We start from the raw sequence: 72,089 nt of genomic DNA, 5'->3' as shown, positions 1-72,089 counted from the left end.
GACCCTCAGCCAGTGCCCTGTGGGAGTGGAGGTATCAACACCCCGGCTCCCTCTCCTCTCAGTGGAATAACCGGGAGGTGCGCATCTGCACTGGGTTCCAAAGTTCCTCAGCGGGATGGAGTCCCACATGCTCACAGTGGCCACTTCCTTGACCGTGCATCCTCGACTGACTTCCTGTCTCCCACGGCTGCTTCCTGGGACCACCCTCGAAATATACCATGAGTTGCTTTTGAATCTTTTTCTCAGGTTCTGCTGCGGAAAGGGGAGCCATGTTCCCCAGCGTCTGTCCCCCTCCGATGTCTTCTGTCCCTCTCACGTTTCGTCTCACTTCTTCTAACCAGACAGCATTTTCATGCTGGCTTTAGTTCATGCTTCCGACAAAAAAAAAAAAAAAAAAAAAAAAGAAAAAAGAAAAAGAAAGAAAGAAAGAAAAGGCTTCTGGAGTATAAACTCACAGACAAAGGGACCCCGAGAACACCTAGGCTCAGCAAAACGAGGAGAAAGGGTGGATTTGATTTTACAGTGTGTGGGAGGGCTTCTCAAGGGGCCGCCCCCTAAAGCAGATCCATCACCCCAGCAGCCCTCCGGCCCAGGGCGTTTGAAGCTGGCTGCAGTGGGGGTCAGGGCTACGACAGGAGCCAGGTCCATGTGTCCTTTGTCGTTTTTGTCCCCCTCCATCAGTTCAGGCTGGGATGAAAGGAAGGTCTATGCCTCTGGCCCTGCCCCTCCCGGCATCCTCCTCCCTCCAGGACCAGGGGTCCCCTCCTGGGTGGAGCCTTCTGGGCAAGGGGCCCATTCTGTGGCTCTCACTCTCTGTCCTGGGGAAATTGCTGGCTCAGCCACCCAGTTCAGCTCCTCCCACGCAGCCTCTCCCTGGCCCACTCCCTGGGGCCTGCATCCTTGGAATCAATTAGAATCAACAAACCTGCATCTCCCTGGAGCCCAGCCCCAGTGGGGACATTGGGGCCACATTACCTCCCAGGGTAGAAAGGGTTTGATTTGTTTTCCTTGGTGGGGAAACTGAGGTCAGAAAGGAGGCATTAAAAAAACAAAAAAATCTCGGTTGGCAGAAGTAGCCACCCGGAAACAGTGTCTTTGCACCCAAGAGAGAGCCTGTGGGGCCATGCCTGGCGTCACCTCCCGGCGCCCTCTTACCAGAACCTCATTTGCAGGGTGGCAGGGGAGCGTGTGTGTTCCCAGCGGCACCAACATCTGGGGCAGGGGTGGTGGTGGGGCCTTAATTAAAATGCAGTGACTCTATTGGCACCAAAATAAACGTGACATTTATCAGAACCTGCTAAGTCTATTCAGCGCTTGCTTCCTTCGGAAGTGCAGGGTTTGTGCTGTGGGCCTGGAGAGAAGAGGTCTCTTCTGTGAGAAAAATGGAGCAGAAGATGACAAGGAAGAAGGGAAGGCCTCTGCAAAGGCAAGACCTCCGTCCCTCGTGTCAGAGTGGGAGGTGTGATGCTTTCTGAGGAATTAAAGCAGGAGTGACCCCCCACCCCAACCTCAGCTGAATGAAACCAGCCTGTGAAGAGCTCCCTAGTATGTGGCTGGCACTTTTCCATAAATTGTTTTTTCATAAAAAAATATTTTTTCCCATTCTACAGATGGGGAAACTGAGGCACCGAGAGGATAAGTAAGCCACTCAAGATCACTCAGCCAGGACGGTGGCCCCTGACCCCAGCCATCATTCCAAGGTGGGGTGACAGTGATCTCATGAATGTGGTTTGGAGGCAAGGTTTGATTTGGAGTCTATATTTACCATTTGGCTCCAGAAAGATTCTGTTCAGGAAAACATGATCCCTAAGAGTCCGCCTGGCTCTGATCACCTTATATGTGTAAGTGTTTATGGGTTTTCAGACATCTACCATGGAAAAGTCCTGAACCATTGTTCCTAGACTTGATGGCTAGGCTCAGGTCTTTAGAATGGAATGGGAAGCTGATGATTTGAACATTTATCAGGTGGTGGCACTGTGGCTGCCTGTGAGTGCACATTCTGTTGCCTACCTGTGTGACCTTAGGTTGTTCCTAACCTCTCTGAGCCCAATTTTTGTTGTTGTGAGAATTATAAATAATAATGACAGCAAACACGGAGAGCGAGAACTGTGTTAGGTTTTGTCCTAAGGGCTTTACATACACAATCTCATTTAACTCTCATAACTGTCCTAAGAGAAAATTACTTCCATTCTCCCCATTTTAGAGATAAGAAAGCCAAGTCTTAGAAGCTGTGAACTTAGATCTGATAGATCACAATTCCTGCAACACAGCAGAAACTCAAAAATTTATTTCTTGCTGCTTCTTGGTCTATGAATTGGCAATGCCTAAGAACCTAACCACCCCACCCCTCAAATAGGCAGAACAAAGAGAGGAGTCAGGAAATGAGGATAGAAAAAAGAAAAACTTCATCTCAGTTGTGGAGTGATTTATTTTTATTTTTAAAGATTGGATGCACTGCCTGTCCAGAGCTAGTTAAAGCAGATTTCAGAAGGTCTTTCTCTGGACATCTCAGACTCCTCTTGGTACTTTTTGGGAACCTCTTTTACTGGGGCCTTGGGGGGCCCTAGGTGTGTAACTCAGCACATGAAGAATCATCACTTGGTACCTGGAGGCTTGTGGCAACGCTGTCCCTTAACCAGGTGTTTGACACACAGAGCACCAACAGGAGTAATGTATCCAGGGAGAGCCTGAGCTACCTACATTCATGGCTGCTCTGTGCCTGGCCCTGTGCTGGAAGCTTCTACTTGGGTAATAGCTTCGTCTTCTGACCAGGGCTCATTCTGAACTCCAAGTCTCAGAGCAGGAGCCCAAGGTGCGATCACACCATCTGCAGTGAGCAGAGAGGCAAGAACTTCATCAATGACCTTGTCCTCTCCTCCCTGCCCTGCCTCCTTTCTTACTTGAAATAGTAACAGTGAGTAGATTAAAAACAAGTACGAAGTGCAATTATCACAGAACAGTTAATACATAATTGCATATTTTTGTAAACAAGCTTGGAGTCTTTTTCGGTGACCTCTCTGTCGCCTTGTGGTTTGGTAGATAAATTCCCTTCTCTTTTACCCTCTAATTTTAATTGGGAGCAGTGGCCAGACTGCTAGTGCTCTTGCAGCCCGTACCCCTCAGCCTGTCCCTGGTGGGTGTCGGCGTCTCCATGACCAGGAGAGACCGTCACTGCAAACCCACTGCTGGTTCTGCTAAGAACCCTGGACAAGGATTCTCTTGAGTCTAGGGAAGAGACACTGTTGGCAGGAGTAAAGAATCTGCAGTTTCCAGATCCGCAGACAACTCTGAAGATCTCTGTGGGGATCATTCATTCATTCATTCCCCAGATACTCATTGAGACCTTGTCTTGTGCCAGGTTCCCTGGGGAAATAGCTCTGAACAGGCATATCCGGTCACAGACTGGCCAGGAAGTATTCTCAAACTATATTTAATATGTCAACAATCCGCCCTCAGGCCACCCAAGTTACCTAAAACACCATGCTTTGCCCTGGGTAGAAATTATACCAGCTTGCTGGGGGTCACTGTGCTGGCCAGAAAACTCTGCAGGATTAGGACAAGTCAGAACTGGACGTGAGTGGATGGTTACCTAAAATATTTCAGGTGTTGTTAGACAAACTCTCCTGAAATGTGGGCACTTGACACATAGGCTGCCCTGGGTGCTGTTGCATCATGGAGTGTCCTCATGATGGCTTCTACCTTCCCCCACCTCTCCAGACCAGTGTGCTTCCTGGCAGGCCCAGGAGTGGGCAGGGATGGGGAAGGCCATCCCGAATCCCCCTGCTACTGTCAGCAGTGGGCAGTGAGGCGATCTGGGCCCAAAGTTGCCTTACATTCAGAGGCCAGCACCCCTGTGTCACTCCACTGCAGGCTCTGGCACCTCTCAGCGTACCCACTCGTCCCCTGCCCTGTGCCCCTGGCCACTGTCTACCCAGACTCCTGGACCCTGGATCCAGGCCACACAGAATCACCACAGCCCCTCCTTGCTTTGTGTTTGGGGCTTTTCCCCTCAAATGGGAGCTCAGTGGGGTTGGCCTCTTTCCTCTGGACACCCTCCTCCACCTCCCTGCAGATTCCACAAGCAGGGAGGGCCCCTGGGGAGCTGTGTTCTCCCTGCCCTGCCTCCCATCTGCCAAATGCAGGAGAAAGCAGAAACACACTCCAGGAGACCAAAGATTCAGGGTGCTGGGTGCCAGCAGGAGAGCAGGAAATCAAAGACCTGAGTAGCGGGGACCTAGGCTCAGTGTCCCAAGAGATCAGGACAGGGCTGAGCTCTGTGGCTGCCAGCTTCATCCTCGAGGACTGGGGATCTTCTTGGACTCAACTCAAGACTGTATCTCATCCCAGGACACAGGGCAGCCAGGTCTGGGGCATGGGATCTATAGGCTGGCCTGGAGTCCCAGCTGTGGTTCCTGCGGGTCCTTGCATCTAAATTTGCCTTCCTGTAGAGTTTCCCACACCTACCTTGCAGGATGTTGGATATGAAACTCGAGGAATAAACTGTAAAGCACTGTGTTCATAGGAAGGAGTGTAACTCTGGTGAGCTGGTAGAACAGGCAAGCTGTGTAGTTAGACTATCTGGGTTCAAATCCTCGTGCCACTAGGCTGGCTATATGACTGTGGACAAGTGACTTAGCCTCTCTGCGCCCGTTTCTCACCTTAACAATAGTGATCAGGATAGTTCCTCATTCACAGGGAAGTTCTGAGAAGGAAAAGGCTGAAATTAATCCATCTAAAGTGCTGAACCCAGTGCCTGGCACATAGGAAGTGAGGGCGATGGGGGTGGTGGTGGTGGTGATGTCCACGAGGGGTGGGGAGCAGGTGCAGACCTGGACGCCCTTGTTCGTGGTCAAAGACATTTAACCTTTCCAAGTTTCCTCCCGGGACTTAGACCTTCACCTGGCTTTCAGCCCATTGGCAGCACATTGGGAAGTGGATGCCAAGCTCAAGTCTCAGCCCACAGGGTGCAGGGAGGGGAGGTGACACTAGGCTGGCCCCAGCCAGAGGTAGGGGGAAGCTCTGCCCCTTGGGGCCTGTTTTCCCTGGATTCTCCTGCTGGGTTAGAGGGGGGTGTGGAGCCCATCACCTGTGCCTGGACCCTCAGGGGGGGTCACTCCACCTTTCAGACCCAGCACAAGGCCCCCATCTTCAGCTGAGATAATTGGGGTGTTATGAGCCAAATCGGGAGAAATAAGCTCAGCTGAGGATTCTCTGCCTACTTGGAAATAGAGAACAGATCTGAGCTGACATCTGGGGAAGTGTTCAGAGAACTTTTGATGATGAAATGTTTTAAGTGGCAGCGACTGAGATTCTGGGACCCACAGAGCAAACACTCGTGGTGTGCCCTGTTTTCCATGGGCCTCATTTCCTGAGGAAGTGTCCCTAAACTCTTCCTCTGGCCAGAGGGTGGCCATCAGATTCCCAGACCTGGGTGGTGTGGACGAGACAGAGGGCCTGCAGAAGGGAGGGCCACATGGGTCTTGGAGGGAGGGCGGAAGACATCTTTCAATCTTCGGGGACCCCTGGACTGTACCTGTCCTTCAGAGCTGGCCTGCAGGGTACTCTGAGCAGCTCCATTCCCTGGCTTGCAGGCCCCGGCTACTTTCTAAAAAGTAAGCCATGGTCACAGCCACAGCTCACCTGCATTGAGGACTTGGAAGGTGCTGGGGACTGGGTCCTGGCTTTGTCAATTTTATCACCTAATTGACACCTGGCTCCCTGCCCAGCCTTTTGCCAGTTTGGCTCGAATCATAGAAGGTATCAGTTGCTCTAGGTGGAGGGCTCAACTCCTGCACCCGCTGAGCTGAGGTGGCTGGCAGGGGTGGGGATGCCAGCCTGATGGGTCCCTCCGCCCCCAACTTCCCTCTCCCTGGTGTCTGGAACTCTCTTCTCTGTAAAGTCCTACTCTGCTTCTATGTCTCTGACGTCTCTCCCTGTTGGAGGGCCCTTCTGGGTCCAGCTGTGGTCAGCAGCCTTCCCACTGCAACCTTCAGCTCCTGCCAGCTCTGTCCCTGGGGTTCTGTGGAGGGAGAAGAGGCACTTGGTGTGCTGGTATCACACTGTCCCCAGACACCGACTGTGCTTCCCCTTGGCCACCTTGGAGGCCTCTGGTTGCCACTCACACTGATTCCTGGGTCCTCAGCCCATCCAGCTTTCCTGAGAAAGTTGGCGTTGGGGTGGTTCTGGATGGGGACGGTGGTTGGGCTGGATTCCCATGAGAAAGTGTGTGTGTGTGTGTGTTTTCTTGTGCTGTGGTCCCCCCCACCTGGAAGAGGCCGCTCTGCTGGCTCAGCCTCCTCAGCCACAGACCACCTGGGTCACCCCAAGTGCAGAGAGGAAAAGCCGGGACCTCAGAGCTAAGGGGAGGGAGGGCTGTGGGCCTGGCAGGCCGTGGGTGTGTGTGAAAGCCACGCGTTTCCTGAAAAGTCCTTTCCCGGGCTCCCAGCTTGGCCCAGGACTCAGGGAGGGGTGAGAATCTTTGCGCTGAGCTTCCGCTAGGGAAGGACAGTGGGGCTTGGTGTTGGATGGGCGCCCTGGCTGCCTGTCCTCTGGCCAGTTATTCACCTCTTTGGGGCTCCTGCCTTCAGCTATGACAGCGCTGGAGGTGTGTCTTTCTGGTGTGGAGGATGCAAGGAGCCCTGGCCTCCCATGTCTGACCTTGCTCTTCCTTTTCTCCTTCCTGTCTCCCATAGGATTCTTGAGTGCCTCCAGGATCCCAGGCCTTTCTCCCACTCCCAAATGTAAGGCAGGGAAATGGGCTACAGAAGACACATCTCAGTGAATAAGTTGTAATGACAAAAAAAAAAAAAAAATTCCTGACAAGCTTGGGAGACTGTCAGAAAAAAAGACTCTCAGGCCCCACTGCAGATCCACTGGAATCTGCATTTCCAATAGATCCCCAGGTGATACAAATTAACCGTAAACTACTAGTCTTGATAATTAGTTGCAGTCCTTGTTTCAACCTGTCTCAACTACTTGTCAATGGGGGCAAATTGACAAACTTCTCTGAGTCTCTATTTCCTAATCTGTATAATGGGGAGAATAATACCAATTTGCCCTCCGCTGGTTGATGTGAGCGTTAAATAAGATACTGTGTGCCAAGAGCTGATGCTGGGAACCCAGGAATGTGGATGTGACTGGGCCATAGTTGCCTGTTATTACTGTAGTCCCCTGATCTTGAGGATTTATACATTTAAATTAAAGACTGAGCCTGGAATGTAATTCATAAGCTCCAAGGCAAGACTTCCTAGGTTTAAATCCAGTGTTTTCCTTTTATTAACTGAGGGAGTTTAGGCAGGAAGCTTTCTCAGCCTCTGTCTGTCCCCCTGTACTTTGGGGGTGCTGTGAATTTAAATGAGCTAGTAGCATAGACACCTAGTGTGTCAGCTCTGAGTCCCAGGTAATAGGTTTCCCTACAGTCCTTGCTTCTCTTAGTCGCCTCTGGCTTCTGTTTCCTGCTTACTTAGATTTTTCCTTCCTTTCTTTCACACTAATCCCTGATGTCCCTAAAGCAGAGGGCAACCAAATATCCAGATATGTCAAGGACCACCCTGGCTCATGCATATTGTCCTGTCATGTTATCTTGACTCTCATTCTCTGAAGTATCCCAATTAGGTCACCGTATCAAAGCCCTTACTATGCGGGACAGTTGTATTTGGAATTCTATTTTTTTTTAAAAGAGCTTTATTGAGGTGGCACAAAGAACACACAATAAATTGCATGTATTTAAAGTGGATGTTTTGAAGAGTTTTGATGAGCATTCACTTAGGAAACTATCAGCACATTCAAGGTAACAGACATATCCATCATTCCCCAAAGCCTTGGAACACTTAACAGAGGCCTGGGTACAGTGGCATATCACATGGTAAGGCCAGCCCAGCCCAGTCTCCAGCATCAAAGGTCTTTCCCAGCCCTGGACTTTCCAGTTGCTTATTCTTTTCATCCTTCCTTCACCTCTCTCCCATACTTTCCCCCTCCCTCCCTCCCTTCCTTCCTTCCCTCCCTCTTACCCAGCATCTCTGAAACACTTGTGCCCAGGACAATCAGGGCTGTTTGTCAAGCTTGCAGATTACTGGGCCCCACCTGGTAGAATCAGACTCTGTGGGAGTTGGGTTCATGAAACTTCACTTTTTACAAAGCATCATAGGTGATCGATGTGAAGACCAAGCACATCCCAGCTATACACCTTGTCCTTTGTTTAAGACAACAATTTATCAGTGTTTTGTTAAATAGAGAAAAGTTTTTCTCCTTAGTAGACTGTATCAGTTAGTGTTTGCTGCTTAACAAGTGAGCTCAGATTGCGTGCGTAACTTAAAGCAAAATAGTTTGTTATTTCTCATGATTCTGTGATTCAATTGGGCTCAGCTGGGACATTTTTTTTTCCTCTCGGCAGTATTATTAAGATTCAGCAGCAGGCTTAGTGGGGGACGAAGCTTCTAAGTTGACCCCTTTCTCCATGAGTCTTTCAAGATACAGCATCCAGTCCAAGCTGTTTTACAGTATGGCATCTGGATTCCCAAAGAGAAGAAGCCAAAGCAGCTGGATTTAAAACACCTGGATCAGGGACACTGTTGCTTCCACTGTATTCTGCTGATCATAATAAGACCCCAAACTGGCCCAGATTGAAAGGGAGGGAAAATAGATTTCCTTTTTGATGGGAGGAGCAGTAAGTATGTGTAGGAATTGAAAAATGGTTGGCAGACAAACTGCCAAGTGGGAATTCGGCTGTTGGCTTTGGAACTGAAATCATCCCCCTTCTTATTTGAGTCACCATTTTTTCTTAGCAGTAGTAGGATGAGTGGCAGTGTTGGGCTATACTATAGGGGACAATCATGGAAGGCAGACACTGCTGCCTCTATCTGGGGAAGACAAGGAAGGCCACACTGAGGAGGTAAAAAGAGAGAGGGATGTAGTGGAAGAGACTAGAATCTGGGTATAGGGACCAGGAAAAATAGACCAGGAGGTGTGAAATGCCCTGTCCCCAAGGTAGAGGGGAATTCAAAGACCAGCTCAAGGAGGCTGCCAGACTTCCTGTCTCTGCACCTGAGGTTCTGGGTTGGGCCAGGTGGAGGCACACCTGCAGGAGTGTGGCCTGTCCCCATCCTGCACCTAGCACTGACAGGAAGAGAGCGCCTTAGCTCCCCCTCCCTGGGGAGCCCTATGGGTGGGGTGTCAGGCACAGGAGGGGCTCAGCTGTCTCCTGGGGAGCATGTCAAGCCGTCACTCTGAACCTCTCAGGGGCAAGGCAGCTACATTTCCAGTGGCGTTCTCCCCACTTTCATTTGTGAGACCAATTACAGAGCATTTTGCACCACAATTACCGGCGTTAAAACCTCTCAGTTCCGTTTGATGAATTTTAGTAGTAATTGAACAGAGGAAGCCATCACACAGGAGATTGTCCAATTGAATCTGCCCACTCGCTGAACTGTGAATTCCAGCCCTCCCCAAGCAGTCACAGGGGACCCTGGTGGGGACTCCCACTTCCCTCCCACAGGGGTTGTGACCAGGCCCAGGAGAGCGACCAGCTATGTACCAAGGGGCGATGGGAGATGCCAGTAGCCAGGGACAGCTATGTGGTGCCAGCTCTTAGTGCCAGGCATGGAAATGGGTTGAGGGTGGTGCTTTTTAAGTCCTGAGACCCTGTAAGCTCTGATGTTTCAGAATTGGGAGCTGCATTTGTGCCTTTGTTTAATATTCATTAAATAAATACTTCCATAGCAATTCCTGAGTGCTGGCCGTGCTTCTAAGTGTATTTGCAAATATTAACTTCTTTTGTCCTTATAGCAACTCTAGAAGTAGTCATCTAGGGATTGTTCCCACTTGGTGGATGAGGAAACTGAGGTTCAGAGAGGTTAATTAAATTGTTTGAGGTCACCTAGTAAGTGCAGAGCAGTTGGAGTTTTTCCTCTTGAATTCTTATTCACCTATTGTTGGGCTCTGTCTTGGTTTTAGGAAAGCCTTTCAGGAATTTCTAAGTATATTGGAGGAACTGATGGGTCTGGCTGCTTCTAACTTGCAGTGACAAAGGAGAGGGGGCATCAGAGCCTGGAAGCCTGCTTGGTGGTGGGAACAGGAATCGGAGTAGAATCTCTTAGGAGGTGGAGAGATAGGGTTGGGGGTGGTCGGGGAGACACTCCTCACTCGGAGGCTCTGTGTCCAGACCCCAGCCACAAAGTTCAGGTTTGTTTTATCAGAAGAGGCCAGGTTCCTTGTCCCTGCGTGGTGTCTGTCTGTACTGTGTCTCCAGCAGGCGCTCTGCTCTGTGGTAGGGAAGTGAAGGGCAGCCAACTATCTCTGCCTTCATCAATTGTAGACTCTGTGTCAGATGAATCTGGGCATCAACTCTGTGCGTAGACATTTATAGATGGGGAAACCGGGGCTCATGAGGGAATGCCATTTGTCCAAGATCATGTAGCCAATGTGTAGTTGAGGAAGGCTTCGAGTTCAGCTTTGTCTCTATCCAAGCCCCTGCCTGCTCTATCTGTGGCACCCCCTTCCTCCTTCATCAGGACCAAGACAAAGCAGTCATGTGGCCAAAGGGGATGAACCCAAAGTTACAGGTGAGGGCCTCACAACCCTGCTGTGGGAATCTTCTGCCTGTCTGACTCTCTACCTGTTCAAAATGGGAGTTCTGGGAAGGTTTAGATTGGGTCTGAACTTTCTTTAAGTTCACTGTAGGGCTTGGCAGCTTTGGACAAATACCTGTTGAAGATTCTGTGAGGCAGAGAGTGGGAACAGACAGGGGCATGCCAGAATCTGAAAAGCATAGCTGGAGACAACCCTCGTTCTATAAATTTGGGGGGCATTTACCTAAATCTGCCCCGAAGGGGCTCAGCCCCAACTTGAGTAACCTGGGCCGGTCTGTACCTCCCACGTTCCCTTCTGGGGACCACTCCTAAGGGCCAGGTTTGACTGGAAAGAACAGGGGCTCTTTTCAGGAATTGGCAGGAAAGTCATTGGGTTTGGTCTCTCCTGTGACTTGGAGGTGAGGGTCCCTCTGCTGTCTCCTGGAAGTAGTCAGGCATCTTCTGGTCAGGGGCTGTCTTTGGGCTTTACCCATATGACACAGAAACAGGGACTGGGCTGGGGACAATGGCCTAGGGCAAGGTAGCCTCTCAGGTACCAAAGCTCTGGGTGGGAGTGTCTAGATTAGAAGGAGTCCGGATACTTATCAGAGGACAAAGGATCCCCTGTCTTTAGATCAGTGGTTCTCAAACTTTAAGGGCACCAGAGTTTCCTGGTAATTTTATTAAAAGAGTGCAGGGTCCTGTCCTCAGAGAGCCTCATTCTGCAGTTCTGGGTGAGGCCTGAGCACTTGCATAGCTCAGGGTTGGCCAGGAACCTGCCCTTAAGGGTTTCTTTGGACGTTTCTCTCTTGACTCCTCCCTTGGGGAAGGGGTGTTTCCCAGCTGTCACCTGGCTATGCTTCTACCCCAGCACATGCCCAGCTTGGTGCAGATGACCTGTAGCGGGGCAGCAAGGGTCAGGCAGCTCAGGCAGGAGCACCAAGCTAAAGAGGACTTTGCAATCAGAAACCTGGAGCAGAGCAGGGGTAGCCAAGATGCTTACTCCTGAGAAGTGACTGATTCAGACTGGGGACCCACAGACGGTTCTAGAAAACTCTTCTGATACAACGCTCGGAGGCTGTATGGAGTGGAAAGAGCACATACGTTGAAGGGTTTGCAATTTCATGGCTGTAATTTTGAGTAAATCACTTGCTCCTCTGTCTCAGTTTCTTCATCAGTCAAGTGGGGCTAGAAATATTTTCCAGTTGTTGTCGGGACATCTTTGAGATGATCCCGGAGAGAGCTCCCAGCGTGGAGCCTGATGTCCCGGGCAGGTTCCCTCCCCCACTTTCCTCTCCTGGGAGGTTTCATGAGCCTGGGTGGCTGGGCTCCCTTCTCTCTTCCTGCCCCAGCCTGTCCTCTCCAGCCACTGGACCCTCAGCCTACGTTATCATAAAAGAGAGGCTGGATTTTAATTTGCAGAATGTTTCTTTCTTTCTTCTTCTTCCTTTTTTTTTTTTTTTAAGAAAAGCCTAATTAGGAAGCCCGTTAAATGCCTGCAATTCCAATATAATTCTATTAAATTCTCCCTGTAAAGTTAATGTTACAGACTTTTTAACAGATGTTTTAATTAGGCATTGTTATTAAAGAGAATACTGTAGAAATTAAAACCAGACCCTAAATGGGGGAAGAAAGGCAGTTTTCTTGTGCTGGGTAAATGGTGGCAGCGGCCCAGCAAAGAGCTGTTGGCAGTAGGTCACGAAAACGCGTAGAAAGGGAGAGGGGACGCTTGGCACCCTCCGCACGGCTCACCAGGAGGGGAAACACCCGCGCCCGGTCTACCCGCCAGCACAGCCTCCAGCCCCGCCAGCCGGGGATGGAGAGAGGCTGCGTGGGGCAGAGGCTCACAGGGCCACACTGGCAGGTTTTGGGGGGCTGTCCTTGTTGTGATTATCCCACTGAGGTCTGTCTCGTCTGACTCTCATGGCAGCCCGTGAGGCAGGGATTACTCTTACCCATTTTATAGATGAGGAAACAAAGCCCAGAGACACCTGATCATCTGCCTGGTGGACTCGGGAAGGGGCAGAGCTGGAAGCTGAGTCTAGATTTCCTGCTTCGTGGTGCTGGGCTGCTTGTCCAGCAGCAGGTATAACCTTGAGGTTCGAAGGGTATGGCAAGAACTCTGCAGACAGACAGGGTTATGTCCAAGAGGAGATTTCGCTTCTGGCTGACTGTGCCTCCTTGGACTTTTTACTGTATCTCTCTGAGCCTCTGTTTTCTCATCTGTGGAAGGAGGAAAATAATAGGACCTACTAATTCATGGGGTTAAAATGTCAGGCTGTATATAAGGTACCAAGCTCAGGGCCTGGCAGAGGGTCAGTGTCTGATCTGGACATCCAGAGCTTGGCTGGCTCACGTGAACCTTCCTGCTACTGGAGATGGAGTCGTGGGTTGCCAAGGAGACCCTGGGCTTCCTCAGTGATGGGTCACCCAACTCCAGATGGTTCCTCTAAGGAGGGAGGGAGGAGAGCTTGAGGTTAGAGAGACCTGGATTCAAATGCTACCTCCTTTAGCGGCCATAGTGAAGCCGCCGACCGTTTGGCCTATGGTCCCCAGTCCTCTCGTCTGTGTCTTGCTGTCTCCTCCCCAGCACTGAGCCAAGGGTCTCGGTGAGTGTTCCCTGCAGGCACTGGGTGACTGACACACCCTATGTGTGCCTCTGGTGACGCGCTCAGCTTTGCCTTTCCCAGGGAGTAATTTTCCTGTCCATCCTGCGAGGCTGTCAGCCTGAGATTATTCAAATGATGTTTATTTTGGTCCTGTGACCCAGATAGATCTGCAATGAGCACGTTTCTGAGAGCTTGAAAGGAAGGAATGATGGGGAGTGGAGCCGCCATGGGGGCCTCATCCTGGGACCCCCTGCAGACTCACTTGTGCCCACTCCAGTGGACACCAGTTTCCCTTCACTCTCACTGTGTCTGCCACCAGCTTTCAAGTCACCCCCATTCCGGGTTGGGGGGACGACTCTTGCTTAGGATGGCCCTGGGGTACCAAGGGACAAATGATTAGCACTCAGTAGGTGCTTCATATTTGCTGGGTGTTGAAGGATGACTTCCTCCCCAGGCCCCAGGGTTTCTGGGCCTTTGATTTTTAAGGCATGGTTCAGTTTTTCTTAGCCACCCCTCTTCACAGACAGAGTGTGCTGTGAAAAGGGTGGTCTCTCTACTGCAGTCTTGCCCCTTGCTAGCTGTGTGAGCCTTAACAGGTGGCTTAGCCTCTCTGAGCATCAGTTTCCTCATCTGTTAGGTGGGGATGATAATACTTGGTGTAAACCCTGGGAAACCTATGGTGATGAAATAAGCACCATTACTGAACGCATCTGGTGCCTAGAGGATGGTTATGCATAACACCCCATAAACTGGCCATGTAAGTTGCCTCTTTTTGGAAGAGTGCTGGGGGTTGAAGTCTGGGGCACTCGACCACTGAGCCCTATTTTGTATTTTATTTAGGGACAGGGTCTCACGGAGTTGCTTAGCGCCTCGCTTTTGCTGAGGTTGGCTTTGAACCCACAATCCTCCTGCCTCAGCCTCCTGAGCTGCAGGGATTACAGGAGTGTGCCATGTGTAAAGTTACCTCTTGAAAGTGGGTCTGAGGGCTTCTTCTTTTTTCTTCACTTTGAGTGATTTTAAAATAATGTAACTGTGATTTTTTTTTAATTAAAAATTTAAAACAGCAGCAGAAAAGAAAAAAAAAAAGAAAGAAACCCAATGCAAAAACCACTTGTGTTTTGGGAACTTTGGATATTGGGAGTCAGCTGGTTCCCCAAAAGTCATCAGGTCATTTTAGGGTGGGCTGGGGGGCCACCCCTCCAGTGGGGGTGACTGACCCAGCTTTGGTTCCAGCCACTGGGCGGGAACTCTGCCTCTTTGACTTATCAGCTACGAGACTTCAGGTGACACTCTCAGCCTGTTTCCTTGTCTGTAAAGTGGGAATAACAGGCTGCTTGCAGGACTGCTGAAGGGGAGCTGAGAAAGGCATGGGACATCAGGCCGAGTACACACAAGGTTAGTAGCAATTTGGGTAGCCCCTGGGTTCTCCTACTGCTGCCTTTCCCCCAGGAGGCAGGAGCCCCTGAGGTCAGGTGAGGGCATGAAGGAGTAGCTCTGGGTCACCAGCCTGATGAGTGTTGTTTAGTCTTCATCTTCCTGGACATTAGCAGCCACCCTCTGCAGACCCTTCTTGGCTCCTGAAGATGGTCTCTTCTTTCCTGAATATTGCCTCACCTCTGTTTAAGGAGGGAGGGCAGTGGGGGATAGGCTGGCCCATCTTGGCCCCATGGGGCTGGGTTGGGGGAGTGAGAACTTTGTCCCTCTCAAGAATCTGCAGGTGTAAATCATCTGGAACAATCTGCACATCCACCAAAATGATCTGATTGGATAAGTCTTTGTGCAACCATCCCTGGAACCCCAGAACCCTAGGTGGAAGTTACGCATGGATTAGACCAAGTCTCCCAGACAGCAGAAATGTTCCACAACAGATTAAGGGGAAAATAAACAACCGGAGAGTGAAATTTACAGTATGATCATCTTTAGAAAACAATAAGTTAAAACCATCCTTGGGGTAGCAGATTAAGAACATTTTTCTTATTTGCTCAATGTTGGTAACTTGTATTAATAGGAAGAACTGTAGTGACAATAATAAGAATTAAAAATATGCATATGAAAATGTCTGAATTGTCAAGATAATTGTGCTGTCATGTGTAGCTATTAAAAAATATCCATATGAGAAGCTTCCTTTTTTTGGTATTGGAAATTAAATTCAGGGTGGTTTATCACTGAGCTGTGTTTCCTAGACCTTTAAAAAATTTTTTTTTGAGACAGGGTCTTACTATGTTACTAAGTTGCTTAGGACCTCACTGAACTGCTGAGGCTGGCCTTGAACTTGTGGTCATCATCCTGCCCCAGTCTGTTGAGTCGCTGGGATTACAGGTGTGCACCACCACGCTGGGCTACGAAAAGCTTCTTGGCTCAGAATTGCCACAACATCGAGGCAACCTGCATGTCCTCTAACAGGCTAATGGATAAATAACCAAATGGATAAATTCCAAACAATGGAATATTATTTGGTGCTAAAAAGTGAACCTTTGAAAATGAGCCTTCAATGCATGTTACTAAGTGAAAGGCTTACTGACAAGGCCACATACTGTATGATTCCAACTATATGATATTCTGGAAAAGGAAAAACTATGGAGAGAATAAAAAGGTCAGTACTAGCCAGGGGCTGGATGTGATGGAGAGATGAGCAGTTGGAGCACAGAGGATTTCTAGGGCAGTGAAAATACTGTGTATGGCACTGTTCAGGGTGAATACAGGTCAAAATCCATAGAATGTAAACCTCCAGGAGTCAACCCTAACGTAACTCTGGACTCTGGTGTTGATGATGTGCCAGTGGAGACTCTTCCTCTGTAACGAAAGTACCACTCTGGTGCCAAATATTAATAGTGCGGCTGGTGAGGGGCAGGGGTCCATGGGGGTGTTCTGCATTTCCTGCTCAGCCTATCAAATAATAGGAAGGAATTTTCCTCCATCAAGGGCTGAGAGATGAGTCTGGAAGCCTGGGAGGCTGGTCCAGCTTGGGATGCTCCACAGTGAAACAGGAGCTGAGCCTGAACTGGGAGCCTGGAGCAGAGGAGCAGGTGGCTCAAAGTCTGAGGTGGTTAAGACTTTTTTCTAGAGACCCCAAGGACAGGGTGATGACCTGTGGCTGGGCTGTTACTACAGGCTATTCCCTGCTCCCCACCCCAAGCATATGGGGAGATGAATAGGGGTTTGTGGGTGTAGTAGGTAGAATAATACTGTGCCCCAAGAGATGTCTACATCCTGATCCCTGGAGCCAGCAAGTATTTTAGGGGTTGTGGGTCTCCATGGGTGGGTCTCCAAACTGAAGCCCAGGGACAATTCTGCCGGCTGCCTACTGAACTGGGCCACAACTCTCTGGCCTGTGGTGGGGGCATGTTGAGGTACTGAATCAGCATCTCTGTCCCCAGCTCCATTGCCTGTAGCTCCTTGTGAAGGGAAGATGACATTTAAGGCTGAATTTAAATCTCAGCTCGACCACCTCTGCTCTGTGACTCCAAACAAGCAACCTCGTTTTCCCCAGTTTTAAAATCTCGGCCAACTGAGGTCTCTTTCAGCATTCTTTTGGGTCAGGTGAGGTCCTGCAGGTGAATTGTTCCTGGTTCCCAGGGGAAGCTGAACCCCAGGTGGAGCTGTGTGGTCCATCAGCGTGGGGATGGTGGGCAGCCCCTGGCCTGCTATCCAGTGTCCCTGCAAGGATTCTCCAGCTGTTCTGCCAGGTATACCTCAAGGCTGATCTGTTTGAAGGACGTGTGTCCCACACTTACTTGGCTCTTCCTATCACCCTGCTCACTACACTTCAAAGAAATCTCCTTTGAGTTCTAAGGCACCTTGTCAAAATGTTCTCTCTGGCACGAAAGCCTCTCGTTTCACTGGGCGGCATGATTAGACCTGTGGACCCTCCCGTGAGCTCTGTGCTGATCACTAGGTGGGCTTCTCTTTTGGTTCCCTCTGCCTTTCCACCAGCTGAGATGGTTCTCCTTGAGCCCTGAGGCTCACTTCTCTGCATTCGAGGATTCCTGACTCAAAGAAGCTTGGCTTGACTCACCTTTCAGATGGTGTGTGGGTTTGGGATGATAACTGCCTTAACCAACCTATACACCTCCAAAGAATGTCGCCATCACTTGCTTTCAAACTACCTGGAGGGTAGAAGCACAAACTGACTTCCATCAGGTCCAGGAGAGGTGGGCTGGCCTCAGGCACTTTGGGCCTTGAGAGAAACTGGTGACAGTTGCAGATCCCTGGGCCTCATCCTGGAAGTTTCCAATTCTGGAGGTTTGGGATGGGCTCTGGGATCCTGCTTCATGGACCAGGGATTCTGCTGTGGGCAATCTGTATTCAAACATGGCATTCTTTGAGTGACACTAACATATGGCTATTGCATATATGTGTATTCGTCACATATATGTAGGGTGGAGGACCGGGCAGACTGGGACCCAATTTCATTTTATCAGCTGTGCGTCTCAGTCATGTCCTTTTGCCTTTCTGTGCTTTGTTTTTCTCATTGGCAGGATGTCCTTGACTGAAACGTCACAATGCCAGTGGAATGCTAAACCTTTTAGCACCCTATTTAAGCTTCATAGCAGTGCCCAAGGCAATAGTTGTCATTTTTGAACTCTGGAGACCACCATCCGCCTTGTGTCAACTGTGGTGCTGAATGGCAATAGGTTTAGGTATCTGCAGAGAACCCAGGACAGTGCCAGGCTCCTAGCACGTGCTCAGTGTACCCTCACTGCCCCAGTCACAGTCCATTGTCTCAGCGACAGTGGGTTAGAAACTGTCAGGGAGCTGAGAACGGGGCTTCCAGGGCCTGGAGGGGCTCAGGGCCACGTGATGGATGTCAGTCCCTCAGTGAGAATTTGCCAAGGCTTACTGGGCTCGTGGAGAGGGAATCCATAGGCGTAATCCTGAGATTGTTTAGTTGGGATAATTTTCCAAGAGAACAAAGAGATAGATCAGGAGCCTTCCAGATGGGCATTCCTACAAGGAAGGGCTCAGCAGGTCACTGGGAACAACTGCACTAGGGTGAGGGATTTCAGGATGTGTGATTTTTGTGGACTTGGGGATGTTATTCCTCCTCTTTGCTAAACAATGCTTTGTCTGATTGTTTTATCCAGGGAAATAACTGCATCAGTGTTGTGGATAGATGGAGACAGATTATTGACATAAACATAAAGCTAATTTACTTTATCAACAGTAAAGCAAACCATACCAAAAAGAACAAAGGACAAATGTGGTTTATTACTTTATTATTTTGTAGCAAGTCATGTTTTTTACTTTTTTCATTCATCAATTTTCCTACCTGAATTTTAGGTCATCTAAGTTCCATGGGTCAGCCAATGTTAAGCACCTTCTGAAGTTCCATTCAGAACTTCAAGGTAAACTGGCCAGTGAGCAGGCTTTTTTTTTTTTTTTTTGCTAGAATAGTCCTTTTATTCCTCCAATAAATATTTGTTGAACATTTACTGTGGGTGAGGCAATGTTTTTGGGCACTGGACATAAATCAGTGAACCAAATAGACAAAAGTCTCTGCTGTTCTGGACTTTATGTTCTAATGGGGGAAGATGGGGGAAAAAAACATGCAAAAACAAATCAATCAGAACATCAGGGGAAACTGGATGAAGAGCATATGGGAACTCTATGTACTATCTTTGTTGATTTTCTATAAGCCTAGAATTAAAACTCAAAACCCCAAAAATAAATATATATATTCTTGATGACATGTGCTCTGAAAAAAAGTGAATCAGGAAAGAAAATTTTGAAAAAAATGACTTTGGAATGAAGAGTTGAAGACTATAAAACAGAGAACCATGGGGATAGTTGAAGAAAGAATATTAGAGAAAATGATGAAGGGCAAACTTACAGTGAAACCCAGCCTCCAAGAGGTTCCCAGTGACCCTGGAGTTCATACCCCTGTGGAGTGCCTTCCCACATGGAACAGGGAGACTTGTATAACCATCGGATATTCTGAAAATGCAATTTCCATGTTTGGGTCATAAAAGAGATTCTGGCTTGAATTTTACTCCTTTGAGTCACTTGTTCTATGGGAAGCTGGCCGCCACGTTAGGACACTCAAGCAGCTCTATGGAGAGGTCCATCTGCGGAGGAACTGAGGACTCCTGCCAACAGCCAGGGCTAATTTTTGAAGTGTGTGAGGAGGCAGAATCACCTAGCTAAGCTGCACCCAGATTCCTGATTCACATGAACTCTGTGGGGTTTAATGATGTTTTTAGTGTTTCAATCAGCTACCAGTTGGGGTTATTTGTTACACAGCGATACATAACCAATACAGGTGTTGAGGTGGAAACATGCCTGGTCACTCGAGGACCAGCAGAGAGGTGAAGTATTTGGAGTTGAGGACAGATGGTGAGAACAGGAAAGGTTCTGAGTCACTTTCCTGCAGAGGAAAAAGGCTTCATTTCTTTGAGGATTATTATTTTTTCAGCAATTGGCTCTCCTGTGCATTTCTCAGGCCCAGACCTTGGGAATGAGTTAGCGATGCTCATTTTCTTCCCTCCTCTGGTCTTCTGAGGTGGGTTTCCATCTCCTCCTCCCAGGAAGTCTGTGGTGGTGTTATCCTTCCTGAAGTGGTTTCAGTGAGACCTCATGCTGAAACTGGGCCCAATGACTCGTTGGGCGTTTTGTTTTTTTTTTAAAGGGCCGGATTTATTTTGTTAAAAATGAACAGAGAGAGAGAGAGAGAGAGAGGAATTTGATTAGTTTGAAAGGTGTTGTTAGGAGAAGAATCCACACAAGAGATGAGGTTTGAGGGAAGCTCAGAAGATCGTTTAGGATATTTAGGATAGATGGGAAAAGATGGTGGGTAAAGACACAGAAATAGGAGAGACAAGGCTCTGAGAAGGATTTTTGCTTTTTGAGAATTCAGCATAGTTGGGGTGGAGATGGGGAAGATGGCACAGGGGCCAAGGGAAAGGCAGGGAGGAGGGAAGATTCTGGAAAAGGATTTGGTTGTGCAAGACTGTTTAAATGGCATTCTCCAGACCAGAGGTTTTCCTCCTGGGGAGCTTCCAATCCTTCAGAGGTGCTCTGCCAAATGGTGGCTCAGCTGAGTTCCAGGTGGAACTGTTTGGTTTGCAAGGTTTATAAAAATCCTTTCTAAGGATTGGAATTAGGAATAAAAAAGGAATTTATTGATTTGCTAAATGAAAAGGCCACGGTTCCATGTAATCAGGACTTGTTTTCCCTCCCTCTTTAGGCTTGTCTTCTGCCATGTTGACAATATTCTCCCTTCGCTTGCTCTCTCCTGTGGGTGTGAGGTGGTTGTCAGCATCTTTCTAGGGTTAAATCTAGCAGAAAAGAGAAATGGTGCTTCTCCTGGAACACCCAGACGAAGTCCTGATGTTTATTGTGATTGATGATTCAACTTGTGTAGGCCTCATGCCTTCTCATAGGCCAATCATTACGACTAGTGCATGCAGAACTTTGGCCAGGCTTAGGTCATCTGCTGCTGTTGGAACCCAGAGATTGGAAGCAGGGTATCTCCCAGGTGGAAATCAGGCTAATTTTCCCAGTGGGTGCATGTATCATGTGACCAGATGCTAAAGGACATATATTATAGAAGAGTCAAGATTGATGCTTTATGAGTATATAAAAGAGCATATGGATGAAAGATCTCCATTAAATTGTCAAATAATGGAGATTTTTTTGCAGATTCTATGAGGTATTGTAACACTGTAGTCATGGTTGCGTTGTCATTATTGTTTATATGTTTTATACTATTTTGAATCTTTGAACACCTTTGTGTTTGCTAGGGTAATGCTAACTACTGTAACAGAAAAACTGAAATATTAAAAATATTAATGGCTTAAAACAATTTTCCCTCAAGCAAAGTTGAATGTGAGTTCTTGATTGGCAGTGCTAGGGCTATGTTCCAAGAGTCATTCAGGGATCAAGGCTCCACTATCTCCTTGGATCTTAAGTGTCCTTTCTTCAAGCTAACAGATAGAAAAAGAGAAGATGGAGAGAGGGTACCTGATTCTCAAACACCTTTCCACGTAAGGAAGAAACACAGCATTTTCACTCATGTTTTAGTGATGAGAAGGAGTCACACTGTTCCATCTATCAGAGGGGGCTGGAAAATGTCATCCTGCCTGGGTGACTGTGGTCCAACAACCTTGTGGAATGGGAGCCTGTAACTTGGTGGGCAGCTAGTTTACTTTGCACAGCCTTCAAGATATTGCCTCCAACTGTGTTTTTAAGTCACAGACTATAAAATGAGAAGAATTATTGCCAAAGGTGATTATGAAGCCCCCCGCCCAATTTTAAGACAGGAAAATTACACATCAGCTCAATCTGTGCTGTGGTGACATGAAAGAGATGATGTGGAATGGAAAGGAAGGGCCCACATCTCTGTTACCCCCACTTTTGCCCCTTTTTTTGAAGGGTGCCTACCCTGAGGTGCCTTGTGTTTATATTCCTCCCATGTACTAAGGACTCACCATGTGCCATTTTGAAAGACTATCTATTGGTGCCTGAGCAATGCTGTGTGGCAGGTACTATTATCAGCAATTTACAAATAAAAAAAGTTCAGAAAAGGGAATTGATGCATCCAAAATGTTCTGGGACTCAGGTGGACTGTCACTGAAGCTGCTGTTCTGTATTTGGGAAGGTATTTGAGGACACTGTGGTGCCAAGCATGTATCTGCACTGTGCCATGGTATCTTAGGGAGCAGAGGTCTGAGTGTTCAGGGGTGATGGAGTCTAGCTGGCAGCTGGATTCGAGACCACTTTGCACATCTACCTGAGGCAAATGTTTAAGCACTACTCTTCCTGTATCCTGCCCATCCCATGGGTTCACCTCCAAGTCCCTGATGGAGATGTCTGGGAGGCCCCTCATCAGTTCCCAGGAATCTGTTCCATGGCTCCTGGCACTGGTGGGGAGGGGGCCACAGGCATGTTCCCTGGGCTGGAGGAGCCAGTTCTGCTGACTGGACAGATGGGGCCCACGCACCGGGACCTGGGGAGATTGAGAGGAGAAAGTGGCTGAGCACAGCTCTGCGAGGCCTGGTGATTTATGAGGAGCAGCTTCCGCGGGCCATCTGGACCAGGAACTTCAGGAAGCACATCCTGTGTGGAGGCGCAGGCAGTGTGGGAGACCTGCCAGAGAGGAGGAGGGCTGCAGAGAAGCAGGAGGAGGGAGGAGAGGAGGAGGCAAGGATGGGGCAGAGGCAACATGGGAAGAGTCCCAATAGTGGTACCAGACAGATCCCGAGCTTCTACTTGCAGACACTTTGGACAGGACTTGAACCCCTCAAGGGCTCAGTTTGATCAACTTCAAAATGGAATGACAATATACCTGCTGTGCCTCTAAGTAGTTTAAATGGACTATTACTTCTGAAGTGGCCTGTCCAATGCCTTAAAGGAAGGAAGTGGGTGTTATTGAGCTTCTTCCCTGTGCCAAGGGTCCAGCGAGGTGTGGGAAATACAAGGATTCCCAGAGTTCACGGTCTAGTGATGGGACAGGCTATTTTGTAATGTGTGAGAGTTTTACAAAGAACTCTGGGAGCACAGAGGTGAGAATGACTAATTCTACCTGGCATAGACATTTGAACTGGGCCTTAGAGGAGAACGAAGAGCCAAGTGTTCCGTGAAGAGGTAGAAGAGGGAAGAGCCAGCCAAGCCCTGCCGTTGAATGTTGGTTCATTCATTTATAACTTCAGCCCTGATGCTCCACTGAGCTCTGGATCCAGAGGTCTGCTGTCCACATCTGGATGTCTAATGGACACTTCAAACTCAACATGATTGAAACAGAGCTCCTGGTCCCTTTTGCCCTTTTCTATCAACCTTCTTCCTCTCAGTTCCCCCCTCTCTTGGTAAATGGACCCACCATCCACTCAGTTATAGAAGCCAAGAGTCTAGAAGGCATTCACCATCTTTGATTTGTCTTTTTCTCTTCCATGATCAGAGGTGCCAGACTGCGCTGCATACTCCATGTGCAGCCTCCTGGGATTGTGTGATGCTGTGGTCCTGATCTCACACCCCCAAACTCAGTCTAGTAGAGAGTCCTGTCAGTCCTTATCTCCCAGGTACTTCCAGAACCCACATACTTCTTCTCCATCTCTGCTACCAACACAGCCTAACCCCATGGTGGGGGTCTTGCCCAGGAAACTGCAATGGGCTTAGAACTCATTTTCCTTTTCCACATCTGTCTTTTATAATCCAGTCTCCTCATAGCTTCCAGGGTGGTCTTAAAAAGAAAAGAAAAGGCAAATCAAAACACCCCTTGGGGCTGGTGTTGTGGCTCAGCGGTAGAGTGCTCACCTAGCACGTGCAAGGCCCTGGGTTTGATCCTCAGCACCACATAAAAATAAATAAATCAAATAAAGTTATCGTGTAAAAACAAAGCAAAACAAAACACCCCTCTACTTAAAACTTTCATCAGACATTTGTTCTCACAGTATTTCTGTATAACAAATCACTCTCATACTCAATGATACCCAGTAACAAGAATTTATTTCTTACTATGTGTCTGAGGGTTGAATGAGGCTTGGCTGATCTACATGGGATTTGACTCCTGGTCTTACAAGACTTTTTATCCTCTTCAGATCAGTGGCTACCAAGACACATTCTTTTCATAGTGAAAAATCATGGTCACTAGAAGGCAAGCCCATGTGTGCAAGAACATTCTAAGCCTTGTTTCCCAACAGACCCACTACCTCCCATTGCTCAAAGCAAGTGATGTGGCCAAGTTCAAAGTCAAGGAGAAAGGAAGCACGGTCTGTGCCATGAGGAATCGTGGACTAAAGAGTTGGGACCATTATTCCAGTTTTCAGGATAGGTCTTTAGTGGCTTTCCATTAAACTTGGAATCAGATCTAGACTCTACTCCCTTCAGGACCCAGTTCCTGATATATATTGACAATCTCAACTCCTACCATTATGTCCCTTACCCGTTCATCTCTGGCCATGCTGTGTTCTAGACTGTTCCTCAGACTTTTCAAACTCTTTTTCCACCTCAGGACGTTTGCATTTGTCATTCTTTGGAATGCTGCTCATCACATGACAGACTCCTTCTTGCTATTAGGTCTCAGATGAAAGATGACTTATACCTAGAGAACTTGATAAAGAAGTGGACATCTGAGCTTCACCCCAGAAATTCTGAAAACAGCAAGTCTCGGTGTGGGTCCCAGGAGCCTCTTTCCACAGCTGATACCAACGATAATGTTTTGTGGACACATTCTGAGAAATATATGCAAAAGAAAGGCTGGGAAGGCAGTGGAGAGCTTACGTCTGTTGGGGGTTCAGGGAAGGTTCCAGGAAAGTCAGTAGCTTAGCCAAGGCTTGAAGGATGGGGAGGAGGGCATGAGGAAGAGAGGACCGTATGTCTTGGCATTATCTCACGACTCCTCGAGCATGCTCGGTGAGGCAAGTTACTCTCCCTGGATCCCACACCCCATCCAGCCCAGCCCCTGCTGGCACTACCTCCCATTGACGACGTTATATATGACCACCACCCGAGTGTCTTCAGACAACCAGTTCCACAGGAAGTCTTAGAAAGCGTTTTCTCTCTAAATGATCTTTTTTAGTGTCTGTCACCCAGAGTTGTAGAGATTTTATATCATCTATGAAATCCTATTAAGATTTTATTTCCTTATTTTCCTTTTATGATGACTGGGATTTCCTTCCTGAGAGAAGGCTTCAGGAAGTGGGTGTGCCTTGCTGGGAGCCTGGCTCTGGGGAGAGTGGGTCACTGGGGCAGCCTTAGCCTAAGTGGCAGCAAAGGTATTCAGAGTTAGCAGCATCCCGTAAAGTCTCGTGGCCTAGTTGCTCCCCAACAACCCCCTCTTTGGAGCATCCTCTGACTCAGGAAACAATGCCATGGGCCGTGGAGTCAGGAGATCTCATCTACAAGGCAGAGGATCTTATTTCAGACCTAGTGCTTCTTAAAGGGTATCTTTTAGGAGGCTCATTAATTGAGTGACTCCAGGTGATGGTGATGATAGTGGTGGATAATATGAATAGCAGCTGATGATTGAGTGCTTAATCTGTGTGGTATGATGCTAAGCATTTCACGTTTTATCTCATTTAATTCTTTTTTTTTTTCTTTTTAAATTTTCATTTAATTCTTATGAAAGCTTTATTAGTGAGTGTTATTATGATCCATTTTACAGATGAAAAAAATAAAAGATCAGAGAGGATAAGTAAATTTTCACGAGGGTGGAGGAGCTGGGATTTCAATTCATATCTGTGTGACTCAGATACCTCGATTCATGGTCTGACTGTGATATTCCTACATAACCCAAGTGGTTCCTGATCTTCTTTACCCAAGGGCTCATGGGTTATGCAGAAAATATGCAGATCTTCAGACTCGGAAGGACTCCATGATCAAGATTAAATCCCATCTTATCTTTCCATTTCCTAAATTCACCACACTCCCTCAAGAGTCCATTTAGACAAGGACTCAGAGTTGAATGTCAGAATTTCAGAACCAGAAAGACCATCAAGCCCACCCCCTTCATCAGAGAGAAGGCGAAATGGACTTGTCTGAGATCACAAGAATCTGTAGCAAGCTGGGTTCAGGATTCAGGGTCTTTCTCCTATAACGTTGTAGATTCATTATGTGACCTTATATAAGTCATCCTTCTGAAGAATAAAACAGGAAAATATCCCCAGAAGCAGTCCCAAAGAAAAAGCTAAATTTTTAGAGCAGCAGAAAGCTTTGACCAATTAGAACCTAAAGTGACAATCTCCTCCAATAGCTCAAAGCCAGGATGGTTTAGCGAGTCAGGAATGTGATCTTTAAGGCTCATTCTTTCTTGTGGCTCCTTTTCTCATTTACTCTAATGGGAACCCAAGCTGTTTGCTGATGCCTGTTAAGAAGTAGGGGACTTAAGAGGTTTGGAGGCATCAAAAGAGAAGTGGATTGAATTAAGTCTAATCATCATGCTGACTGATCTCCAAATATGAGTGAGTAAATGGTTAACAACATGCTTTTTGAAACAACAACAATAACAACCATGACGACAACAACAAAGCCCTGACTTACAGCTTCTGACCACTTCCACGGTGTAAATGCTCTTGTGATGGCCAGTTTCAAGTTACCAGCATGATGTTAATCACCTTGCAAATTTCTTGAAAATTTACAGTTGGCACTTTGTTACAAGATGACTGTAGCACATGATTGCTTCCAAGCCTTAAATACTTAGCTACATCTTGCTTTTTAAACTTTGATATCAGGCTTCCATTGCCATGGGTATAAGATGAGGGGCAGGTTGTGTGGGAGCATGCAGATCACTTGGAGAGCACATTGATATATGACTTCTCCTGTGATATCATAGCCTCTGTTTCATATCTAGATGACAATGTTACCATTTTTACCTGGTTAAAGAACAAACAGAAGTGTGATTTGTGTTCACAACCTATGATACTGATTTCATATAATTTTCACAATTCTATCACATTTCTTGCAGTTACTATTTTTTTTTTCCCTCCTGGGATGGCGTGACATTATGTTGGGATACTGTGTTGAGAACAGTTCCTCTCTGATCCTTTCTGTCAGGCTTTCTTCTTTCTGGGCTTACACTTGCCTGCGTTCAAGCCTTTGACACATGCACCTTATACATTTTCCCTGCCCCCATCCTGGTACAGGATGCGGGGGCGTGGGACTTTGTGGTTTTGAATCTCTCCTTGGCACATATTCTTAAGCATGAGTGAGGAGTCAGTGATTCAGTTTGAAAAGAGAAACTGCAGACAGATGTACTGTTCTCACATCTGGCTACTTGGAGGTGCAGCTGCAGTTGGCCACCCACTCTTTTTGCACCTGTGGGGGAAGGGATCACTTTCTTTATCATGCTGGGGTCTTTGTTGCATGGGGGAAGACATTTAGGCCATGTTCTTGGAGATGCCAGGCAAACTCCTCGAATCGGGGTAGATATTTTCTTAAATCTGAGTGGGCTGACAGATTCCCTGAGGCCCTGGTCAGCTCTTCACACCAGCTGACTTGGCTCCTGAGACAAAGCACAAACCCATTTTTATCCCAGTGACTCCAATTGCACATCTGCTGGCGTTAGGAAACCCATTCCCCAGATGGCATTGAGCCAGAAAATTAGCAATGATCAATGAAAGGGGAAGGATGATGAAATAAAAGTGGAGTCTCAATTATGCTCTAAACGAGCAAGATGATGTTAAGACTTCAGTAGAGGAGGGGCCAGGGGCTGGAGGAAGGAAAAAACGATTACTTGGAAGAATTCAGTGCCCCAGTCTGGACTTAGCCATTGATTTCCTATTCTGGTTCCATAGATGGACCATAAAGCCTTGTAGAGTGCATGTCTCCTCCTGCTATATTTCTCCACAATCTGCATAAAGGAACGGTGAGTTCCCCTGCCCTGCATTTCTGTCCAACAAATCTGGCTCCTAGGGGGTTCTAAAGGGATGGATATCTGTGGATATTATGTTCCGGATTCAAACTTACCAGCTGCTCCAGGACGTTGAATTTGTGAATTCTGTGCAAATCATGGTCAAAGTTGCTCTTATAAAATCACAAAAGTGATTGGTTGTGTGTGTGTGAAAAGGAGGGCTGAAGGTTTCTATGAGATTTCAGTGGTCTCTTTCTAAAAAGAAACACAAACCTCTTCTTTTCTTCTTTAACTGCTAAGAGGCAGAGTAATTGACGTTGAATTTGGTGATTTGCCCTGAAAAATGCAATCACTGGGACAGCCTGTACGGGTCATTTAGAATGGAAACCAAATGTTTTCTTCCATATAGATCCATAATGTAAGACTTATCTCCCATCTGGCAAAACCTCTTTCTGTAGAAATGTTCAGAGTGGAATTGCATTAATAAGTCGACATCAAGTGAAATTTACTATTTATGCACTTTCAATGGTCTCTGGAAACTGAGTTGCACATCGGCCTTGTATCAATAAACATCTCTACCTGCGGGTTTTCAGGACAGATTAGCTGAGAAGAGCCATTATGTGATGAAAGAAGAGGGCATGCTGGGAGAAAAATGAAATCAAACATTCACCCAGGCAAACACTTCCTTCCTGGATACTATTTGGATTTTAATTTGTTCTTTTTTTTTCCCTCCCAAATATAAAATAAAATACAAGATGTTGGTGCTGTTTAGAGATAGTCCACATCTGTACGGCAATGAGACAATTCTCCAAAGTGCAGCTCGCAGTGGGGTATTTATTTAATTCGTATTGGTTTTGGACCGCATCCTGTAATGAGGAAAGATACGGAAAGAGGCAGGAGATGGCAGTTGGAAGTCTGTACCTTTTTGAACATGAAAGTACAAAAGGGTCATGCATGTATTTAGGTTTTAGTGAAAATTCAATAACTTTAGCTGCAGACACTTTGCTCCGGAACACTAATAAAAATGGAAGAGCTAATAAAGGGCCCGAATTTGAGCTTCTTAGAGATGAAAGCTGGCATCTGGCCAGATTCAGCTGCCCTCGATGTTGAAGAATGTGTTTTTGCACATGGGCCGATTGAGGATGAAGCTGAGTTTAAGGCACCTTCTACCAGCATGTGAGCCCTGGTCCTGCAAATGTCAAACAGACATACTGAAATTGGATTCATTGAGGGGGATCTCAAGGATGCTTGAGATGTTCTTGCTAGCAAACGCCTTGACAGAAAAATAGGCCAGAGTTAAAAACAGAAAAGTCCTTCCCAGAGCTGGACCATCCTCCACAGGGTCTTTTGTTACTCTGCAGGGTAGTGGCATGAAGATCTCATCAGAGCTTGTGTGTGAGTCAAAGGACCAAAGCCTCTAAGGCAGAGTCACCAACTAGCAAGGATTGTAAGATGGAGGAAAGGGCTCCTCTCCACAAGGTCAAGGACTCTACTGAATTAGCTAGATCCATCCTCTTCTCCACCAGGTACTGTTACTTGTTTCCATTTGGAGATGCTCACTTATCTAAAACCACACCCCTGCAAGTGGCATATCCAGGACTTGAACTGAAGGCAGGAATGAACAGCATGGCTAGTCCAGCCAAGCCAATTGGGGTTCACATTCTTCAGCTCCAGGAGGAAATCGGAGGTCCAGAAAGAGAAATCTGGGGTGGGGCTTAAAGGAGTGATTCACTTTGTTCTTGGACTTGACCATGTATGCAGAGAGCCATTTTAGAATCTTCTTGGGGTGGGTACCCTTGGCTTCGAGGCTGTGAGGATGAGCTTGCCCACATTTGCAGAAGGCTGCCTGAGAGAAAGCTCAGCTTTTTCTTTGAGCTAGAGATTCTTAACCTGCACTATCTCTGCCTGAAGTATAGAACATAGTTCTGTAGTGTCGTTACAGAACCAGGCATGTTACATGGCCCATTACATCCTGTGTCACACTAGATGTCACAACTCTAATAAAAGTGGATGCCTTAGTAATCCATTCCAGAGATAAAAAGAGTGAAGCTACCAGCTCATGATTTGGTATCAGTTCTGTCTATATTTAAGTGCATGTGGTTTAATGTTGACTGGGAGAAGTGAGTTTGGGTCTCTTCTGGAGAAATGTGAGGGATGCTCCTAGCATTTTGGCTGAACTCACTGCTGTGGACTGAGGCACACGTGTGCAGGGTTGAAGCCTGACAGCAGGAGGGGTCACCGCACGCACCCAGCTCTTCCCCCAGCCCATCCTCGCAGCCCCCAGCTCTGCCTGAGGCCCTTTTTGTCTGCCTGAGTTCCTTCCCCTTTTCTGTAGAGTCCTGGAGCCTCTCACCCAGCACAGCTGACCTGCCAATGATAAATACCATTTAATTACAGAACAAGCTTTTCTGCCATTTCTCTCAGCATGGCTTCTATTGCTGAAGATTAAACTTCATTCCAATACCACTGAATTACCTTTTTAAACCTATTATTTCAATGTGATTAACTTCACTTCTTTTCATTTAGCTGTAAGCAAAATCTTGTTTACAAGGCAAAAATAGTCTTTGCCTTAATATCGGCAATAATAATACAAACGAACATTGCAAGAAAATAATTTATGTGAAAAACAGGAAAAAATGGCATTGATACATGAGTCTCCTCTTCAATTAATAAAAAGGAGGAAATATTTAAAAACAATTTATCAAAGAAATATATACAGTTCATACATCATGCATTTGCAAAGTGGGTACGAATATTCATTCCACAAATAGCCCTGTGACCCTGGGATTCTAATTCTTTTGTGTGTGACGGAATCAGAGTTATGGTTAAAATTCAGAGCTGGGTTTGGTTAAGGGAGTCCTGGGACAGGCTAAGCTACTGTCGGAAAAAGAGGCTAGTGTTTGTGGGACACCTGCCACATTCTTTAATTTTTTTTTTAGTTGTAGATGGTCACAATACCTTTATTTTATTTGTTCATTTTTATGTGGTGCTGAGGATTGAACCCAGTGCCTCACACTTGCCAGGCAAGTGCCCTACTACTGAGCCACAACCTCAGCCCCTGCCACAGTCTTTTGAACATGGCTCAAATGCGTCTGAGGGTTTTAGAGAAATCTGTTGTTTTTGCAAGCCTGCTTGGGCAATTCAACACCTAGGATGGTTTTGAAGGCACACCTCCACCATTTCATTTACATCTCTTCTTTTCAAGATAAAATTCCAAGTTATAAAAATCAGATTTTTAATAACAATTGCAAAAGGGATAAATGATTGGCGATTTTTTAAAAAAATGATTTTTATTTGAAGCGAACCCTGGCAGACTGTTTCCTGAAAGTTGTCAAGGCCGGGTGGCCGCTGGGAAGTGGTGGCATCTGTCACTGCAGTTATGCAAATCCCCTCCTGTTGGGGCCAGAGTTTGGAGAGGGGATACATGGCTGCATGTTGGCAAAACAGACACTGTATGCTGCCACCCGCGTTTCTCCCTAATTTATTTTTACCATTTTCTTTTATGGCCTTCCAGAGATGTTCGTCCCAGGGAGTTCCTTTACAGGGCAATGCATAGAAATTAGCATTTACATCATATTTAACAGTTTACAAAGTGTTCCTCCACCCACTCATAAAACAATGTGCTTTTATAAGGAAAATATCAATAGCAGAATGACTATTTCCACATATGGTGTCCATGTTTAGCTGATGTATAAATTCCTTGATGGTTTAGGAGGAAAACTGGAAGTTAGGCATAGTGGCACATGCCTATAATCCCAGTGACACTGGACGCTGAAGCAGGAGGATCGCAAGTTCCAGGCCAGCCTTGGAAATGTAGCAAAACCCTGTCTCAATATTTTTTTTTTTTTAAAAAAAGGGATAGAGGGCATAGCTCAGTGCTAGAGCTAGAGCACTGCATGTACAAGGTTCTGGATTCAATCCCCAGTACCACCACCACCACCACACACACACACACACACACACACACACACCCCAAAACAAAACAAAACACCCAGGAAAAATAGAGAATTGGCAAAAGGTTTTCTAGCCCAAGCCAGGGTGCCCAGTCTGCTGTGTATAGCCAGAGAGATGCTACTGGGAAAGGGCAGAATGTGATAGACATAGACACAGGGCCAAGGGACACAGGGGCTCCTACCCTGGCTCTCCTTTTCCTTCTCACATGCTTTGTCTCCTAGCTGTTCTTTCTCACCCCTCACCAGCTTTTCTTGTCCCCCCCTTTCCTTGTTGCCTTTCCCCCTATGTTCCTCCCTCCATTTGATTAGCCATAGTTACTCAGCACCAGCTGTGGTCCAGGTTCTGAACTGGGTGCTGACATGAGAGAGGAGAATCAGACACCTTCCACTGTTCTAGTCCATGGAGGTTTTGGGAGTGTAAAAATGTACTTCTACATACACGATCATTTGGACTGACATTATCCCCTTCATCTGCATAACATCAAAATTATTTTCATCATGTGGAAACCCCCATAATGGAGACCCATACTGGCCAGGAGAATGGGGCTACCTGGGATCAAGTCTGGCTTCCTCTGTGATAACGGGTCCTCTCTTTTTCCTGTTAGCTCTCTATCTTGTTCAACTCAGAAGTTGTTAAAAACTGCTTGTCAGGAAACTTATTTGTGTGTCCTCATCCTCACAACAGCTCGTATTGTAGAAGAGAAAGTGGAAGGAGAAGGCTTTGTTGCTTGCCATGCAGGCACTAGCCCTGTTCTGTCTTGGGATTTGCTTACAGTAGCCCAGGCAGAGAGCTGTTCACTGTGTCTGTGGGGACTGCTGGGGTTTGTACCCTGCTTCCCATCTCAGAGGAAGGCTTCCTCAGAGGAATAGGGAGCAGCAAGCAGCAGAGCTGACAGAGGAAACAGTCAGTCCCTGAGAACAGGGACCACCCTCTGGGGCAGCTACCCCTAGAATGCCTCATTATGACTTCTTGGGGGGGTGGGGACCAGGAACTGCAGATGTAGAGAGTGCCGTCTTCTTCCAGGGTGGGGGCAGGGGCTCTGAGAGGCTGGGGGAAGTGCCAGAAACCATCAGGGCAGGTTGACAGATGTGTTTTCGGCATCTGCCTCACTCCTGGTGCTAGGCAGATGGGTTGCGGGGACCAGGCAGCTGAAAATCTGGATCCATTTCAAACCACTCCATTTCCCAGACTCTAAGCGAAATGTTTCCAGAGGGCAGCCATGAAGCCAGCAGCTCCAGGGTTCCCAAATAGAGAAAATGCCACCAGAACCCCTCACAATGTCTGGTATTGTAGGCAGGGAATTCCGGGACCAAATGAAGATTCTCTGGCTTATGAAATCTCTTATATCTGTATCTGCCCTTATAGTTCTGCATTTCACCTTTGATGCCTTTAGTGACATTGAAATATACCCACTTGTCAGACAGGACTGTCAAGCTGAAGGCTGACTTGACTTCCTAGAACCATTCGGTCAATACAGAAGCCACTAGCCAGGAGTGACCATTCCTAATGGAGATATAGTGTGTTATTTGTTCACTGTGTTTGTGAGGGTTTTGAAATGAGGCTACCCCAAACTGAGATATACTATAAGATACTCATGGCATTTCAAAAAAGAATGCAAACTATCCCATTAATATTTCTTATATCGGTTACATGTTGTAATCCAATACCTTAGATATATTGGATTAAATTAAATATATTATTAAAATTAATTTTACCTGCTCTTTTTTTGACTTCAAAAAAATGTGACCACTTAAACATGTAAAAGGATATGCAGAATATGCATTCTATTTCTTTTGAACAGTGCTATCCTAGAGGGACATCTTAAGGCATTGTCTTTAAATGACTTTGTGCTTGTGTCCCTAGTAAACTTTGCCCAGAGGCCCTTCCTGCATGACCACCAGATTGTAAAGGCGTGAACCAGCCCTTCCTTTCCTGACAGGAATGTGAGTGAAATTGGGTCCTTGGGGACCCAGGTCAGCTGTTTCTGAAGAGCTGTAGCTTGGCTGCTTTGGTTGCTCTGAGCATTTCTGCTGATCTGCTACCATTGATGTCTAGACACAGACCCTGTGTTAGATCCCAATTCTCGTGGCTGTGGCTCTTCCCTCTGAACCCAACGAGAGGGCTTCTTCCTAGTTCCCATGGTGCCTGGACTTGTCCTGTTCTGACCCACAGGGCCCAGGACGCCCTGCCTCTTGCTTTGTACCACCTTTACCACGTGGTTCTAAGCAGGAGCCCCTGCAACTAGAGCAACCTTGGCAAGCAAACAGGACGGGGACGGGGTGGGGGGCTTGCTATAGTTACCTCCATTTTGTGTTCATTCTCAGCGCCCTACCACAAGGGACACTTTTCCAGGCATGGGCAATAGCAGATCTCCCTAGGGGAATGGGATGCTCCCTTAGGAACTCCCAGAATTTCCCATCTTCTATGGTGAGTTCAACTTTGGGGGCGGACGAGGATGTGTTTGCCTGCAATTCTCTCATTGAGTAGATACTTACTGAGCACCTGCCCTGTGAGCACTGGCGTCCTGCTGAGTACTGGCAACACAGCAGCAAACAAAAGCATCATAATCTGGTCTCTCAGGGCTCCTTCTAGCAGGAGAGACTTGCTGATCAAGAAATCACTCATTATAAACTGCAGGAGCTGCTTGGCAAATGGTGTTGGAAGCTGACCGGGTTTTGGGGGGAAGGGGTTGGGGGTCAGGAAAGGGTATGAGGTTTGAGCCGAAATTGTTGACTTTTGAAAGCTTGGCTTATGTTCCCATCTAGCTCTCCTGAAGGAACTGGGGTCAAAGTCCTTAGGAGAGGTCTTGAGGATCCGGAGAGACTGGAAAATATTTACCAGCATGGCCTGAGGCAGAATTGTCTGGAAGGAAATTTTTTTAATGGGAATAGAGAAAACATGATCCAGAAAGCCAGCAGGTCCCTGGCTTAATAGTAAGTCTGGGCTGCGACTGGGAGAGAGCATGGGGCTGGAATGCACCCTGGATTGAGGCAAGAGGCTCAAGACAAAGGTGGTGCAGGGTGACAGGGTGTGTGACTCCCTTCTGGCCAGGACTCCTGCTCTTGCAGAGTGATGATTTAATAGCTCCATGAGGAGTTGCACATGGCATACTTGGTGTTTTGTTGGGTCCTGTGTTTTATTGGCTCTCAGAAAAGCATCCAGGGTACGCCTGATGGGGTGCCCAATGTCAGAAAGACCTGGTTCCATTTGACCCCCAGACTCACTGTGGGACCTTGGGCAAGCCCCCTCCCCTCTCTGGAACGTAGCCTCCTCATCTGTAAAATAAGGGGGCTGGACTGGGTGACCTCCAAGTGCACAAGCCCATCTCAAGGTCCGGGACTCTGGGAGTCAATGATGTGCTTGGCTGAGCTGTTCCCAGCGGTAGCCCAGAGGTCGGGGTTCAAGCCTGTTATGGAGCTGCCACTCACTGGCTGCCACTTCTGATATTAATTTCTTTTCTCACCATGGGGCATGAAGACTTCATGAATGACTCCAAGAATTGCTGGAGGCCTTGGGGACAGAAGTTGGCCCTGAAAGCAAATGAAGCTAACTCCCTAGAGCTCACGGACCCCAGGCTTTGGTGACTTGAACCAAATTGTTTCTCCTGGGACCTAACTGTGGCTGAGCTGGTGAGTGCAGGACTGGCAACAAACTTGCCCTCCAATTGTTCTCAGATCCATGCTCCACCCCACGCCAATCCTGAGCAGAGAAAGTGCTGATTCTTTTGAAAGTATAAAAAGGTCACAGATGTGGTGTTGCTCCAGAGACCAGTTGAGTAACTGAGTAAGCACCATGAATCTCAGTTTCTTCACCCATAATATGGGGAAGAGAAAGTCACTCACCTTCAAGAGATTATTAGGAAATTAAAAGTTTATATTATATGCAAATACCTAGTAAAATTTAAAACTGTATGTAGATTTTTATAAAATAAAAATTTAAAAATAAAAAATATCCCTTCCAGATGAAAAAAAAAAATCTCTAGAGTTTGGAGATGTTGTTGCTAATCAATGTACTTCATTTGCCCAGCACTGTAACTTATGAAACACCTCTCTATGTTTATGACATCATTTTATTCTCATTAGGGACTAGATGGCAGGGACCATGCCCGGCAATGGCTCTTCAAGGGAAAATGGAATCCTCAAAGTCATAGTTACCCAGGGGGATGGGACCTGCATCAGATTGCCTCTAAGTGGTGAGTTTCCCCACTGTCTCATGCCAGCTGAATGGGACACACAGCTTGAGTATTCCCTCCCCCCTGTAAAACTCTTGGGGCATCTGCTATCCCTTTCGTGGTAGGTATTGGTTACCCACTCCTGTGGCCCCTTTACTTCAAGGGCCTTGGACGTGCCCCTCTCCCTTTTCACATTGCCAGAGGAGTTGGTTTAGGATTCCTCTGTGGGAGATCAGAGAGCTCTGGCCAGGCAGCTAGAGGCCCCAGCTTCATGCTCAAGTAAATGGTGGTCCTTCTGGTGGACCTTCCCGTGTCCTGGCTGACAGGTGGGCCTGGAGAACTCTAGGCCTTCTACAAAGGCTGGAGACTCCAGGGAAGTAGGTCAGTCACCAGCTAAGCTTCCTACCAAGGATGATCCTCCCAACAGGCTCCAATTGCACCGCAGATACTTGCTGAGCCCTTTTCCTGCCACCACCCTTCATGCCCGGACCAGGGGTCACATACTAGTTCCCATTCAAACTTTGTCCCTGTCCTTGAGAACCACAGCCACAGCCCAGAAAAGCCATCAGGGCAGCTACTAGAGATCAGTTAGCACAAAAGTGTCCGATTCCTTTCCAGCTAAACTGGAACATGTCTCTCTTCATGGGGTGGAAATAAATAAATAAATAAGTCCCCAGAAACAATACCTTAGTCAGAATAATAAAATTAAATTATAACAGGGCTGTCAGTGACACAATATCTGAGGGTGACAAGATGTAATCTCAGTAAAAATATCAGATCTGTCTGTTTATAGATCTAATAAATTATGTTAGAATTGTGCTCTTATAAATCTAGGCTGTCGAGGAAACCCAACAACTAATTCATCAGTTGCTCACCGAGAGGACTCCTTCTCCGTTCCAATTGCTCACCATGTAGATAACAAGGAGCCTTACAGACCGGCTGGTTAAATGTCATTTGTTTCAGAGCTGTAACACGGCACGGATCATTGCTCACACATAGACACCCAATTATATTAACCTGTGCAGCAATACGGTGTAACGACATGACATTAACGCAGCCACTTCAGAGGGGCGACAACTTCCCTCCTCCTCGCAGAGGACCAGCCCTGGCTTCTCCCCAGCAGCCCCCTTGTCATTTAAATGCAAAACACAAGCTCCTGAATGGAAGGAGCAGAGAGTCACTTCTCTCTGAAATCGAAAACATTCTGTGCTTTATCCTCTGTCAGCTCTGAGGGGTGAGTTTTCTATCCAGTAGCTCAACTTTTCCAAAGAACGGAATCCCTACCCCACTTCCTGAAATCCACAGTTTCTTAGAGGTTTTAGAGAGCAGCTCTGGGATTGTCCCCCAAAATATGGAACAGTGGGAAGACTGAGTTGGGGGAAGGGAGGCACAGAGCGATCCCTATCTGCAGAGGTAAATTACAAAGCACCGAATTCTGTGCCAATTGGGGTATCAAAATTTTTTTAAAATCTCATCAGAGACACAGGAGCAAGATGAACAGACCTAACTCATGCCCAAACCTTGTGTTCCACAATCTCAGCACTCTTGGCGTTTGGGGCTGGGTAATGCTTTGCCATGGGGATCCACCTTGTACACTGTAGGCTGTTTAGCAGGACCCCTGCTCTCTGCCCACTAGGCACCAATGACAATAACCAGACATTGGTCGAGGAAGAACTTTTCACTCTCAGACCTTCAGTACATATTTGCAAGTTGTGAAGTCACTGATGGTCTTCGGGGCTCTTAAGTTGCTTCTTAATAGAGGAGGGTCCTGTCTCTGACTCTCAGTCTCTCTGCTTAAAGAGGAGAGGTACATTCATCCTTCAGGTTTCTCAGGTTAGAATCCCAGCTCCTTGGTGTAACAGCCATAACCCTCTGGGCCTCTCTCTGTTGCTTCTTCTGTACAGTGGGGATAATAATAGCACTGACCTGAGTGTGTGTTGTAAGGACCTGTGATTTATGCAAACTAAAGGCACATAGAAAGCCTTTGGCTTTGGTGTTATTTACATGAATGACCTCTCCTAAAAGATCCTGGAGGTACTGAAGATAAGGAATTCACTCGAACCTTAAGGACAGAGCCTGATCAAGGGTCAGGACAAGACAAAGCAGGTGTCTTCTGTGGATAGCTCCAGTCCCAGCTGCCCAGAGGATGGACCATGTATGTCCGGAAGAGGCCCAGAGGTTACCAGTACTGGTCCCTTCAATCAATCAATGAATCAATAGCTTTTATGTGCCATGTGCTATGGTAAGTGCTTCAAAGATTACATGCCTTGTTCATCATAGTGGCCCTATGAGAGAGGTTCTATAGTTGGCTACATTTAACATGTGGGGAAACTGAGGCATGGAAAGATTATTATTATTTTAATTTGTCCAGTGTCATTCATTTAGTAAGTGTGGACCTGGGATTTGAACCCAGACAGCCAGCTTCCAGAGTCCGAATTCTCATTTTTTTTTTAATGCTGGGGATTGAATATAGGGTTTCAGACATGCTTAGCAAGTGCTCTTCCACTGAATTATACCCCCAGCGCTGGAGGCCACATTCTCAATCATTTAATTATGCTGCTCACTCCAGCACCCCTCTTTGATAAGAATCTGGGATTCTGTGCCCTGCTCAGGGTTGACTTGGGGAGTGGTAAGTGGGCAAGGCAAAGCCAGTGGTCCCAGAAGCTGAAACAGAAAGCTGCTGTCCCCCATGTGACCTTTTTTCTGGGTTTCCATTTAAGGTGATCTCTTCTGTTTCACCTTCCCATTGAAATGTTTATGAAGACATGCAAATATTTCCACATTTAAAGCACAAGAACCTGTAGTATTAGTCTGTAGTATGCATGCGATTTCTACCACCAAAACTTAATGAAGACTTAAGGCAGAAAGTTAGACCTCAGAAGGCAGACTCAAGCTCCCCACACCTACTCTGTATCTATATCTCAAAACAAGGCCTTTACCTGAGGGAAAAAAGACTTCTCCACTTCTGCCCCTGCTTGGTGGGAATTGTGTTTGGCAGGAATTGTGTGCAGAGAAGGCTGGGCTTCTAGACCCATCCCACCCCAGCAATGTGTTTTCACCAGTTCAGCTGCAAGCACTCAGTGCCTCTGGGTGGGAGTGGACAGAGCAGGTGGTGCACATCTGGAGTGTGGTACTAGCTCTGGGAAAAGGTTGATCCAGAATGTACTTGGAAATTCAGGGTTGGAGTTTGTACTATTCGCACAAATTCTTTGGGAATGTGGGATCTTCTCACAGTAACCAGATCAGCTGGCCTCTACTCCCCAAGGCCCATCAGACTCATAGTGAATAGGGGGATGAGAAGCACTGGACAGTCAGAGAGAGGGTTAGAGGGTATCATAAGGGCCAATCTATGGCACAAGCTCTGGGCTTGAGGATCAAATAGGAGCCAGAGGAACAGCAAGGAGGAGAAGAGGAGCCAAAGAAAATCTTATTTTGTTTACCAGAAAAGTCCTATCTGAAAGATTTTCCTTCCTTTTTGGGGAGTGAGCTTGGGGTGGGGGATAAGTAAGGAGGAAATAAAAAGAAGCAGCATATGAGCCCTCTGAGAAAATCTGCATCTGCATCATAAGACAGAAAATACTTACTCACAAGGTACAAAAAGAACTTTCTTTTGGAATAGATCAATTATAGTAAGTTGAAGAACATTTGAGAACACACCTGAATTGCCCTTTCAGCAAAATTCAGGAAAATATGCAGTTTTGATATAAGAAATGAAACATGAATCAGTGATATCCCCATATATGATATGAAGGGAGCAAGCTGAGAAGACTTGGAAATAAAAGAAAAGATAAATAAAATCCCAAAAGATGTAACTATGAAGAGACAAAATTACAATCAACATTACAGACAATACAGAGCAGAACTGGCGATGCAGAAAATAGTCAATGATCACTTACTCTCCGTATACCTCAATGTTACCATCTGTTTAATGGTGATAACATAGTATCTGCCTGAAGAGTTGTTGTGCAGTAAGTTAAATAAAGCACATAAGTTTACAGTAGAGTATTTAAGATGAAACATATTTGAATAAATATATGCTAATAATTAAAATATATTAAAATAATAATAATAATTAAATAATTAAAATCTGATATAAAAAGACTAGGGAATGGTGGTGTAGCTCAGTGGACGAGGGTGTGCTTATCAATGTGTGAAGCTCTGTGTTCAATTCTGAGCACCCAAACAAACAAACATACAAAAATCCCAAAATAAACAAATAAACAAGCAAAACTAATATGCTTACAAGAGAAATGGCTTTCAAGATACTTTAGTTGTGCATTTGAGGATTTGAACCAATAATAGACAAAGCAGACATTGGACTTGGAGTCAGAAATTTTGAATAAACTTGAACAACCCTAGCAGAATATAGAAGATAAAAAGAATGAGATTTTATATATATATATAAAATAGAAGACAGCATTCAAACATCATTACTTCTATTTCTTAAAAAAAGAGATTGTTGTGTGAAATAGCATTCAGATTTATAAAAAAGAATTTTTTGAAACCCTGTTATTTGCAACAGGGATGATTGTGGAAGACATGAGATTAAGTGAAGAAAGCCAGGCACAGGAAGACAAATACCACATGTTCTCATTCGTATGTGGAAGCTAGAAAAGTTGACCTCATAGAAATAGAGAGTAGAAGAGTGACTACCAGAGGCTGGGAGGTGGGGAGACAAGGGCGATAGGAAGAGGTTGATTAATGGGTACAAAATTACAGCTAGATAGAAGGAACAGGCTCTAGTGTTCTACACAGAACACTACCACACAGCACAGAGAGGGGACCATCGCTAACTATAATTTATCATATATTTCAAAGTAGATAGAAGGGAGGATTTTGAATTTCCTTACTACAAAGAAATGCTAAACCTTTGAAACGATGAATATACTGATTTAACAGTTACATATTGTACACATGCACTGAAATATCACACTGTACGCAATACACACGTACAATTATTATGTGACAATGAAAAATAAAATTAAAAATTAAAAAGAGGCCATTGTGCATATGAAATACTCAAAACTATTTCCAAAAAATTTGAAATAAAATACAATTTAAAGGGGGCACAAATGGGCAGGGGTTGTGGCTGGCTCAGTGGTAGGGTACACCACATAAAATAAATAAATAAAGGTACTGTGTTCATCTACAACTAAAAAAAAAAAAAGAATAAAAAACAATTATTAAAAAAGCGGGGCACAAATAACAAATGAAATAGTAATTAAAGATGAACTAGGATATATTTTTCTCAACCTGAGGAAAAACTTCAGGATTTTATTGAAAAGTTCATAATACTATTGGAAAAATTAACAGAAAAGGATCAGTGTTCAGTAAAACCAGGGTTCTGCAAGTATTTTGTCCTGCATTCTTTTTCCTTTGTAGCATTTATCTTGGATGCTATTTCTTGGTCCCCCACACACATGTGAATTTCAGAGCGCAGGACTTTGTTTTGTTTACTATGTTCCTAGCGTCTGGATTAGTACCTGCTGCGTAGTAGGTGCTCAGTAAAGCACCTGGCTGAAGGTTTCCTCAATGGCCCTATTTAAAGGGTCAGGCGTACAATGTCCTCCACCCTTCCTTAGCTTTATCCTCCATCCCAGCATTCGTCATCATCAGAAATGCTCTATGTTTTATTTATGCATTTTATCATCTGTCTCCCCGACTGAAGTATTAGCTCTGCAAAGGCAGAGTTTTCTCTCTATTACATTCACTGCTGTGTTGACATCAGCTTTGCATATGGTCTAGGCTTGGCCAGTATTTGTGAAGTATGTGGATTAATAAAGGAATGAACTCCATAGGCACCTAGACCCATCAAGGACAAAGAAAGCCCAACAAGGACAGAGATCAGACTACTTTCCAAATTTGCTACAACTCCGAAAGCCATACAAACACCTGTAGAATTTTGAGAGAAAAAGATTGTGACTCAAAAGCACACTACTCTCTACCAAGTTGTACAGTTGTGAGGATAAAGGAAAGTTGTACATGAAAAGTGTAGCATTTCTGAGGCCATCTTCAACTACAACAAGTAAGCAAAACAAATATCTATTTTTTTTTTTTTGTACATGAACCCAGGGGTACTTAATCACTGAACCACATCCCCAGCCCTTTTATATTTTTATGTAGAGACAGGGCCTTGCTGGGTCACTTAGGGCTTTGCTAAGTAGCTGAAGCTGGGTTTGAGTTTGAGATCCTCCTGCCTCAGCCTCCTGAGCTGCTGTGTGTATGTGTGTGCCACTGTGCCCCGCTGCAAATATCATTCTTGAAAGTGTACTCCACATGAATGACATAAATCAAAGTTGGGAACATAGGAATAGGTAAGTCAAGATAAAAATTAGAGTAGTGAGAATTAAAATCATTTGAACATAGAATTGAGTCTGTTATTTTAATAGTCATAAATAGAGTTACGTAGAAATCCAATGATATGCAAACAATTCTTAGAAAAGGTGAACATAATATAAACAAAAATAAAATTCAACATTAATAATCTGGGTCTAAAGATTTGAGATGATATCAGCAAAAAGCATAAATGTGGATTAGGAAGAGATTGGGGGTGAACTTAAAAATGCTTTTTAAGTCCCATAATAGAGGAGGAGTCAACAAGAATGATTTAATTCATTACATTGATGAACTAGTTCAAATACAATTTTTATCAAGAAAGACAATTACTTGGAGGAACATAAAAAAGTGTTACACTTTTCAATCAGCTAGAAGAGGATGAAAGTAAAGACGACAGAGTTTATGGAAATATTTTTGCATGTTATTCCTAATGCTTTTTATACTTTTAACTTAAAAAATTGGAAAAACAGATACACAGTTGGTGAAAAATAAAAATAAAACTAATAGCAAAAAAAAAAAAAAACCCCCACAAAGAATAGTACAAAAGAACACCACAATAAGATCTAGAATTCTGGGTCTTTAACAAACTTTAATACAAAATATTAAGACTTTCAAGCAACGAAGCAAACAGACAGAAGTCACCTACAAACTTTTTGCAAGATTTAAGCCTAAATCAAGATGACACAGAAAGACAAGATAGACTCCAGTATAAAAGGCGTTAAAGGAAGGTAATTGTATTTTGATGAGGAAGTAATCCACAAGAAGAAAAATAATGGTCATGAATCTCGATGTGCCAAATCAAGTCATTCAAATTTATGAAATAAACACTGCTAGCAATGCAAAGGAAAAGTGATAAAACACAATAATTACACAGGAATTTAATACAAACATGTAGGCAAAATATAAACAAGGCATTTTATGAATTGAGCAGTATGTATTTTTTGCCTATTCATCACATCAAGGGCTTCCTGGACCCTTGGAGATTTTAGATAAAAATTGTCCAGTTTGTTCTCACTTCCATGGCTATGAAATGTCCATAAAACCTACCAATCTCCCTCCCTGCTTCTCCTGACTTCCTTTCCTGGGACTGGATGAGATTTACAGACAGTCCACTTGAGCCAAGTATTTGTGGATTTAGTAACTCTACAAAAGGTTCTGAGAGTGTCGCCCGGCAGAGTCCAATGGCTCACTGCTTACTGCTCTGCCAATCCTTCCACTTGATATTTCCATGTCCATTTCCACAAGTCCATGCTTCCCAGAGATGATGTGACCCTGGGGAGTAGAACACACCTATTGTTGGCTTATCTCGCTTAGCATTGTGATCTCCAGTTCCATCCATTTTCCTGCAAATGACGTGATTATGTTCTTGTACCACATTTTCTTTACACATTTCCTCCATCGATGGACACCTAGGCTGATTCTGTAACTTGGATATTTGAATTGTGCTATGATTAACATGGGGATGACAATATGGTTACAGCATGCTGACTTTAATTCCTTTGGGTATATACTAGGGCATGGTATAGCGGGATGGTATCATAGTTCTTTCTACTTTTAGTCTTCTGAGGGTCCTCCATACCGATTTCCACAGTGACTGTATTAATTTATATTCCTACCAACAAGATATAAGTGTTCCTTTTTTCTTGCATTCTTACCAGCATTTATTGCTTTTTTGTATTCTTAATGACTGTAGTTCTGACTGGAGTGAGATGGAATCACAGTGTAGTTTTGATTTTCTTTTCCATGATGACTAAAGATGTTGAACATTTTTTTTTCATATAATTATAGGCCATTTGTTCTACTTCTTTTAAGAAATGTCTGTTTGTTTCATTTGCCTATTTATTGACTAGCTTATTTGCTGCTTTGGTGTTTTTTTTTTTTTTAGTTCTTTATATATTCTGGATGTTAATCCTCTGTCAGAAGAATAACTGGCAAAGATTTCATCCAATTTGAGCATAATAGAAATATGTTTGTTAATTACCCAGACATACTGCTGTACTAAAATACAGTCCTTTTTGGACTGGCCGTCTGATTGAGTTCAAAATGTTTTCAAACATTTACTCCAAATATGTTCATATTATCAGTAATATTAATCTTCTTTAATACAAGACCCATGGAACATTAAAAAAATAGAGGTTATAAGGGACAAGATGAAACTAAATATAAAATGCAAGTTTGAATTTTTCCCTGTACCAAATTAGATAGTCTTGCGAAAAATAGACATTTTCTAAAGAAAAATCTTTCCAAGAACTTTATAAAGAGTTCTAAGAAAAGTTTGATACTAAGAAAAGTTCTATACTAAGAAAAAATTATTCATATGTTAGCCAAAAAGAAAAACACCAATAATTTCGTCAAATGAAAGTTATGTGTTAAATTCTATGAGCATGATATAATAAAAGTAGAAAACAATAAGAAAATATTGGAGGAGAAATATTTAATTGATGGAAAGGAAATCAATAACTTTTGGTTAGAGAGAACTTAAACTAGTAGTCATGGAATATTTAGCTAAAAGTAATGAAACATTATTTAGCAAACTTATATGATGTGGCCAGAACTGTAGTCAAAGAGAAGTACATTTCCTTAAATGAACTACTGCTAAAATAAGAGTGCAAAAATCAAAGAAGTATTTTACTTAAGAAATTTGAGGGAAATTCATATTTTTAAAAAACAGGTGAAAAGTAATATTCAAGGACAAAAGAAGAATAAATGTTGAGAAATTAGAAAAACAGTAAAATTGACAACCCATAGTTCCAGAGATGTCAATGAAATCTCTTGCATAGTAACTAAGATGGTCAAAATATGGCCTCAAAACAGTGGAAAAGGGTATTAATTTCACAGAGATAGTTTTTAAGAATTATAGATCAATAACCAGGCCCTTGTGATTTTATAAGTACATGCTTTCTAATAATCTAAACACTTTATCTCATGATAAACTATTTTGTAGCAAAAAATGGAAAGTGAAATTATATAAAGACAGAAAACTTGAGACCAATCTTACTCTTGCATGTAGTTAGAAAAAATTTTAAAAATACCAAGTCTGATCTTAAAAATATATATGTGTTCCATGAGTACAGGATTATTTCAGTACTACAAGGAGAGTTAACTATTGGGAAATCTATATTAAAAGGTTACATTTCTATCTGTTTATTACAGTGTCATGTGAAAATGCCTGAGTGATTTTTTCCTAAATTGTTTGAGATTACCTACCCTAGTGTGGTCTGTCTCTGTGGTATATGAGAAATTCACTTCATGAGAGAGAATCCTGAGAGACCTCAAGGAGATTATCAGTTATTCTTCAGAGCTTCTGCAGGCAACCAGAAGCCCATGGCTAGTCCATATTTAGCCAGGATAACTCAGCGGAAAAGAACAATAGCTTCATATGAGTCCCCATTGAAAGTCACAAGGGCAGACACTACAAATTGCTATCATTGATTTGTGATCAAACTCCTTCTCACATGGGCAGTTCCTCACAGCATGTAACAAGGGGAGTAGTAGCAGGGATATGCTTATTTAAAAATGGTCAATAATTTTCTAAAGTCAATGGAACAAAGAAGTAAATTATGATATAAGAATAGGAAAAGCATTAAAAGAAATATTATCATCATGATGAAGAGAATAAAAGAATTTGGTAAGACTTCATTCCTGTTTCTGGTTTCAAAAATTTTAGTTAATATGAGTTTAAAGACTCTCGACTCCTCAACAAAATTTCTCCCTTAAACTAATAGCCAAATGTATACATCATGGTGAAACAGAAAAGGCATTTTTGCCATTGAAATCAAGACTAAGAATGCCCCTCTACCCACTAGATGTCAGGAACATTCACCCAGTTGTGATAACCTAAAATATCTCCAGGTATTGCTTGATGTCCCCTAGGACATCATTCCTGGTTGAGGATCACTGTTCTGAAAGTACTAGTAATTGTAATGAATCAGATCAAATTTTGTAAATTTTAAGTATTATTGTTGTTATTTGCAGAAGCTGTGTGTATCATCCCAGAAAACTTAAAAGAGAATTAACTATACTATTGGGAATAATAAGGAGAGTTCATTAAAGTGGCTGGATATGGAATAATTGTACAAAAACGCCTATCCAAAATACCCACAACAGTCAATTAGAAAATATAATAAACAAAAAGATTTTATTCCAAAATAGAAAATCTTCAGTAATAAACTTACCAAGATATGTACTGGACCATGTATGGGGGAAACATACAACTAAGTGAAGAAAATATTTTTGGACTCACCTCCAGCATTATCTTTTAAAAATGGAAACATTATTAATTTACTGAAACCTGTCAATTGATTTCTATTGCCTTCAAGTTAAAGACTGAAGTTGATAACATGCCCTCTTTGGATTCTGTCCACTCATGTAGAGATCTGTTCCTGCTTACTCGCTCTGGATTCTGGGAGTCTGGGAGGATCCAGGATACTTACACACAGCTTCAAATGACATCAAATTCTGCTTTTTTCCAGGTGTACTCCCCCAGAACTTTAATTTTCTGCAGTATAGTTTTCAGCTTCTTGACCAGCCCATTACTGTTTTCTGCACATATACCATTCCCTAGCCAATCAAAGTCTCCCATTAAAGTATGGAGTCTAGAATTGAATGCAATATATGGAGTGTAGTCTGACCAGAGCAAAGTTTTGTCCCCTCCCTCCTTCACCTTAATATTTACTTAGTTACTCATTAACATAAAAATAGAGGTAACCCTGCATTTAATTTTTGTCTTTACCATTTATTAACAAGGTATGTAGGCTCTTCAATCTTCTATTTCCCTTGTAACGGGATAGGGATAACAGTACTTTTTCACAGGACTGTGATGTTAGGTGGCACATGGCACCTGTTCTTATCCCCTTTCTGGGTCCCCATTAGGCATATTCTGAGTTTCCCGTATCATTTTCCCTTCATTCCATGGCCACTGTTTATGCCAGCACGATATCTTGGCCAGACTGCTATTGAAGCTGACTGGTTGGATTCCCTGTCTTCTTTAGCTCCCCACAAGTCCTCTTTGTATTGTGCTCTTTGTAAAACCCTAATTATATAAATGACTTCCCCTCTAATATTTTTGATGGCTCTCCACTGCATCTCCAGTTCTTTTCTGCAGTTGGACCGCATTGACTTTTCTGACATCATTTTTTTCCTTCCTCTCTCTGGGCATCCCACACCTCAATCTGGCTCAGCAGTGCCTTAGCTTGCAAAGCCATGGCTTGAGAAAGGAGAATATTTCCATATAGACCTTCCTGCTGCAACATCCCTCCCCTACAGGGATTCTCAACTCAGAGAGAAAAGATCACAGTAGAATGTATTTCTTCAGAGGTACTCCTAACTGCTTCTTTCCAGGCAGAGGGACCAAGGAAAGGCTGGTAGGCTGACTGGGGGAAACAAGAAGGATTCTTGGTGGGTTTTTCTCTAAGAGTCAGGGAACTAGCCCTGGGGCTCTGGAGGCCCCATTTCTAAGCACAACCACCTCCTTCCACCCAACACCTCATTGGTCACGGACACTTCTATTTCACGGTCAATTGGCCATAATTTCAATTATGTAGGAAGCTTTTATTTTGCATGCAAATTCTAAAACAACTCAGAAATCTGTGGAAAGGTCTTGGTATAAAGGACTAGAAATTTAAGTCTCAGGAGTTGGAATTACCCCATATTCTACATAACCATTCTTCCTGGCCCCAGCATGCATAGCAGGTGTTATGAGAGCAATTATGGAGAATGTTGGAGCTAAAGTGTGTGGCACATCACAGATACTAAATATTCACTTGTCTAATGGTTTTTTATTTATTTATTTTTAGCAAGGCCAGTTTGCTAAATGTATACCTGAAACATGTTTATATCTTAAAACACCTGGTACACCAATATATTCACATTTTTTTTAAAAAAATCATGAGATTAAAAATCCTGAGTTTTTTTTTTAATTAAATTTATTCTGTTGTGGTGAGAGCATTTAGCATGAGATCTACCTTCGAAATAAATATTTAAGTGTTATCAACTATAGGGCCAACCACACACAGTAGCTCTCTTAACACTTATTTATCTTTCGAGTCTCCAATTCAAGTGGGAGGGTTTTATCTGTGGAGACTGTGAACGTCTCCCTCTTCCTCTCTGCCTTAAGCTGACCAGGCAGAATGGCTGGAAATCAGACAATACTCCCAATAAAGGGCAGAGAGACCCTAGGACCAAAGGTTCTTAACCTGGATTGCCCATTAGCATCCCCAGGGTACATTTTAATTCTTGGGCTACACTCCAGATCAACTGAATCAGAACACCCTGGTGCTTGAACTTAGGTATCAGGACTTTTTCAAACTCTCCAGGGCCTCCAAAATGTAGCTGAGGCTTGAGAACTGTCATTCGGCTCGTACCAAGACCCTCTAGTTTTCCCTTTGCTTCTCTTCCATAAGAAAATTTCCATGAACACCACCGCTGTGCCTTGAATGTGTTTCTTCCAATATTCAGGGGTCGTGAAATTTAAAGGCCCATGTGATAGGATTAGGGGGAGCTTTTTAAGAGGTGATTAGGTCACTAAGGCTCCTCCTTCATGAATAGGACTAAAAGCCTTGTAAAAGAGACTTCACTTCATCTCACTTGCCTCTCCATTTTTGCCATGTGGGGATATAGACTCCTCCCCTCCAGAGAAGGCAATAGCAGAGAGCATTTAGCATGAACCTGCTAGAGCCTTGATCTTTGGACTTCCTAGCCTCCAGAATGGTGAGAAAATAAATGTGCCTTTAAAAAGCACCCCGTCTCAGTTATTTTGTTATGGCATCACAGATTTAGGCAACTACTATGTTATTTTTTCTCTAAGGAGAGAGAAGAGCTTATCAGGCCATGAGCTCTTCTTACACTGGATCTTCCTAACAGTGCTGTAGGTTAATACTAGCCTCTACATTTCCAGGTGAAGAATCAGCCGCTCAAAAAAGCAAAGTGACATTCCTAGGGTCATTTAAATCCAAGTAAGTGGAGGGGCTAGAAGATGAAGCAGGTCTATCGCCAAAGGCAGCAGTCTCTCAGTTTCCTTCAGATGTCAACAATGGGATTTTGGCTATCACTTCCCCATCCTAAGGCTGAATTGAACAATATTTATGCTCTTTCATGACCCCAGGGATGAGCATGAGCTACAGAAGGGCTGAGATGCAGGCGATATTAAGCATTCACATTTCTGATCATATTGAATTCTTCTGCAATAAATTCAGGACTCAAGATACCCGTAGGCTGCACAGTCATGCCTGTGCATTCCTGAGGACAAACACTATCACTCACACACAAACACAGATACACACGTATTGGCATTCAGTCGTTAAACAAGTCTTTTATGGAGAACCTGATATACCAGGCACTGTACAAGTGTATATGCCTGTTACTCAGGGTCGAGGTGAGTTTACTGAAAAGGAGTTTAAAAGCTCTGAAGACACTTGGCTTGGATTTTAAGCCAGTTTCCCAACTGTGTAAATTCAGTCAAGTCACTTAACTTGAAACTTTTTCTTTCTCACCATGATTGCCATCTAGGAGAATCTATACGCACATCTGTCTGTGTGTGTTGCTGGGTGGGTGGATGGGGGGACAGCACTCTGCACAGTGTCCTCAGAGTCTCTCCCTGAAGTCATGCTGAGGCTCCAGTGGCGGCAGCCGGCCGTGTCTGCCCTCTCCTGCAGAGGTGTCAGCTTCCATGGGGATCAAGTGTCAAGCCAGGATGGCCAAGGCCAGCCAGAGGAGACCTAGAGGCTGGGGGCACAGGTGTGGGCATGTATCAGGGTGCAAGTAGGAGCTGGATCTGCCCCTTCCTTCCTCTTGGAATTCGCCTGACTGCTCCCAGGGCTGAGGCCTTGCCTGCAGTCTCTCAGACAGACAGAAAGATAGACAGACAGACAAATGGACATCCCTGGAGAGTAGCCTGGTACTGTGTTTAAGAGCTTGGGCTCTGGCCTTGAACCTGTCTGGGTGAGACTCACCCTTATGCTTAGCCAGTAGCCTAGTCAAGTTACAGAGCTCTGATGTCCAAAGATGGGCACATATCCACTCCTCCTATTTTAATCCTCAGTCTTCTTCAAATTTCCTGGCTTTTCTCCTTTTAAAAAAAAAAAATCACAACTGATTTAGAGAATATTTGTTCCTATCAGAGAGTCATTTCCTCTGATGGCACTTAGCAGGGCCCTGCAGTGTCACGGTGGAAACAAAATATGTTAAACTGAAAGACGGACACAGGCCCTGTGCCCAGAATCACCAGAGACTCTCAGAGAAACACTTTGGCAGGACAGCTGCACCATTTCTCCGCTGGGGAGTGAGCAGACCCAGATTTACATCTAGATTTCGCTACTGTGCAACTCTGGGTGATGTTACTTAACCTCTCTGAGTCTCTGCTTCCTTCTTTCTGCTTTGAATAATGGTCTTAAAGAAACTGTGTTGTAAACCATTGATTTTATGGTTTCTTCTCTGATGTCCTGATAAAGGTCAAATTCCCCTGTCAAAGATGTTCATCAAAATGTCCCCTTCCCCCAAAGGACTCATCGGCATGGTTATCAGAAATATATTTGGGGGATGATTTGATTACAATCTACTCCACTTGACTGTGAACTCCATCAAGGACCTTGTCGGACTTACTCACTGCCTTAGCTCCAGGAGAGCCCAGGGCCTGACACACAGTACGTGCTCAAAAGGTATTTGTTGAATGATGTGCTCAGGACGGCCAAGCTCATGCAGTCATACTTGCTGACTTAAAATGTGGCCCATGCCAAGAGTTCTTGGGGTGGCATCATGTCAACAGACATCCCACGAAACTGACCTATTTTACAGATGAAGTAACTGGCCTCTGAGTCTCTGGGGCCGAGCTGCCTTGGAAAAAGCAAGACAATGTCATGGAAGTCACCTTCCTGCAGGTCCACTCTCATGGGGCTTGTGGGAAATCAAGGCTTGTGAGGGTTCCTCTCTCCTCAGCAAGGACATTGTGCCCACAGAGACACAAGGACATTTTTCCACAGCACTCTGTGGGCAAAGCAGTGTTGCTGGGGACAGAGCCTAATGCTGGGAGTCGAGAAGCAGAGTCCCACTGAATGACGGACATAGCTATGGGGCCTGAGGTGGAAGTCTGACGTCTGAGAATAGTGGACATATCACCCAATTGTCCTGAGGATTCAGTGAGATCATATAATTGAAGAATCAGATCACTGACATCGGATGAGAGCACACTGACCAATTCAAGAATCCCTGGGTCCACTCTGTTAGCAGTAAGCAAATGAACGTAAGCAGATGGGGGCACTGGAACACTTTCCTTTATGGTACAGTGACAGCTGGAAACCAGAGAAAGCCAACTCTAAGTCATGACAAATTTGGAAAAATCACCATTTTGCAAAAACTGATTTATACAAGAATCATCAATAGAGAGTAAGATGAGTGGGTGCGAGGACACTTACACCATCTCAAATCTCTCCCCACAAGGTACTTATGGGTCATACAGTGACAATAATGTCTTCACAGAGGAGAAACCTGGGGTGGCCACCTTACCCAAGTGATGCTATCAGCATCATCAGTAACGGAGCAGACAGGATGCACCGAGAAGGATTCAATGTCGTGTCCACAGCAGGTCAACCCAAAATGCTTAACTAGAATCTAACCACGAGGCATCACCAGACAAACTCAAGCTGAGTTCTCTTTTACAAAATAACCGGCTGGAACTCTTCAAACATTCAAGGTCACAAAGGACAGAGAGAAGCTGGGAACACAGCTCCAGACAGAAGGAGTTAGGAGACACATGGCATGCGAATGCAACGTGTGATCGTGGAGGCGACACTCGGATGGAAAAATAAATGGAGCATCATTAGGAGAATTGACAAAATTGGAATAGGGACCACAAACTAGATACAAGTATCGCCCCTATTTTAAATTCTGGATCTCAATCATTGTATTATGTCTATAAGAGAATGTCTTTGTTCTTAAGAAATGCACCCTGAAGTCTGTAGGGGTTAAGAGGGAGGTGAGATGACCCTACTGGAGGTCTTGGCCCTTGGTGTCACTGAATACTGGATGTAAGGCTGCATTCTTGGGTGTCCCCAGGAAATGTCCTGGGCCTGAGTAGGCATTCAAGGAGTGATGAGGTGTTGTCCTCTGCAGACAGACATGAACTGAAGAGAATTAAGCCTCTGAGCTATGTCACCCGCCAGGTATGACTGGGAAGTGAGGGGTTCTTGTCTCTGATAATCCCCAAATTTCCCTGCCCCTACCCATCAACTCCCCATTCCTCAGAGAAGAGGCCCCAAACATAATGTTCTTCTGTTTATGTAACTATCTCCGCTCCCAGTCAAAACCGGCTCGAAAATACATTGAGACAAAATTAACTTGACAGGGAAATGGATATTTGAATGAAGCTTCTGCTTAAAACAATAATTTATCATGTTCCATCGTACATCGCCACAAAACCAGGACCACGGGTGGTTTAGCTGAAATGAGGGAATTCATTACTCCTGAAACATCTCTGGGACTTATTTCACAGGGTTTGGGAGTTGTGGGGAATGAATGAGGGAGCAGACATCCACCAGCCCCCCCACCCGCCACATGTGCCAGATGCTACTGGGCCCTTTTCATGCCCATACACATTGAATTCTTACAGTTATTCCAGAGAAAATTATCAATGCACAACTTCACAAATGAGGAAACTGAGGCTCTTTCAAGTCTGAGGGCTGAGGCTGAAGTCATCCAGCTAGGATGTGATGGGAAGTGTTTGGAGACAGGAAAAATTGCTGTTACCCTCAGCAAGGCCAGAATAGGCTGCCTCGCTCCCTGCATAGCTTCCTAACCTAGGGAGACCAGATCTGTGACGGTTGATGTGAGCAGCCACAAACTCTGACCTGTCTCGGGACACATGGTCCTCTTGGGTGTTCTTACCCATGTCTGGCAGATGCTGGAAACCCAGGCAAAGTGGAATGGAGTGAGGATTCCCAGTTAGAGGGCTTGCAAAGCAGTTCCTATCATTTACTCATTTACTCATTCATTCTGCAAACACAAATTGAGCTCCTACTATGTACTGAGTGCTGGGGATATAACATGGAGCTGAGAATCTAGAGTTCCAAAATCTCGTACTTGGACCAGCAGTCCTAGTACCTGGGAACTGGTTAGAAATGCAAATTCTCAGGTCCCACCCAGATCTTCTGAGTCAGAAGCTCTAGGAAGTAGGGCCCAGCATTCTGGGCCTCCGCAAGCTTTCCAGGTGATTCTGACGCAGGCTAACATTTCAAAATGGCTACACTCAAGGGCACACAAAAAATAGTGACTGTGATAATGACAGTCAGGGACAGAAGTACAGAACAACTTTGGAGCTTTGACTATTATGAAAACAGCCCAGGACTACCTGGAGATGCCCTTGTCGCCTCCACTCTGTCTAGGAATCGACTGTCTTGCCCAAAGACGAAGCAGCTTCACAGAGTATCCTGCAAGTGACCCCTGGTCTAGCTTGGTCTGGGTACCATGGTCTTGCTGGGAGCCCAGGGATGCCCTGAGGGACTTCAGGTGGGGAAAGCTGACGGAAAAGGAATCAACCAGGACTCAGGAGAGCAAACACTTTCTTAGGTTCTGTCTCCCCTTCATTAAATGAGGCGCATCAGTGAGTCAATCAGGATTTACAGTAAACAGTGATTCAATCTGGTGGCATCAAACCGGGAAGGGAGTGTGAGAAATATTTGGGACAATAGTTCACAAAGGTGAGTGCAGAAAAAAAAATCTTAAGGGGAATTTATCAGACATTCAGATTGTCAGGTCACTCCTGCAGATGATGCTGTAGAAGGTCGGGGGAGACCCAGAGTTTGCACAGCGTATAAACCCCTGGATGATCTCAGTGCAGGTGGCTTGAGGAATATCCCTTGAGAAACATTGTTTTGTGAGATGTGCCCAGAGAGGCCAACTCTCAGTTTCTGCCATATGCCCAGGCTTGTAACCCGACCATCCCTGGCTTCTGGGCACCTGGAGACGGGCCTGTGGTTCGGTGCAGCTTTCTCGGAAGAGGATGAGTAACGCCTGTGTCTGATGGGTGGCAGCAGGGATTAATAGAGACTTTAGTCTGGCTGTGGAGTGGTTAATGGACTTCTATGCAGTAGAGAAATAATGCAGGCCTTCTCATTTTATAAAAGTTGCTTTGAAATCTAATTAGAATGTGAAAGTTGAGATCTCAGTCTATTTTTAAGCAAAGCATGAGTTCAGCAGGAGTGATCAATACTGGAGTTGTGAGCTGCCCGTCAGCCTTTACTGGGAGTGTCCTCAATAATGGGACAAGAGGATGGAAGGAACCAGGTTGGAGAAGGATGAGACTCTACTGATGTGGGAACAGTTAGGGGCAGGTCATAAAATCTCCAGACTCTCAAAAGTCCTGTCCGGAACATCTGAAGGCAAAGAGCAAACAGCTCAAGAGTGGATTGTGGCCTCCTCCATTAAGTGAGGGGCAGCAAATATGCCCTATTTTGACTGCCAAGGAGCTGTGGGGTGCTTGGTAGAAAAAAAAGAGCATAAAGTTTTAGAGCCAGATTCTAAACTCAGCCCTGATCTCTTCCTCATTGTGTGATTTGAGCATTCTTACAACGGTACCGAACCTCAGTTTCTCCACTTGCAAAATGGTAGTAATAACACTGACCTTGAAAATAATTAAAGTTATAATGGTGACAACAGCTACCATGTATTGAGCATTTACTATGTGCTTTCTGTACATGTGTCAATTCACTTGATCTTTATAACTACCCCATAAGGTCCAGGGAGGTAGACAGACTTACCCTAGCAAACCAAGGAAAACATTCGGGATAGTGTCTGGTACAGAGTCAGTGCTCAGTTAATATTTGTTTCCTTCCCTTTCCCAGGGGACCATCAAGAAGCTCATTTTCAGAGGATGGAAAACTCTCATCTACTGCATTCCCCTGGCAGGCAGAGATGGCTGCTGGCTGAATTCTCCTGAGCCAGAGAGAGGGTTCCAGAACTGCTGGTGGGGTGTTTCTCAGACTGGAGCCGTCCAAGGCAGAGCAGGCAGTTTGGATAGTGCCTGCCCGAGCCAGCATGCACAGAACCCAGAGACACGCATGTGATAACCGTTGGGGCTGCTTCCCAGGAACATCCCACCCAGATTTGCCTTCTTCGAAGAAAAGTAACGCAAAAGGCCATTTTTCACTTTTAAATAGCTTTCATTCTATGTCTTAATAAATGCACGTTTGTTGATTTGTGTAAGCATGATGTGGGAAGTCTGCAAATGGATGTAATCTGCACCGAGGGCACATGTAAGCACCAGCGAGCACTTTTGAATAATGAATCCCTCCCGTAAAAGACGGACGCTATTCATAATAATTCCTTGCTTTTCTCATTTTGCGGCGTACAGTAGCGATTAATCAATTTGCAATGTTATGTCACCCGCAACAAATTGCTAGCACCAAGACAAATTTATTGCTTTATGATAAAAGAACTTGTTTAGGTAGAAATAAATTAAATTTGGGGGGTTGTGATTTGGGTTTGGGGTTGATGTTCACATAGGTGACCCAGAGAGAGTGGGGCAGGGAGGTGAGAGGTCCAGGTGACTCCTGTCTGGATCTGGCCCCCCAGAGAGGAGTACAAGTGCAGGAGGGACCCTGGCACAGCAGAGGCTGCGCAGCTCTGGTGAGAGAGATTGAGGCCAGGAGCGCAGTGGTTCTTGGGAAAAATCTTCCAGGCTCCCTGCGTCGGTTGTGTAATTTGGAGCTTTTCACAGAGAGGTTTGGACCATCAGCAATGTCCCAGGGAAACAACCCTCTTCCCCTTCTCTACTTCACCTGAATTCGATCCCAATTTACCTCCAATTGTGGGTGAAGAGAACTAATGTAATGGTAACCGGGAATGAGGTCCAGAGGTCAGAGGACAAGAGACGCCCTGAGGATTTTTATTTATCAAGGGCTCCTAATATATTAAAATATGGAAGAATAAAAAGGCCAAAATGGGATCAACAAAACTGTGGTATAAAAGATATTTTAGTCAACCAATGAATACTTTTAACAATCCAATATTTAATTCTGAATAATTGCGCCATCAACACGGATGCTGTCAAAGCTTCAATGTGAGGCTTGTCATGATACGAAAGTTGGACTGATGAGTGCTGTGGTCCCCCCACAGCAGGGGTGACTTGGGGACATGCAACATCGTTTCTCTCTCTCCGTTCAATTCACTGAGCAGCAGCTCAGGGAAGCACTTTGCCCAAGGACTGGAGTCAGGGGTGTTGGAAACCCATGCACATTTTGTTTGTCATTAATTTATACTCCATTAATCTGGAATCTGCAGTGGGATCAGGGGCTGATGTATTAATTCTGCCCTCCCCCAACACACACACACACACACACACACACACACACACTCGCACGCATGCACGCACGCACGCACGCACACATGGGACCAAGGCTTCTTCACCAATCTGCTCGATAAACGACTTGCAAGAAGCAGGTTTCAGTTAGGAACCAAGTCAGTCCTGTGGCCCTTATCAATGGATTTCTCTGGCCCAGCTCATCAAAATCATTTTCATTTCTGTTTTCACAGCAGGCTCTGGGACCACTTCCCAGAATGCCTTGACATACCCTATTCAACTGCAGAGGAAGAACCCCCGTGACTCTCCTCGGCCATGGTCTCTGTCATCCGTGTCTCATTTTAGCCTTGGAAGGTGTGTGCGGAGGCCTCCTGCCTGCCTAGTCTTGTGCAATCTCTCTGCAGTGTCTGAGCGGCCTCTTGGCTGCCCCCCAACCCAAGTGCCCACATCTAGAGCCAGGTGGACAATGCGGAACAGAGAACTCAAGCCTCTGGGGCAGCACCCTTTGCGCTGCCTCATGACCGGAGGGGTCCAAAGGGGTGCACGACAGCCCTGGGGGTGCTGGACTCACCTGGTGATGGCTTCTTTCTCCTCTTCCTCCATTCTGCCTGCTTGCTGGGCTCCAATCTGCCCAGGTTCCCATGCATACCTGTCTGGGCCTGCCCACTCCTGGACACTTCCTAGCCAGGGGTCCTGGAGAGGCTTCCGACCCTCTGTGGGGCTGCTTTGCCCCTGCTCCTGCTGCCCGCCCGCTGGCTAATTCTGATTATTTCTCTTTCTCCTTGCTCTCTTGGGTGCCTTTATTCCTGACCGTGCATTTTCTCTGGACTCGGGATTTTAAAAAAACCCACACTGCTAATATCCTTGTCAGCCTTTTCCTGAATCATTGCTGTGCAGCTCCAGGGAGCCACGGGCCAGTGCCTTCTGACTGGTGGGCTCTGTCCCTGGGCCTTCCTGTCCTTGGGGTCTCGGAGTCCCCTGTTTGGGTTTCCTTGACCCCTGAAACAACATGCAAAAGGCCTAGATCTTCTGAGAAAAGCCCAACTAGAGGAGGCGATGGACTGAGGGCTGAGGACCCGGCCTCCACCTCTCAGGTGACCCCCTCTTAAATGCTGTCTGTTTTTTAAAGTTGAAAGTGCTCTTCATCATATGATCTCATTTGCTGTTGTTGTCTCTGTTTTACAGATGGGCAAACTGGACTTCAGCAGGTTCAATGATTTTCTTAAGGCTGCACACCTACTAAGGGTCAGTACTTTGGTCTCTGTATGCATTAACTGAGGTAAGGGAGAGATGATGATCATCCCATCTGACGGATGAGGAAACTGAGGCTCCAGCTGCTGCAAAGGCTTGTCCCAAATCACAGCCATGAGAGGTGGTACTAGAAGAGAGATTCCAGCAGCCAACATCCAGGCCAGAGATACTAAGCTGAGCTCTGCTGTCCATGTCAGCCTGGTCACAGGGGCAGTGCCCAGCTCTCTCCTTCTGGATTGTGCATGAAAAGCCAGGTCAGTCTGGGCAGGGAAGTACCCACCAGAAGGTTCTCAAGAGCCCCAACTCCAAGAGTTGGCAGAGGCTTTGGGAGGTGTCCTGGTTGCTTCTTTTCCTTACAGGAACACGAGACTTTATGGGAAATTGGGTTTCTATTTCAGGGTGCAGGCCACTTAACTGTCCTAGCTCAGCACACCGTTTGGCCCATCTCAGTCTGCTCTGGGATGACAGACCAACTAAGACTTGTTGGTAAGACAAGTTTCCACAAATCCTGCTTTAGGCCTGTCCCCCACCCATCAGGTCTCAGGAAGAAGGCCCCATTGAGTAAATGTCCCCTCTTCCAGGCAGCCCTCCCTGACTCCAAGACAAAGCAGGCCCTCCCTCTATTCCTAGTGATGGGACCCAGTGCTGCCCCATCCTCCCCCATCTCAGCTGAGTTGTGGGCGTGAAACCCCTCACGGAGGCATGACCCGTTCACCTGTGTGTAGACACACCATCACATGCCCTAACACGGCTCCTCATACATGCCCACTCCTGCCTTCTCACAGAGAGACACAGAGACACTGTCCCAGGCAACACACACACACACACACACACACACACACACTGCAAACAAGTGCAGGCCCCGTTAGAGACAGTTTGCTCATGTCTACGAATGTCCAGGTGACTTCTTCCAGGACACGTGTCTTCCCTCCCCCAGGTATTGTGGGTGTCCTCCCTAAATCAGAGTCCACAGCTGACTCTCTGGTTATAGGGATTGGACCCTTGACCTGCTCAGGACTAGAGCTTGCTGGGTTCTGAGCTCCAACACTGGGAGCTTCTGCCTACTCCAGCTGGGCCTCTCTCTGTTTTCTTTTTCCCAGACAACCTGGCTGTGACTATCTCTAGGAATCATCTGCCCACATCACACTCCCAATCAGATAGATGTCCCTCCTGTGGGCCTCAGGGCCACTGTTATACCACATCCTGCTACATCAGCACTTTCTCAATGACTCCTGAAGGTCACCTGTTACTCTCTGAGTGGTTTCTCCTCCTGGCCACTGATCTGCTTCCCAGCAGATGGACCCGACCGACCCTTGCCGGCCAGGCTGTTGGCCCAGTGGACCTGCAGGCTAAAAGGGGGGGAAGGAGAGCCCAGGGTCCCTGCTGAACTCTGATTTGCCCCTTGAGACAGAGATAATGTGAGTCCTGGGAGAGGGCAAAGTAACAGAACATAGATTCCTGGGGTCTTAAACCCTAGAGTGGCCCCTTCCCAGCTTTGTTACTTTGGATAGTCACTTGGTCTCTGCCAATCTCAGTTTTTGCTTCTGTAAAGTGGGTATAGTAATGTGAACTTTGTAGAATTGTTGGAAGGATTAAACGAGGTTCAACACACATAGAAAAAAATAGTACTTAAAGTGCAGAGTGCTCTAAAAACATCAGTGCATAGATTGTTGTTAAAGCAATTGCATTATCTCTATCCCTGTGGCCTCTTAAGTCCCTCTGACACTCCAGCAGGGTCTGAGAGGAGATTTGAGGATGGCTCAGTTGCCCATCCTTTAGCAGAGGAGGGAGGTGAGAGATTGTGCAGGGCCTGGAGCCTCTCTTGCAAAGTAGGAGAAAACTGGGTGAGAAAGTGGCTTCCTTCACTGCGTGGTGTGAACTGTCCTGGGCCCACTACCTCTGGTCAATTATTGCCTGAAAGGCGGAGGAAGTCACCCTTTTCCCATGAAATAAGAGAAAGAAAATTTGGGGATAAGAAGCCTTACATGGAAAAGGACCACCTCCTTGCTGATCATTTCACACACACTATTCCATTTACTCACAAACAATCCAGGAAGGATTTATTACAATTGAAGATGCTGAGGTTCAAAAAAGATAAAAGCCCCTGAGTGACTGAGCTGGGACTTGAACCCTCAATTTCTGACTTCATCTGTCCAGCTGTTCCCCAGCCTCCCGGCCACCTTTGGAGGTTGAACAGTAGAAAGATGGGACCAAATTGAAATGAAGAGACCACCAGCTCCTTGTCCTCAGAGGCACAATGCTGAACAAATCCACCCTGTGCCACAGAACGATTTAGATGAAGACCTGGTTTAGGCAGCTGAATATGAAATACGGCTTGTGTCTTAGAACATTTGTTTAAAAAGACTATTTCTTTACCGTCACAGTGTCAAAGCCACCTCTGCTTGGGAGTACTGGCTTTTCACCTGAGCATGAAACATTAGGCTGGTCTGGAAGGCAGAAGACTGCGGAGATTTTCCTTGAGCTTGTTGGAGGGCCTCTGGTAAGTTCTGTTCTTTCCCTGAGCCTCAGTTTCCTCAACTTTAAAACATGGTTTTCTGGGGCTGATTTCTCTAATTTCTAACAGCCCCCTACCATGGCAATGTTCTTCAGTGTCAATTCGTGTTAGATCAACAAAATGTTTTTTCCAGCTTGTGAATTTCCTTAGTAGAAAATCCTAACAAAGGTTGCTACTTAGCATTTGATTAATGCATTTATTAAATCTAGGAATAAATTCACATCAGGTATAGAAACCTGTTTTTTTCATATATATATATATATATATATATATATATATATATATATATATATATATTTAGTTGTAGTTGGACATAATACCTTTATTTTATTTATTTTTATTTGTTGCTGAGGATCGAACCCAGGGCCTTGCACATGCTAGGTGAGCGCTGTACTGCTGAGCCACAACCCTAGCCCGAAACCTGGTTTTTGAATGTTGGCCCCAGTCCGACTCTATGACTGTCAGAAAAGAATTTTTTTCATTTCTGAAATGTGTGTCCTTGTCACTGATTTAAGTTGTGGCTTTCCTTCATTTAGAGAAGGCAGCCAGGTTCCGGGTCCAAGGAGAACTGTCCCCTTTTGTCTCTGTCCCAGGTGACTGAAAACCCTTTGCAGGGTTCTTCCTCCTTCCAGAACAGAGAAGTAGGGGTGTGTGGGTGGGGGGCAGACACCAGCTTTGGCCCCAGCCTTATGCTGAGGAAGACTCAGCCCGGGGGGGAGTACAATTTCAAGGCTGTTTTTTGGGGGTGGGGTGGGGGATGGAAGTAGGAGGGAATCAGATCCGATTTCTGCTGCCAACAAATCAATATGTTGACAGAGCTGCTCTCCCTGTGTCCATTTAAACACCCATTCCCGCGTGGGATTCGGGCTGACCGACTCCGATTGCCAAATGCAAATGCATTAACCTTCCAATTGGGTAATCTAATAAAAAGGATCAATGGTCTGATTCGGTGCTTATGGAGTCATTTACTGCAAGCGAGAGCAATTTAGCCAGGACCCAGATGGGCGGCTTGGGGGAGCCGAGAGGAGGGCTTCAGCCGGCCGTCCTTGCTTGCCGACTTCCCCGGGCATGGCCCGCTCTGCCTGGAGAGGCTGAGCCAAGCGGGCCAGGGAATGAGGAGGGTGTTATTCATTCATTACTGCCACTTTAATCACTTAGAGGTTCAATTAAGTATAAATCATTAGTGGTATTTCAAGTTACTTTATCCAGGCCCGTGCATAACACACTTGACTGGCGGTGGGGAGCTTTCTGTGACTAGATTTAGCGTGCGACTGAACAAGGCAGTCATATGGGTTTTTCTGCTATGAAATTGATAAATGAAGCGGGCATTCGAGGTACAGCAGTAATTTCTGTGGTGCAGTCAAGTGCTCGCTCCCTTGTCTCCTCCAGCAATGAGGGCATGGGCCCCTTTAATACGGCCACTTTCCCCAGGGGCCCCAGAGGCCAGGCTGGGCCGCAGGCCTGGGCTTGATTTCCTCGCAGAAGTTCCCAAAGCGAGGCTCGGTTCATTAGTGGGAATATACCTGGGGAGGAAAATGTAAAAGAGGAGAAGGGGAAAGGAAGGTCCCCTCGCCCTCGTCTGCTGGTGCTGATGCTGTCACGATTTCTACCAAATAGCAACTAGTACAAGAAGGATACAACTGGGCTTCTCTGTGTCTTCCCATGTTCCCGGGGATGCTGTTGTCCCCTGTGGCCGGCATCCCTGTCTGGGAAGCATATTTTCTCCTAATCGGTTTTACAGCTCTTTTAAAGTAATATGTCAGATCATTTTCCCCATATACATAGTTAATGAAAGTAACCCTACAAATTCATTTTAAATAGATGGAAGTTGTTATAACCCTGATCCAGAATTTATTACATTCATTACAATCTTGCTGAAGTAGGTAATGTAATGGACTATTACTTTTATTATCTTTTTAATCCCTCAAAATTATTAGGAACTGACTAATATTTGGCATCACCCTGTTAATGTTTAAACAGAAATTGATACTTTAATTCGTCTAATAAATGACGGGGGCACTTTGAGTGGAAACAAAAGCCTGATGGGATTTATCTCGATCAGTCCCAAAGACTTTTAAGTGGGACTCGGGGTTCTGAATGCAATTACTTCCAGGCAGAGTGTCTTCATCAAGGACAGAGGGGTAGAGATAGAGTTAGTGACAGAGAGACCCAGACGGATGGCAATGACATAGGGTGGGAAAGAGAGGGAGAGAAATTCTACTGGTATGTTCCAGTTCCAGTTCTGATTCACAAGAAGCTCCCATTTGTAGCGAGCTCTATGTATCTTTTTTCTCCCAGCCCTTTGTCTTCCCCTCCCCTCCTTCCCAGATTAAAAAGATTTTTCTTTATAACCACTCCTGTTAGTAATCAGCTTTATGGCTAAGAATTCTCAAGTGCTCTAGAATCCGGGCTTGCAGAGACAAATGATTGGGCCACATTTCTCCTAGCAAGGAGTGGAGACCCGGCTTACTCCATGGAAAATAATGAAGGCTGCTAGATTTGCAAATTACCAAATCTCACCGTGAAGTGGGAGGGGGGCAGGAGGGGACAGGAAGTGGGGGGGCGCTGTCATGGCTCTTCCCAAAGAGGCTCCGTTTACCCTCCGGAGCTCTGTTTCCTGCCGGGCGGTGACAGGATTTAGGAGAAATTAATCTCCCTGTACACTCTGAATCTTTTTTTTTTTAACAAGGCAAAACGCAATGCTAGTCACTTAAAGACAATAATAAAGGAAATAATAAAAATCTGTTAATCCTCGCAGGGTGAGAGGAACAAAGTCCTTCCATTTCTGGCTTGGAGATAAAAGAGGAAGGGAGATTCGTGGGGGGAAAGGAAAAGCTGGCATTTTGCGTCACTCCAAGGCCAGGGTGTGTTTTCTAACAAAGAAAGCTTCCAGTTTGCAAAGTCACTAATTAGTGCAGAGAAGCTCATTAGAATTTAAAGCTGCTTTACTGTGGAGCGTGGCTTGGCTCTCTCTAAAAGCAAGAAAAGTATTGATTAAATCGACTCACATGAAATGTGCCCCATTTTGTGCCGACCCAGAGAGAACGACGGGGGTTTCTCGGTTTTGGGAGAAGAGCCTGCCAGGTGTCCTGTGGGTTGAGCCCAGGCGGGTGAGCTGGGAGGGCATCCTGCCTGCCTGCAATCCTTAGTTGATTCAAGGCAGCTTCTGACCGCCCATCACTTGGTTAAAACCCATTTTGATCAATGGAGGGGAAACCTGCCCTTCGCTAAGTTCTTTCCCCAATGCTTTGCAAATTGCGCTGGTTGCTTTCATCAACCCTGATCTGACAAGGGCTACGCGTCATTTGGGGCTTGATAAAGAGACTAAAAGGCAGCTTCTCAGCATGTTTATTTTTAATAGACATAACAAATGAAAACAAAAACAGAAGCTTTCTTACTCCTTGGAACCCTCCTTGACAGAAAAGCACTGAGTGTACAGAAGTAGCGATGCACCAACGGAGATCCTGGAAGAGTCTCCTCATGCATACGAGGCCGGCTTCAGCATGAGAGAGGGCGGGTTCTGGAAGGCTCCATCACGTCCTTCTCCAGTACTACTTGCCAGGTGCCGTACTTAGGTATCAGCCGGTGGAGCCGTGGCAACATTCTCTTGCATCCCCAAGGGGGATTCATTTCGTGGGTGGAGTAAACTCCGTCTCTTTCTCCCTCATCTATTAGAATTGCAGCATTGGGAATGGAAGCCAGGTATCCTGAGTGCATCACTGGAAGTTAAAATCCCTCCCGTTGTCTAACTCTTTACCTAATAAACATAGCTCCTCCCTGCAGGTTCACCAGATGTGGATGCCACTAACATAATTTCACGGAGACCATCAAGGCAGCAAGCACATAGCTTTAAAGGTCAATTTAAAAATATTCACATCGAATGTGACAAAGTGCTAATATCTTTTATACACAGGACTCTTTCAAATGAATAATAAAGCTATTAAACTCCCAATGTGAAAATGAGGAAAGCAGGTGAAAAAGAATTCACAGAATAAAAAAAATTCAAGTAGCTAATATTTATGGAATTTACTATAAACTGATGTCATTTACATAAGATCTCTCAAATTCCTCACAAAAACCACATAAGGTAGGTGTGACTTGTCTCATTCCTATTAAAAGATGATGAGAAGTAAAGCTTTAAGAAGTTAAATAATCACCCCGAGATCACACAAATAATAAAAGTGAGGAGCCAGGATTCAAAACAAGGTGTCTTGATTATCAGGGACTCTTAATTATGCTTCTGTCATCCAGCAAATTCTCAGATAAAATCATATAAGACTGGAAAAAAGAGTTCATATTTACTAGTAATGAAGATATGTTATTTTAAAGCAAAGATTCACTTATCACATTAAGAGAATTAAAATGTTAATTTTTAAATGTTAATTCTTAAATATAAGAATTAACAGTATGACAATAACCATCAACAGTCTTAAAAATCTACAAGTCGTTTTCTCAATAATGCTACTGTAAATAATTTATCCCAAGGAAATAAAAATGTAAGCAAAACTTTATTCACACAAATCTCCATTGTTATTGGAAACAGCCAAATGTCCTGTATTTAGGAGGGTGGTTCAGTACATTATAGTCCACCCTTTTAATGATGTTGGTAACAACAAAAATGCAGTTGCCAAAGAGTTTCTAGGGCTGGGGATGTGACTCAAGCGGTAGCGCCCTTGCTCGGGGCGCTGGGTTCGATCCTCAGCACCACATAAAAATAAAATAAAGATGTTGTGTCCATTGAAAACTAAATATTAAAAAAAATTCTCTCTCTCTCTCTCTCTCTCTCTCTCCCTCTCTCTAAAAAAAAAGAGTTTCTAATAACATGGGGAAACACTTATGCTAAGTGAATAAAATCAGGCCCCAAAAATGCATAAAATCTTTACTATATAAAATGTGGATTGAAATAAGAATGGAAGGAAACAAAATATGTGAACAAATGGTATATTTGTTCATTTTTTGTTACTACAACAAAACACTGGAGACAAGCTTACTTTATAAAGAAGAGAGGTTTATTTAGTTCACAGTTCTGTGGGTTCAAGGGCATGGCATTGACATTGTCTCAGATATGTTTAAGGAGCCAGTAGATGATGGCATCACAGTAGCATGAGGGCATGTGGAAGAAAGAGATCTCATCACCAAACAGGAAGCCAGAGAGGCTGGAGTTCCAGGGACCCAGCCAAGGGTATGTCCCCAATTGACCTAAAGACCTACTAGACCCTGCCTCTTAAAAGCATCGTCCCATCATTACCACGTGGAGGACCAAGCTTCCAGAATACAGACCTTTGGGAGACACCAGAAACCCTATCCACCCCATAGCAAGAAATGTTCTCTTGCAATGGGATTATGCATATCCATGTCCTTTAAAAAAAAAAAATATATATATATATATATATATACACACACACATACATACATACATATATAGTTTTGATGGACACAGTACCTTTATTTTATTTGTTTATTTTTACATGGTGCTGAGAATCGAACCCAGTGCCTCCTACATGAGAGGCAAGCACTCTGCCACTGAGCCACAATCCCAGCCCACATCCAGGTCCTTTTATTATTAATATTTCCCACATTTTCTACAGTGGGGTGGGGAGAAAGAAGATAGCCTTATGACTTTTAAATGTCAACTTAACTTAGATCTTGGACCTAATGGGGATGAATCAGTGGACCTCCCAGAACACCAACTTAACCTAAAATATGGGGTGTGTTTGTTCTCTGGACACCCAACGACAGTCCTGTATTCTTCTCAGACCACCCTTCATCTATAAAATGCTCACTCCTGCGGATGTCCTGGGAATAAAATATGCAGTTTGACAATAACTGTCAAGCCCTGGAACATTGTTGGCATAGTTGAGCGCACAGGGTGGGCACTCAGTGGACGTTAGCAGAGATGATTCTGGTAACCAGGGCAGCTGGTTTGTTAGTAGGAAGGCAGCTGCACATCCAGCAGGCACTGGGAAGTGTGTACAGACTGGTTTGTCTTGACAGGGCTGAGAGCATCTTCTATCGATGGTTCCAGTGCCAGATCTGAGTTCCTGGTGCCACACAGGTCTTTGCTGAGGCCAAGGGGGTGCTCCTCAGACGTGCTGCAAACCTGTGTGCAGACCTGCGTTTGACCTCCACACTCTTGATGTCTTCCTGGGGCTGACACCATGCTGAATTTTTTCACCTAGAGATTTCCTTTATCCATAACATGGAGAAGCAGGTTTTGTTAGCATCTCTGCTGTCTGGCTCTGGGACTAGGAGTCACTCTCCTGGGTAGCAAAGCTGGAATGGGAACCTACGATGATGATCTGGCTCCAGAGATGTGAGACTTGGGGTTTTGGCTTCCGCATGTGGCTTTGAGTACTTAACTGACAGGCCTCCATTGGCTGATCTATAAGATGGGACTTGCAGTACTTGTATTTTTCAACATTATTTCATGAAACACTAAGAAAAATAGAACTATCACAAATGAAATTATGGTGTGATAATTTATTCTTACTTAAACTTTCTGTTTTATCATTATGGAAGGAATTCTCTGGGTTCTTTTAACACGGATTTTTGTCACAAGGCCTGTGTGCATACACAATCAGGGAAACAAGGGAAATAATTGGCTGAAGACCCTCCTAAAACGTCGTATTCAGAGTCAGTGTTGTCGATGCCCACGTTTTTCAGCACCCCTCTCACCTTCTATCCGATTACAAGCATTAGTGGTAGCATTTCTTAAAACCACTCTCTGTTGTCCTCGGGATTTTAAGCCACAGACACCCATTCTGCCACCATTCTGTTCCCAGCTATGACAATGAAATCGGGACTGCTTGCTGCTGGTCCACAGGGATGCAAAATAGCATCTCCATTTCAGAGACGTGAAAACAATCAAAGCAAAGTGTGCATCTTCGAATTGATGAAATTGTTGGCCATTTTTACAGGGTTGCTGGGAAAATTAAATGAGGATGTGTTTGGAACTTAGGAAAAAAACAGAGTGGACACCTAGAAAGTGCTCAGTACACCAGCATCGTCATTGCTGTGACGGTCTGTTCTTTGGGATGTGCTGCATATGCATGTGGTTCTGTAGGATCTGGCTCTGGATTCTAAGCCAACCTGCATTACCCTGTTGCCTTGGGGTAAAACCTGTCTGTTCCCCTTTCTGCCTCCTGCTCTCTATCCGCTCTCTGAACCTTTTCTCTCTCCCCATATCTTTCTCTGCTCTACCTGTCCCCCTCCTTCTGCTCCTCTGCTTTCCCTTTTCACCCCCTCCCCAGATCTTCTGCAAATAAATGGCCCTGTCACTCTGTCTCTCTTGTAGGTTTAAAGTGAATGGAAGCATCTTTTTGAAAAGCTCGTTCTGTCTGATGCTCCTGAGCGGCTCTGTGGCAGGGTCCTTTTCCCTCTCCTCTCTCCTTCTCAAAGACCTGCTCTTTTGGTTAATGATTTGCAGGGCTGCCGCTGGGCCCTGAGCCCTCCACCCCTCCTATGGGCTGTGCTGTCCATAGGAGGCCTATGGCAGGACTGAAGAGGTCCGTGGGTCTGTCTCTGCTGGCTGTAGGAAGACTGGCTTAGGGACTGCCTGAAAGAAACCATTTATTTCCATTTATGATTCTTTTATAAAAGAAGTTTACAGCCTTTCTGATGAGCCTTATACATGTATTTAATGACATTAAAGTATCTGATTATGAGCATTAAGGAGAGGTCTGAGAGCTTGCTGGTGTCCTTGGTTTTAAGTGTATTTTAACTGCCTACAATGAAAAGAACAAGGCAAAATACGAACCGTGGCAGTATCCTCATAAATTCTGAGCTGTAATTGACACCCCTTTGCTGACACCGGGAATGGACCAGGCAGGTGGACATGGGGAAGAGGAACAGCGGTGCTTCTCCACTTTCTTATGGGCCTGGGCGCCAGAGAGAAAAGAAGAGGAGCCGTCTGGGTCTGCAATGTTTTCTCTTCAGTCAGCGCCCAAAGCCAGGAATGTGCAGGGGCTGGAACCCACCTCAGTTGAAGATCAGCTTCATACCTTGCACTGTGCTAGGCTCTTTATGCATATTACTGTGTTCAATCTGCACAGATGTCATTTAACCCATTTTCCAGATGCAGAAACTGAGCCTTGACAAAGCAATAACTTGCTCCCAGTTGGCAAATGTCAGAGCTATTATCTGAAAACAAATCTTTTGAAGGCTAAGGCTTCAGTCATTTGCTTAGGCTCTGGGTGCTGGGCTTCGACTGATACCCACTTGGGGAAGAGTTAATGGAGAAGGAGGAGGGCCAGGGAGTACAGGCCTTCGTTTTCCTCCCGCCCTCTGGGCTCCAGTTCCCTTGGAGGCATGCATCGCAGTGGAAACAGAATCAGGACAGAAAAAGCCACTTGAAATGAACTGCTCCCAGACAGGCCGCCATGGTGGCGTGATTGATACTGGAGCATGTAGGTGTAATGAAACTGATGCCGGCTTCTCTGCACCTGTGATTTATTGAGGACAAATTTAAGATGAGAAAGGGCCCCATACCAGGAGCTGCATCTTCCCCTCCAAGGGAGGGTGGTCATCCATCACCAGCCATTGCAAGGGCCCATTGCAAGCGGCTCATCAGATGAGCCAATAGTCTCTTTGTTGGGGTTCCTAACAAGTGTTGGATCAGCAAAAGTCTATTTATGCTGGTGGACCTTTCAGGACCAATTTGTAGTGGGTCACTGATTCTGCTGGGGTATTATCTTCTTTACTACTCGGGCCAGTTGGGGAACGCGGCAAAGATTAATGGTTTTGGCTGCTGACTTGCTGCCGCAATCTACTGCTTCTGGACCAAAGATTAAGTTTTTTTGTGTTTTACCAGAAAGGGCCCACCTTGTGCACGAGATGCGCTTTGATTTACTGACTTGCTATGGCGAGAAGAGTCATGGATATGTACTTGGTGATGCCGAGGATTTGGCAGATGGCTGTTAGGCTGGGCATCCACGCTTTTCACCCAGAGTCTCTGGGCAGCAGAGACTGGTGCTACGGTGTGAATTGTGTAGGCCCTGGGATCTGGGGAACTAAGGGAGCTCCCTTTACTGAATGTCAGACCTTGACTGGCACCCAGAAGCCAGCTCTGAGTTCAGAGAAGCAGGTAGTTTCCTAAACTTTACTATTAAAAACTGTATTATTTTTTGAAAAAGTTATGACTTCTCTCTATTAGTTGGAAAATTATATGCTATTATAATACCTTTTGGAGGAAAAAAAAATCAAAGAGCAAATAAAATCACACATCAGTCAACTGCACAGTGATTTGACTGGTAATATTTTGGTTTGCATTTTTGTGGAACTTTTGCCATGCACAAATCTATGCCTGCTATTTTACATGATTCAATTCATACTGTCTTCTTTTTTATTCTATGTGGTTTTGTAGTCAGTTTTTTATAATGAACATTATCCCATAAGCATTTCCCAATCTTATCATGTTATTAAACTATTCATTTTTTTTTCCTTCTCCAGTTGAGTTTGTTGTAGCATCTCCAGTGCCAAAGGTCTTTTCTTTTATTCGGCAAACATTTCTGTGTGTTTCTCTGGCCAAGACTCTGCTGGGGTCACAGAGCTGAGCCAGACAGGGGGCACCTGAAGTCAAGGAGCCGGGATCAGCTCCCAGGGATGAACAAAAGTCCTGTGGGATGTCTCCTCACATGCATCTTCCATGAGGGCCCAGAATACTGCATGTGGTTTGTCAGGGGCCTGACACCTCTGACTCCTTCCAGGTCCCTGTTGGAGGAAATAAGCATTTGGTTCTGCAGGCAAGGAGCCTGATGTTGGCTGTGGATAGACCAACTTGGTTTATTTAGAGTCAACTGAGAGCTCTGGTTGGGGTTGTGGCTCAGTGGTAGAGCACTTGCCTAGCATGTATGAGTCCTAGGGTTCAGTTCTCAGCACCGCATATAAATAAATAAAGGACTATTGACAACTAAAAAAATATTAAAAGAAAAAAGATTTTTCTTTTAAATATCCAGAGCTGGAAGCTACTACCTTTTCTCTCCTCTACGTTGTGGGCATCAGCACCCCAGTCTTGGAAAGGTGGAGAGAAAGCCCAGTAGCCCCAAGGAAACAGTCCCCCCAGGTGGCTGCAGTAAGATATGCCACAGAAGTGTAAAGCCTTGAAACTCAAAAGAGATCTGAATTTGAATCCTCTTCCTGTTGACCTTGAGCAAGTCACCTTTCCAAGGACTTCATTTTCCTTATCTGATAAATGGGGCTTATTACCCGCCCTCCAGGTCTTTCCTTACTTAGTGGTCTGCCTTTCTCCTCTGCTCTTCTGTGTCTTTTAAACTTTTTATTATGAACTTGAAATTTGAATCCTCTTCCTGTTGACCTTGAGCAAGTCACCTTTCCAAGGACTTCATTTTCCTTATCATTCACCGAATGTAAAGCCACAGGTGAAGGGCTGGTGTGTAGCCATACCAACCCTGTCCTTGGCCCATTTTCCAGATCCTGTGCTGAATCAAATAGATGGATGGGCTCTAATTGTTCCAACAACATGTCCGAGTTTCACAGGCCCTTTCCCTGGGAGCCTTTGTCTCAGGGCCATAAATCACCAGGCAACTGTCCCCAAGGTTGGCTAGGACAACCTTCCCTTGACTGAGGCTGGCCGTGGGAGGTGGGGCCTGAGCAGAGCCTGGGCCTGCTTTTCCCCATTGGTTTTTAAAATCCTTAACAGGGAGTATGACTTACTCAGCGATTCCACAAGTTGGTTCCCTTTTAGTGGCTTATTCTCTGCCACAGGGCAGCCTCCCACTCTTCCTCTCCACCCTGCTCCCCTTTGGGGAATTCTTTTAGAAAGTAGAGCATTTTCTCTAGACAACACGTACGCAGACTTTTCCATACCTGCCTTGGTACCTTGCAGGAGCATCTTGTCAGCAGCCCCAACCTCTATCTCTACGTGGTATGTTCTATTTATGGAAGAGAAGTTTCTCTTGATTCAAGAGCAGCAGTTAATAGTCCTGGATATCCTCCAGTCTGAGATCTTCTTGCTCCCTCCCTGAGTTCTAGCTCCATCCCTTTACTGAACATTCCTGAAGATCCTGGGTTTTTTGCTCCCCCTGGACATTCGATCTTACTGTTCTCTCCCCCTGAGTGCCCTTGCTTGGGCTCTTCACATGGCCATCCCCTCCTCATTATTCAAATCTCAGCTTAAACATTATATAGAAAACCTCTCCAACTATCTCTCAGCCCAGACTAAGTCATGCCACCCACATTAAACTTCTTGGTGGTGCATAATCTTCTTTCCTCAGATTCCTCATAGTTTTTGAATAAATATTTTTGTAATGGCAGATTTACCAACCACACCACTCTCCTCTTTACTCGACTATTGGCGCCATGAGAATAGAATGGTCACCTTTGTTTGTAAGTGCCCGGTAAGTGCCTGTCTCAGTGTCTGGCAGATTGTAGACTCTCAACAGTTGGTATATCAGCTGAACAAATGGGCAGATAAATGGAAGGATGATTGGATGGATGAGTGAGTGGATGGATGGGTGGATGAATGAGTGGATGGATGGGTGGATGGATGAGTGGATGGTGGGTGGATGGATGAATGGAAGGTTAGATGGATTTGAGAGTGAGTGAATGAGTACATTTTTTCTCTTCAATGACCTTAGAATGGGTGAGGGACATGCCACCTCTTGGATGGCTGAGGGGCTAAGGAGACTTCTCAGACCCTCTGTCTCCATGGGGCCAAGTTTAGTCACCACCAATGTGTCTGAAACCTGTATTTGTGACTCTCCTTACTTAGTGGTCTGCCTTTTTCCTCTGCTCTTCTGTGTCTTTTAAACTTTTTATTATGAAAAATCTCAAACATAAGAAGGGAGGATTATGGTACTCCTTCATGTACCCTTGACCCCTCCCCTTGTTGGAATATTGAAATCAAATTCCAGACATCATTTCATTGTGTACATAAATACTTGGGGGGTTATTACTAACAGACAAGGATTTTAAATTTCTTTTAATATAATTACAATATCATCACCACATCTAACAAAATTAAAAAATATTGTTTCTTCAATATCTAATGTTTGGTTGATATTCAAATATTGCTGATTGTCACAAAAAATATGCTTCTACCTTTTGTTTATTGGCATCAGACCGTAAACACTGCATTTGATTGATGTCTTTTAAGTTTCTTCC

At 45.2% G+C, this 72,089-nt stretch overlaps 1 long non-coding RNA gene across 1 annotated transcript; it reads left to right on the top strand.

The window, feature by feature from the left end:
* Positions 1–34,203: 34,203 nt before the first annotated feature.
* Positions 34,204–55,168, top strand: LOC124085447 (uncharacterized). Its single transcript, XR_006849428.2, has 4 exons — positions 34,204–34,342; positions 34,887–35,038; positions 35,492–35,601; positions 54,747–55,168. It is a non-coding gene; the product is annotated as an uncharacterized LOC124085447 (long non-coding RNA).
* Positions 55,169–72,089: the final 16,921 nt, after the last annotated feature.

The sequence above is a fragment of the Marmota monax genome, unplaced genomic scaffold (genome assembly GCF_021218885.2).
Source record: "Marmota monax isolate L192 unplaced genomic scaffold, Marmota_monax_Labrador192_F-V1.1 WCK01_AAM20220418_F8-fsc00014, whole genome shotgun sequence".
In the NCBI taxonomy this organism is placed as follows: domain Eukaryota; kingdom Metazoa; phylum Chordata; class Mammalia; order Rodentia; family Sciuridae; genus Marmota; species Marmota monax.
The sequence above is the reverse complement of the archived record's forward strand: the minus strand, read 5'-3'. Positions and strand labels throughout refer to the sequence as shown.